General features: G+C 42.0%; 2 protein-coding genes across 3 annotated transcripts; one reads left to right on the plus strand and one right to left on the minus strand.

The window, feature by feature from the left end:
- The first annotated feature begins 8,274 nt into the window (after positions 1 to 8,274).
- LOC133798507 (protein IN2-1 homolog B-like) lies at positions 8,275 to 11,132 on the plus strand. Of its 2 annotated transcripts, none has more exons than XM_062236820.1 (10): positions 8,275 to 8,531; positions 8,725 to 8,796; positions 8,946 to 9,006; positions 9,145 to 9,231; positions 9,475 to 9,573; positions 9,689 to 9,788; positions 9,869 to 9,945; positions 10,059 to 10,166; positions 10,624 to 10,704; positions 10,819 to 11,132. In XM_062236820.1, exons 1-10 carry the CDS (start codon positions 8,314 to 8,316, stop codon positions 10,828 to 10,830), a joined length of 915 nt encoding a protein of 304 aa, XP_062092804.1. In that variant the 5' UTR covers positions 8,275 to 8,313; the 3' UTR covers positions 10,831 to 11,132. The 2 variants fall into 2 exon arrangements, with proteins under 2 accessions (XP_062092804.1, XP_062092803.1); XM_062236819.1 differs by having other exon boundaries at positions 8,277 to 8,531; positions 8,722 to 8,796.
- A 206-nt stretch (positions 11,133 to 11,338) lies between these two features.
- Positions 11,339 to 15,730, minus strand: LOC133798506 (CDP-diacylglycerol--glycerol-3-phosphate 3-phosphatidyltransferase 1, chloroplastic-like). Its single transcript, XM_062236818.1, has 7 exons — positions 14,987 to 15,730; positions 13,999 to 14,096; positions 13,863 to 13,913; positions 13,621 to 13,734; positions 12,372 to 12,428; positions 12,177 to 12,262; positions 11,339 to 12,047 (listed from the first exon to the last, which is right to left on the minus strand). Exons 1-7 carry the CDS (start codon positions 15,651 to 15,653, stop codon positions 11,927 to 11,929), a joined length of 1,194 nt encoding a protein of 397 aa, XP_062092802.1. The 5' UTR covers positions 15,654 to 15,730; the 3' UTR covers positions 11,339 to 11,926.
- Positions 15,731 to 72,089: the final 56,359 nt, after the last annotated feature.

Here is a 72,089-nt window from a genome sequence, read left to right on the forward strand (position 1 = left end):
AAAATGCCTCCAAATGCCTCCAAACTTTTTGGGAATGTATAGATACCCCATTGTTTCACTTTAGACCCATAAAAGTTAATTATTAGATGCCTACTACACAATCTCATGTTTTCACTTCAACTTAAGTGATATGCTCAACATTGAACCCTAAGGCCTTGTCAGCGGATGCTTTATTAAGGACTAGAGCTACGTTGAACTCCTCCTCCTCCGTAAACTCCCTTATTCTAGACCACGCCCGGACAATCAGGGGCTGCTCTGCCACTGGATTTGTTTCAACTATTGTCAGCACTCAGACGCCTAGTTGTTCTCGGGAGCTGATTCCTTTCCCTAGGTCATGTCTGCATGCCTTTTCTGATTAAGTTCTTAAATATCCTGGTCGAAGTTGTAGAAGTCATGCTCGTGGAGTTCCTTAAGCTCCTCAGACATTTGAAACACAAAATCAAGCAGTTAATATACTAATCAAAAGAAAATGGCAAGAATACAAGAATACCCTAAGACAACTACTTAGGAAAGGAGAAAGGGAATAAAATTTTCTAATAAAATGTATCCCACGGCAACGAAACACCGCCTGGAGTGACCATCAAAGATCAAAGAAACACGATGATAACTCTACAAAATAGAGTTATTTTACCACATTTTTTATGCTAATTGTTGCTTAGTCTTTGAGTTTTTAAGTAATTTATTAAGTTTTTAAGTAATTTTGAATTTATTAGTCTTATCATGATTTTTTATATATATTTTGTGTGTTTTTATAGTTATTTTTTTGTAATTTAATTATTTAAATTATTGTGTTTAGTTAGAAGAAAAAAATGTGTGTTTTATTGAAACTAAATGTTAAATTAAATTAAGTTTTAATTAATATTTTCAAAGAATTAATATGATCTATTTTATAATTGAAAATATTTGATTTTGATTTAATTTATGTTTATTTTGTAGGAACTATGTTGTATTTTTCTTTGGGCTTTGAAAAGTAAGGAAAAGAAAGAAAAAAAAATGGCAATTTTGAAAACAAAGGCCCACCTTCAACCAGCCAACCACTCGGCCCACGCCAGGCCTGCTCCACTCCTTCGGCCCACCTGGCCCAACTCTCTCCTGCCCAACCGAAGATACCAGGCCAAGCCCGAAGCCAGCCTGCTTTCCTCAGCTCCAGCAAAGCCTTCAGCAGCTCAACCGGCCCACCAACGCCACGGCCCAACACGCCCCCAGGCCCAGCTCACCTGCCCAAACCGAAGCATCTAGCTGTTGGGCCTGCCTCCAGAAGCCCAGCCCATCACGCCTCTCCCTTCAGCCATCTCCTCCAAACAGCCAAACCCACACCAGCCTGCAGCTTCTCTCCACGCCAAGCCCAGCCATCCAGCTGCACCCATTCGGCCCATCACAGCTCTGCTCCCAGGCCCGAGCCCAGCTTCTGCTTCTGCCCATGCCACCATGCCTAGCCTGCCTCCAGCCCAACACACCAGCCACCAAGCCACAATTTTCTTGAGCCCAACAATGTCTCTTTGTCCTTGTGTCTAAAAATGTCATTTTCTTACCCAAACTTTTCTACACATTTTACCCCAAAATCATCATTACACCTAAAATTTACCCATATTTGTCTTATTATTATTAATTTAATTTAATTAATCAATTCAATTAATTTAAATTGATTATTTTAATACTCTCATTTTGGCTATAAATATGGAATTTTCAAGACCATTTGGGGGTGTTAATTTTGAGAGAAGGTTACACTACACAAGTTCTACACTTTCAAGACCACTCTATTCTCTTCATCTTTTTCTTCTTTTTGGTCATTTTATATGAGTTTTTAGAGGAAAATTTTGGGGGTTTCTCCTCCAAATTTTCCTATTTATGATTGTAATTTCTATTCTAGTTATGAGTTTCTAATCTTTTTAAGATTATTAAAGTGATGATGAAACAATATGTAACTAGATAGTATTTATGTTGTGTGTTGATTTCCCATTTTATGCAATAAAGTTTATGGATTTTCTTCTTCAAATATTTTCTTTCATCTTAAATATCTTGTATTTTTTATTGTTAGAACATATTTACACTTTGTTCTTCATTAGTGCAAAAACATAATATTCTTTGTGTAAGATGTGTCATTAAATTGTACACATTCAATGCATAGAACAAAAATATTATGTTTTGCCTTATAAATAATATTATTTGATTTTTTATTGTTTCATTAGGTTGATTCACATTAAATACTTTGAAATTATACTTTTTGAAAAGTAAAGAAAAATCCTATCTTTTTAGAAGGTATTTGTGCTTAAAATTATAAATCTATTTGGAAAATGATAGTTTGATTTATTTTAACTATCACTAAAACTTGGGAATCAATGTACTTATAAATATTATTGAACTTATATTTTGTGAATTCTAATACCTTAATAATCTTCTTTTACCATCTTGATTTCTACTAATAATTTATTTTTATTTATTTTCTTAAATTTCTTTCTTATTGTCTCTTATTTGATTTTCTTGTCACAAATTCTCATCAATCTTTGGAGCTAGGTTAGAATTTATTAATTTTGATTTAAAATAGTTTTCTTTTTTATGTTAGACAACTCCTTTGGGTTCGATCTCGTGCTTACACGAACACTATATTTCATATACGATTCGTGCGCTTGCGAGATATAAATATTTAAAACATACCCGTTTTGGGTCCATCAAGTTTTTGGTGCCGTTTCTGGGGAGTTGCAAGAAAAGAAACAAAATTTATCTCAAGGTTAGTGTACTCTTCTACTAGTTATTTTAATTTTTGCACTTAAAAAAAACTGTATATACAAAAATATAAAAAATATATATTTATATAAAAAAAAAAGATAAAAAGAAAACCACCCATAAAAAAAACTTACTTATATTTTTATATTTATTGTTTTTTTAGTTGACGGCAATTGTGCCTCCTTTCTATCTTTTGAATTTTTATAGTTGACGACACTTGTGCCTCTTATCTATCTTTTTAATTTTTATAGTTGACGGCACTTGTGCCCCTATCTATCTTTTTAATTTTTATAGTTGATGGCACTTGTGCCTCCTAATTTTGTTGTAATTTTATTTCTTTTATATCTTTGTTAGTTGACGACACTTGTGCCTCCTAGCTTTTGTGTTATTATTATTTTTATTATTATTGTAATTTTGTGATAGTTGATGGCATTTGTGCCTCCTAACTTTTTATTTTATTATATTGTTATAAGTTGATGGCACTTGTGCCTCCTAAATTTTGTTTAATATCTTAACATTGTTTTTATTCTCTTAATTTTATTTTCTTTTTACCTTAATTGTCATTTAAAAAAAATTATTTAGTTTGTCATTTAGTTTTTACCATATGAATCATTTTAGTTATAGTTGGAATTCTGAGTATAACTATTATGAGCACTCAAATTTAAATTATGGAGAAATTAATGATATATATGATATGCATGAATCCTTTGATATCCCTTTTACCCCGCCTATAATCCAACTTTTTCATGGAGTCATACCCAGTCTCCAATAGGGCATGAATTCAACATGCATAATCAAAGTCATACCCAATCCGACCTATCATATCTCATTCAACAAGAAACAAGCTCATCTTTATAAGATACCCTGCAACTGTTCATGCAATCAACCTACCGAATCTTACAAGCACAATCTCAGTCAATCTCAAAAATTGAGACAATAGTAGGACAACTTGCAACTGTTGTAGAGTCGGAAAAACAAGTTTATCCCAACAAATCCATTCCCAATAAAAATAGTCAAATTGAAAGTGAAAAGGAGAATGAAGTTGTTGAAGAACTTATAATATGCATCCAACCCTCTAATAAAACGAAAGAGTTGGATGAAATAATTCTCGAAGCTCATGAGGAAAATGAAAATTATATAATTATATCTCAAGAGCCCATAAATGAACAAATTTGCATATTTATTCAAAATGAAAAGGAGTCTAATATAGATATGCAATTTTCTTATTTTATTGATATTCCATTAAAAGTGCATATTTCTAATCTTTGTGTAGGTGTGATGTTGTCAATTATTATTTATGGCATTTTCACCAAAGTCATAACTCACCCTACTAATGAAATTTTACACCATCAATTGGGTGTAGGTTGAAAGAAAAAAATTATAGTCGAGCTAAAGACTATAAACTAAAGCGCTTTGTGGGAGGCAACTCATACTTTTTATGTTTCATTTTATATTTCACTTTTGTTGTGTGTTTTTTTTCGTGTTTTTCAAAAGCTCGAAGGAAACCTCTTGCCAAAAAGAAGAAAAGAAAACAAAGGAGTCAAATCAAGGAAGCATACATCAAGGGAGTACTTCTTAATTTTTTCCATTTTATTACTCATTGAGGACAATATTTCATTTAAGTTTGGGGGTAGTGTGCATGTTTTTTTTTTGTGTTTATGTGTTTTTCTTTGTGTTTGTGCATTTTTTTTTCATTTATTGTAAAATTAAAAAAAAAAAGTGATTTTTTTTATTATTTTATAGTTCTCTTAAAAGTATAAATAAATCTTAAGCTTTGTTTTTAATTTTTGAGTTAGTTTTGTTTAATTATAGATTTATTATTATTATTATTATTATTATTATTATTATTATTTTCATTATACGACACTTTTCTATTCTATTTGAATTATTGTGATATTTGGACAAAGTTTATATAAACATTAAATTCTTTAAATCTCTAAAAAAAAAAATTCACATTGAAAAATGAGAAAAGTAGACTTTTGAGATTTATATATAAAAGAAAAATGTGTTTTTTGAGATTTAATTTATTTTTGTTTGCATAAGCTTGTCTAATGTTCACATGATGATTTGATATTTTTGTGTTTGTATGTTAAATATCTATTTTGAAAACAATTTTAATTTTTTAATTAATTACATATGCTTTACTTTTATTTGTGATTTTCTTTGAACTATTTCCATTATGTAATTTTTGACGAAAACATTTGACATCACCAATTAAAAAAAAATGTGTGTGTTTTTAATTTTTCTTTTGCTCGAGGACTAGCAAAACATTAAGTTTGAGAGTGTGATAACTCTACAAAATAGAGTTATTTTACCACATTTTTTATGCTAATTGTTGCTTAGTCTTTGAGTTTTTAAGTAATTTATTAAGTTTTTAAGTAATTTTGAATTTATTAGTCTTATCATGATTTTTTATATATATTTTGTGTGTTTTTATAGTTATTTTGTTGTAATTTAATTATTTAAATTATTGTGTTTAGTTAGAAGAAAAAAATGTGTGTTTTATTGAAACTAAATGTTAAATTAAATTAAGTTTTAATTAATATTTTCAAAGAATTAATATGATCTATTTTATAATTGAAAATATTTGATTTTGATTTAATTTATGTTTATTTTGTAGGAACTATGTTGTATTTTTCTTTGGGCTTTGAAAAGTAAGGAAAAGAAAGAAAAAAAAATGGCAATTTTGAAAACAAAGGCCCACCTTCAACCAGCCAACCACTCGGCCCACGCCAGGCCTGCTCCACTCCTTCGGCCCACCTGGCCCAACTCTCTCCTGCCCAACCGAAGATACCAGGCCAAGCCCGAAGCCAGCCTGCCTTCCTCAGCTCCAGCAAAGCCTTCAGCAGCTCAACCGGCCCACCAACGCCACGGCCCAACACGCCCCCAGGCCCAGCTCACCTACCCAAACCGAAGCATCCAGCCGTTGGCCCTGCCTCCAGAAGCCCAGCCCATCACACCTCTCCCTTCAGCCATGTCCTCCAAGCAGCCAAACCCACATCAGCCTGCAACTTCTCTCCACGCCAAGCCCAGCCATCCAGTTGCACCCATTCGGCCCATCACATCTCTGCTCGTAGGCCCGAGCCCAGCTCCTGCTTCTACCCATGCCACCACGCCTAGCCTGCCTCCAGCCCAATACACCAGCCACCAAGCCACAATTTTCTTGAGCCCAACAATGTCTCTTTGTCCTTGTGTCTAAAAGTGTCATTTTTTTACCCGAACTTTTCTACACATTTTACCCCAAAATTATCATTACATCTAAAATTTTCTCATATTTGCCGTATTATTATTAATTTAATTTAATTAATTAATTTAAATTGATTATTTTAATACTCTCATTTTGGCTATAAATATGGAATTTTCAAGACCATTTGGGGGTGTTAATTTTGAGAGAAGGTTACACTACACAAGTTCTACACTTTCAAGACCACTCTATTCTCTTCATCTTTTTCTTCTTTTTGGTCATTTTTTATATGAGTTTTTAGAGGAAAATTTTGGGGGTTTCTCCTCCAAATTTTCCTATTTATTTTTGTAATTTTTTTATTTGTAATTTCTATTTTAGTTATGAGTTTCTAATTTTTTTAAGATTATTAAGGTGATGATGAAACAATATGTAACTAGATAGTATTTATGTTGTGTGTTGATTTCCCATTTTGTGCAATAAATTTTTTTGATTTTCTTCTTCAAATATTTTCTTTCATCTTAAATATCTTGTATCTTTTATTGTTAGAACATATGTACACTCTGTTCTTCATTAGTGCAAAAACATAATATTCTTTGGGTAAGATGTGTCATTAAATTGTACACATCCAATCCTTAGAACAAAAATATTATGTTTTGTCTTATAAATAATATTATTTGATTTTTTGTTGTTTTATTAGGTTGATTCACATTAAATACTTTGAAATACAGAACAACTAACTTGATGGCAAGCTCATCATCATTCCCCCACCTCTCACCATTAAATGCATCTTCAATACTTTTTTTTGTTAATTTTTCTTACTCCAACAAGACACTCTTCAATAATATTATTTTAATCTTGCCTATAATCCATTTTGTTACATTCCCCATGACAATCCAAACCAATGATCAAACTAAATTCTTCAATACTAAATTTGATCATACGACCAGAAATATTGGCCCAAAACTCATCAGGATTAGGTTGATAAACCTCCCTCAACAACAAACTATGTGACAGTTGAAGTTGAAATGTGAAACTAGGAATACCCAAAAAAGGACCAAATATGGTCTCAGAAAATATCACCTTCTGCCTATTAGACAAATGCTTATTCAAATTTGCAATGACATTGTGATTACATGTTGCAACCAATCTAGTATGAAAATAGTGTGACTCGGAATAACAATTTTCCCAAATCGACAAAAAAAATGAATAAAATAAATAAATCAGTTACACAAACATTAGAAGAACCATGGAAAAAATATCAAAATAATTCATGAACTAGAAACAAAAACAAGTACAAACAAAACCCGAAAAAAACCCAAAAGAACCCTAAAACAACCTGTAATCAGAAACAAAACCCAAAACAAACAAAAACAAAAATTAAACCAATTCATAATAAAAAATGCATAAAACTTTGAAATCAATACCATAAAAAAACTAGAATGCATTACCAAAATCACACAATAATGATGCCAATTTAAAAAAAAATAGAGAAACGAAAGCAATTGCAAATAAATGAAACAGAAACTAAAAAAAACCTTAGTCTCTTTATCCGCTTGCAATTTTCTCCTTCATTCTAGAATTTTCAGAAATTTTGGGACCACCACTTTTAGTTCTCATCCTTTTTGCTTTCCTTTCTTCAACTTGATCGAAAACAACTTGTTTCTTACCAGATTTAGAACTATCTTCATCAGCTTTTTCTCGGTTGCCTTTAGGTTGTTTTTCTTTCGCGGATCGACCAACAACTTTCTTCCCCATTCGGAAAATGTTTTTACAAGACTTAGACGATTTTCTGGGTTTTTTTTAAGAGGGAGAAGATGAAGCAAAATGCATAATAGCCATCTCCTGTCACACACTAATATTTATAAAGATAAAAAATAGTTTACAAAAATTTGAAATTATAATTTCTTTTAGAAAGAGAGGGGAAAATGAAAAATGCTTCAATAACCTTAAATGTGATAGGCATGTGATCGTGGAGATGTAAACCGTTCGTCTAACCGAGGAGATCATGAGTAGAGAGAGAATTGACTGACGAGAAAGAGAGTAGATTAAAAGTGCACGAGTTGTTCAAAACGTGTAAGCATTTTTAAAAATAAAATAATATATAATACAGAAAACGTGTTAAAAAGTAAAAAAAAAAATGTGTCATGTTTAGAGGAAAAGGTAAATGTGTAATTTTAAAAATTATTAAACAGTAAAATAAATAATAACAAAACCATAAAAAAGAAAAAATAAGATCCTAGTAGTAAAAATGTAATAATAGTGACACTTTTTGCAAAATTCTCAAAATATAAAGTAGTAAGATCTTGCACACAGAAATATAATGACATAATCCAATTTCCTTCCAAAACCCAAAACCAAATTCATTCAATTATTCCTGCCAACCAATAGTACTAAACTATTAACTAATGGCCACGTTTAAAGCAAGCGTCATGAGAAGCTCTACTTCTAACCCAGGCTCAACTCCTCTGATTATATCATCCTTCCCCAATAACAACATCAAATTTTCAGTATTCATCAAACTTCCAAAACCCAAGTTATTTTCGACTCCCAAGCTCCAATTCCAAGTTTATTTTGGCGGTAGAAGTAGAAGAACCCGGATCTCTTCTGCAGCCATGGCTACTGGGTATGTGATTTGGGTTCTACGCTTAAAAAGACCCCAAGTTCTCTCTTTTTTATTTGAACCCTTTAGCTGAATTTTCTTTCCAAACAAATGCATTATAATATGTTTGGTTGGTATTTCATTTTGGGTTGTGTTTATCTTTTCCTGAAAATTCTAGTTTGTCTTATTTTTCCCTATTTTTGGGCTTGTGAAGAAGTGTGCAAGAGGTGCGTACACCTGCTCTCAGTTCTACCTCTGATCCCCCAAAAATCTTCGATGGCAAAACAAGGTAGACAAAAACGACACTATATTTCATTTCGTTCTATATTCTGTGCACATAAAGTTATTGTCGTTCAAGCAAGTCTAAGATTGGGTCCTTTGTTTGTGTATGTGAATCTAAGTCTGATATGTTTGTTGTATTTTGCTGTATCAATGAAGGTTGTATATAGCTTACGTATGCCCATATGCGCAGCGCGTCTGGATTACGCGGAATTGTAAGGTTGTTTTCAACACATTTAATTATATGAATTTTTTTCCTTTTCATTGAATGTGTATCTCTTTCCTTTTTATACTAGTCAGTCTAAAGCTCTGGGACAGAAATCTCACCCACTGTTCCTCAATCCATTTTTGGGTACAGGGATTGCAGGAAAAGATAGAACTGGTTCCCCTTGATCTGCAAGACAGGCCTGCCTGGTACAAGGAAAAAGTCTACCCATCTAACAAGGTAAAATTCAGTGGTTCTTAGATATGTTCCAACATTGACTGGAACCCATTTAGAAATTTAATTATAGGCATTGAGCTACAAAACTTTGTGAGATTTCGCAGTCAAATTTCATCAAAATAAACAAGAAACACTCTATTGGAGCATAAATAGAGAGGAAAACGGATCAGAAATTCTCATATCAAATCAATGGCTATGTTTGTTCTTTTCACTCCAATGTATTTCTGACGTGGAATTGTAAATCAGGTGCCGGCATTGGAACACAACAATGAAGTCATAGGAGAGAGTTTGGACTTAATCAAATATCTTGACAGTCACTTTGAAGGGCCTTCACTTTTGCCTGATGTGAGACTTGAAGGACATGTTCTTTGTTTTTTTTTTTGGTTTGTTTGCTGTTTTTATTATTTTACCAACAGTTGTTTCTACATATTAAATAAAAGCAAACTCTCCAAATACACAGGATCCTGCAAAGAAAGAGTTTGCAGAAGAGTTGCTTTCCAATACTGACTCGTTCAATAAATCTGTCTTTTCTTCATTCAAAGGAGATGTGAACGAAGCTGGTGAGCAGCAAAATTTCTTTTCCTGATGTAGTTTGACTTGGAAACAAACAATCTAACCTGGTTATTTTATATTGCAACAGTTTCTGCATTTGACCTTATTGAAACTGCTCTTTCCAAATTTGATGATGGACCGTTCTTTCTTGGTCAGTTCAGTCTGGTAATGTGACACACATCTTCTATCAACCTTTGTTTAGGCAAAGTTCACATACTCTTTTCATGAATTATATGAAGATGTTAGCTTATCTCTAAATTTCGATTTTTAATCTTCAGGTGGACATTGCTTATGTACCATTCATTGAAAGATTTCAACCTTTCTTATCAGAAGTCATGAAGTATGACATCACTGCAGGCAGGCCTAACCTGAAAATTTGGATTGAGGTATGACAATATATCTAAAGTGGAATTGTCTTTTATTTTTTCATTTTTCATGCAATTAAACAAAGCATATATCTCAAACCTCAGCTGTCACGTGCATAGTCCAGACTTTGAGTCTTCTCTTGTACTTGAGTCCAAATCTAATAATCCTTAACATTGGAACATAGCATTGATAGAAAAGTACTGTTAAATGAGCACAAATGGGTAGGGAAGTGCACCTCTAAGAATGGAGTGCGGTCTGAGTTTTATTTGTCCTTTAACTGAAAGTCCAGCATATATTTGTGTTTCCTTGGAAACCAACACCCAAGAGTGTCCAAACTCCAAACATAGCTGTTGATCAGTTGCATATGGAACTCTGGTAGATCCCAGTTGATCAGCAGCTCATAAGCTCTATAGCACACTTTTAGTCTGGTTATGATAAGCAAATTTCAGGTGGTTCAATGCTCATCATGTTTTGCAGGAGATGAACAACATTGAGGGATACAAACCAACTCGAAGCGATCCAAAGGAGATCATCTCTTCCATCAAGAAACGCTTCTCGGTAAATCTATTGTCATTGCTCTCTTAAAATTTTAAACAGTCTAAAAGGTTTATTGCATAAATGAACTAAGGCAAATCTAATTTTTATTCCAAATCCTTTTCTTCTACTATGCAGATTCCCAAATGAAATTGGTGTTTCAAAGATGTTCTTATTTGGCCTTTGATTTTTCTTCTGCTCATGCTGTCTTTGAGAAGTAGCTATAGCTCAGAACAGCTAAATGTAATTGTTAATAAGTTGTAAAGGACTTAAAAAGCCAATCTAAAGGCCGTTGTAATAATGTGGTTAAGGGGATGATTTTGTCTGTTGTCGCACTATAATTTCGATCCTTATTGTCCAGCTTGAATGGAAATTGGCCTCATTGGTTTATTTCTGTTCCTGATAAGGCGTTCTCATATGAGGCAAAAATAAAAAAGTGTACTGATTAAACATTTTCTTTCGCTCAAGGCTGAGAAACTAGTAATTTGTTATCAAATTTGTGGAATATGCCTGGTTTATCCAATACTTGTTATAATAGAATTTGTAACAAATTACACAACATATCATTATATTTAGAATATATACATTTTTTTAATATTGTATTCATTTCCAAACCAAGTTACAAAGATAGGTAGAAATAAAAATAAGATTTCTGACCAAAAGAGGAAAAAATAACTACACCATAAAGAACTTTTATCTTATGCAATACAATAAATATACCAGCAACGACACGAGGACAAGAGGGTCTAAAGGCTGTTGTCATCTTTAAACCGTTTGTAGTATTTATTTTACACTGAAAAATTTCTAATCCCAAATCTTGATTCTGTGTGAATAGTAGTAATAAATAAATAAAATGTTGCAGTTCCAATACCAAGACTGCAATAGCAATAAATATTAATGCTACATCATCCAACCTCGTCTTCAAAGATCCATGATCCTCCAAAAGAATGGAAAAACCAAAGTCGATTCTACCGAGTAGTGACTTGTCATTGGGAAACCTTATATCAACATCTACATCCCAACATTTTCTCCCAAACCATTGATGATTGAACCTAAACTGTTCCCATATGTATAACTTTAGCCAAAAACAGCTTAACCTTCCATCATACCTGAGGAAGCAGCTCAAATGAGTGAAAGTGGATCAAAGGGTCATCTAGGGAGTGTTAAAAGTAAAGCCCCAATGAGAAGAAGGTACTTAGATATATATATGTATATCAGATAATGCAAAAACATTCGGCTCGGTGTTCTACTTCAGCAGCACTCTCCATATCTTGCTCATATACACAACCAAGGACCAAACAGCAAGTCCTGCTGAGATATAAAGCAAAGCAACACCAGTAGCTACAAAAATTCCTGGCCCTCCAAGGCTGCAATAATTGAAGTGAGAAAAGAAAGGATTTAGAAGATAGCCATAAAGATAAAATGTCAATCTGATCAAATCTAAATTGTCAAGGAAAAGAACGGGCTGAAGAAAGTGAGGGAAAAAAAAAGTCAACCTGCTGTCTCGAAGGGCAAGGAGGATAGTTAGAGCAGTCATCTGTGTGGCTGTTTTCCACTTTCCCAAGTTATTTACAGCAACAGCCTGAGAATAGTGTATGCTTGGTTATAGCAAATACTGTTATTGTTCTTGTAGCTTCACAAGTTTTTTAATAAAAAAGTTGGTTTTGGTGTAACGGGGAAGGAAAACAGACCTCTAAAAGCTTGGTATTCTGAGAAGCTGCCCATTCTCTAACTGCAGACATGGTTATCTGTCAATGAGTTGCAAACAATTTGTAAGATGATTACCATCAACTAATGATGAATCACATGCAGATAAAAGGGAAGCAGAAACACAGAAAGAAAAAATCAAATGCAACTGTGAAAAGGTTACTTGACTAAATATATACTACAACCATCAAGAGCTACAAACTAAACAAGGCTAGAAAAAAGACTTCATTACTTAAAAGTGTAATCGGTGAGAATAGAATAGACACTTTGCAAAATGGTCAACAAAGTGCCGAGAATTTTCAACATGATTTTGAGTGTATCAGGCAGGGTATATCAAGTGTCTGGAAAGCCATTTTAGAAAGAATTATCAAAATGAGACTATTGTGCAAAATGACTATAAAAATGAATATATATATATATATATTGCCAAACACCTCTTAAATGAACAATCAAACAAAACTTTAGGAAGTTAACCAAAACGCCAAATAAAGGACACACCTTAGATTTCTGGTTCGAAACATTATCCAACAATAGGATTATGAAGGGTTATTGTAATGATTGGTCAAGTTGGATTACATTACATTTAAATACAAGTAAAGAAAATATTAATAAGTTTATCGTCCATCTTATTATATAGTTCATATTATGGATTAGGTTCATCCGCATTTAGTAATCAGGTGAACTGAACCAGTGATGGTAACATAATCTATAATCTTTTTTCTCATAATGACAGGATTACTAAGACCAAACCTCTTATTATTTGAGCAACTAAAATGCTAGTTCAAGCTTCTGGAAGAACTCAGTAATCAGAACCCATGATTGTGGACCTAAATCCACCGATATGAAACACTACATTTTCCAAGTGGAACACCTAGCATGCGAAAGAGTGAAAAGCATTTTTCGTTGTTGTGGAATTAAATCCTCATGCAAGTCAACGCATATATTTAAACTATTCACAGCCATTCGAATGAGATTGGAGAATATAACAAATAAGTGGCCTTCCTACATTTTTTTTTTGTGAGTGAGGAGGAACTTAGGGAGGACAACATAGTCAAATATAAATAAAGAATTAGCAATTAGTAAATAAAGTTTCCACGTTAGTAAATAATCTAATCTAGAAGTAGAACAGGTAATAGATACCCTCCTAATAATGAAATGGCACATACATAACCCGTCCCCCAATAATGGTTTCATAACAGAGATAGAATACCAAAATATATAAAGCTGTCTTACCTCTCTACCAATAATAGCAATTGCAGGAACAGTCAGTAGCCATGGAACTTGCCCAAATATACCAATGTCCAAGGGCCTCGTGCATAATAAGACCAGAGTGGCAGCAACCATGAGCTGCATCCAATAGGCATGACAATCAGATTCAGGTTCTAATATGTTTCTTAAAATATAAGCACAGCATGCTTGTTCGCTACCAACTAGTTCAAGAGAACAGTTTGAATGTTTTATACGGACAACAATACCTTATCAGCAACTGGATCTAGAAAAGCACCAAATGCTGATCCTAACCTCATCTGGGAAAATTAATCAAAATATTAGAGCAATCAATAAGATTTGGGAAATTCTGCGCCATTTGAATTAAAAAGATAACTACCCTACCTTCCGAGCAATATAACCATCAAGCCAATCAGTAATTGCTGCAGCAATGAAGATACTTGTTGTGGCAGTTGTTCCCCACCAACTATCTACGTAGAAAGCTAACATGGTTTGAAAAGTGACAGAATTAGTTAAAAGAAAACAAGACTATAACAATCAGTTTAATAAGCTATGACACGGGAAACATGTAAACAATGAAGCTGTCATCAGCTCTTAGTTATTTGGTGCCATTGTGCCAAGAACTATGGAACCAGCCCATCTTCATTGAGGTTTTAGAAGGGTTTACAGGATAGAATTTTTTTTGACAAATTTACAGGATAGAATTGACGTGGTTTCCTATAGGCCAAAGAAAATATGAAATTATATATAAATACAGAAGATAATCTCTCAGGCGCAACTTCAAACTACTTTGGTTTGTCCCTTCCAGTGTAGAAGCTTTGAGAAGATCACACACAATTTGCAGAAACAACAAAATTTGAGCGACTAGCTTGGAAGACGATATCACATGTGCAATAAATAAAGAACAGAGAATATAAATGAAAATTCCAAACTGAGATGTAGCCCAAATGTAATACAATAGCATACACAATAGATTTTCCAAGAGAAAATCGAAATCTCAAAGAATGAAACCAATATTCAATGTCCAATCAGAATGGGTATGGTAAAGTTTCCACTACAGTACCATACGTGAACCGTAGCAAAAACAAAATGAAGTAACCGGGCGATTATAGTTTAGATCTAAATTTACAAATAAATTTATCAGCATCGAAACCGAGAATTGAACCAATTCGCAGGCCCAATTATATGCACTGATCAGAAAAGCAAACCATTTCAGCAAAAAAAAAAACCAGTTCAGCTAAGAAACAAAAAAGCATAGACAACGATTAACCCATCTCAGAAAACACCTCAATGAGATCTATCCAATCAGATCACCCCATTTCCCCGGTAAACAAACAACGATCCAACATGAGAATGGGAATAAATAACATACTGCTAATGAGAAGTGGAACTGCGGCGACTCGACCTAGGGTTAGAATAGTGGGCAAGGTGAGAAATTTATTCGAGAGTCGTTGTTGTTGTTGTTGCGATTGTTTCCCGTTGGATTCTCCGGCGGACCAATCTTGGCGGTGGTGGTCCTTGTCCTCCGAACCCATTTCGGAATAAAGAACCTCAGACCCGGACTCAAAAGAAGATGACCCAGAAAACCCTTGTTTAATATCGTCCTCGGAAGTAGAACCAGAGCTAATCGAAGACGAAGAAGAAGAAGGAAAGAGGGAGAAGCATTTGTGGTGAAAAGAGAACCCTAAGGATTGCGGCGAAGATTTGCTATCGTGCGCTGAGGGTGCGCAGGGATAAGAAGGGGATATCCTCCATTGGTTCCTATAAATAGCAGCCGTTAGTACTACTCTCTCACTATCTCTATGCTTATCTCTATCTCTATATAAGGAGAGTGAAGACGAAGAAGAAGAAGAAAAGAGCTTGAAAACTGATTCTCTTCTTAAGAGAGAAGATGAAGAAGAAGACGACGAGGCAGCAATAGTAGTTGTCGTTGTTAAAGGGTTGGTGATAGTGGTTGTGGGAGTGATGGTCCGGACCCATACCCGTTTGTGGGCATAACTGGGTACCGCCATGCTCAGTTTCAGGGCAAGGCACGGCATTGGAGATGACCCAATCCCAAACAAAACTACCTTTGATAACAATTTCAATTTCTTGTCTCAATGTCAGTGTCAACTCACTAAATTTTTTAATAAATTATTTTTGATCACATAAACCTTGATTATGATAGCTATTGTTTGTATTTTCCACACTTGATTTTTTTCTTCTTAGACCATTATTATTATTAGTAATAATATGATGGATTTGATAGAATCGCCCTAACTAATTCAGTTGTTTAAAACCAACTATTGAAAATTAGATATTCAATCTTCTTTTCTTTAACAAAATTAGACATTTTATTAAAATTTGATTGTATTTGACACTATCATTTGCAAATTGGATATATAACATAGGGTGTTTCTCATCGGTGCACCTTTCACTTTTCTGGTCATAAAGTATTTTCAGTACAATTTTTTTTAATGATTAGATATGTTATAGTTATTTAGAACATTTGCAAATTTTTAGGTAATTCTAAATAATGTATTGTTTAACGAGTTTTTCGGAAACTAAAATTATAAAAGATAAGAAAACTTAAAAAAAAAGGATTAGAAATAATCACAGAAGGTATTTTACGTGGTTGAGGAGTTAAAAAGCTATAATCCACGAGTCCGTTGTATTAGAGCTTAAAGAGTTTTAGTAATAGAGTTTTCTCTGAGTTTGAGCAGAGTGTATGCTTATAAGAGAAAAATCAGACCATTTCCACAGTACACAACTGTTCATATTTATAGGTAGTTGAGTGCTCTGGATTTGGACCGGACTAATCTGGGCCCAATAAGGGTATAAACACTATTTCTTCACTGATGGAGGCTTAATACAAAGGATTTTAATAAATAAAATGCACTAATTAGGGCACATTGGGCCGCCCTGGGCGTAACCACGCTATAAGACTGACAACAGTACGCAGCTTCAGTCTGGTTCGCGTGGGCTTCTAAGGAGATCCGGGGGACATGATCCGTCAAAGTAATGGCAGTACGATTCTGAAATAACGGCATACATTCCGTAAGTAACCTCTTCTGCAGGTTAGTTATGGGGACAAAACTTCGTGATTCTCGGGGTGATGTCAGTATCGAGGACAACTTCTCACGGCCAACTTGGTCGTCTGGTCTGGGTTCGTTTACTAACATCCATCTTCATGTACCAAGACCCTGGTTCATTTACCAGTATCCGGGTTCATCCAGTATCATCCCGGTCCATTTTTAGACTTGGAGGAAACGATATCCTTATCGCACCTCGGACAACACCGGACAAGGGGTCCGGGAAGATGAAACATGCCAACTTCATGGTCCCGACTTTTATTCCGAGACAACGTTCAGGCTTTACTGATATTTGGGTTGCCAGGGCTCACTTCTTCCTCGTCTATTGGGCCTGATCTGGGTCGTAAGTCCCTTTAGGGTGGCCCATGGACTCAATGTGCGGACCCGCAAATGAAGAAAGGAAACGAGGATAACATGTATAATAATGAAAATAATATTCAAATAAACTATTTTCCACACGCATAAAAAAAAAAGCACACAAGTGCAACAAACTATTTTAACTTTATTCTTTACATTACAAATTATTCATAATTTTTTGAAAAACAGAATGCTTGAAATAACTACAATATACACGATCATAAAAAAATTGTGCTAAAAATACTTATGGAGCCTAAAACTTGAAGGGAGTCCACCGGTGTACCTTTTTTGGAGGTGCCCCGAAAAACTACCCTACAACATAACTACAAATTTCAATTCATAGTTTAGGCAGCCATCATATTTGTTCATTCTAAAACTCGTTGTTAATTGAATTGGGGAAGTGAAAAGAAAGAGGTGTGTTTGATGCATTATATTGTATTTTATAATATTATATCAAATTGTATTATATATCATATTTTTATGTAGTATTATGTTTAAAATTAACTTATATTTTCATATAAATATATAACATTTTATGCCATATAATATAATGCTATATAATAAAATACGGTATAATATGGGTTTCCTTCAAATTACGGAAAAAAAATAAATAGAAAATACATCCTTCAAATTAAGCTATTTGACATGGTATTAAAATTGTCCAAAATGATAGTGAAAACTTCCTCAAGTAAAAAATAATTATAACAAAATATAGAAGCAGCGAAATTCAAATTTTGATATTTAAATTGTTTGGTAAAGTTGGTTTAAAAAATATATTATGCAAAAAATTCGTTCAGGTATAAAATTTTGGGTGATTCTTCGTACAATTCCCATTTTTGGATGTACTAGTGCAACCCTTCCTATTTTCAGTATTTGGATAATATTTTGTGCAATTTTTTTAATGACTGTGTATGTTATCTTCAAAATTTTAGTGCAATGACGTGACAATTTAAAGTGACAGATTGCAATACATTTATATCAAGAGGCACATTAATGTCAATAAATGTACCAAGTGAAAGAAGTGCAAATGTTAGAAAATCACCTAATGGGTAGAGTTGTTGTTGCATCACCGGTTGGGAAATACACTGTCCAGTGATTGCATGGATGGTTCACTTTAGTTGGGCAAAATATTGGTTTGGGGTGGCAAATATAAATTTACCTGGTCATGAAGAGTCGTAGCCAACCAGGTATGTCAGGAAAGAGACATATCCGACTAGATATGTCAAGTAAATGAGCGTATCCGACCAGATATGTCATAATCTCTGGAGCTAAATACCCAATAACTTTTCTACGGAATCTGAGTAACCATTTCAACCAGAATCGTCCATAACTACCATGGGATTTTCTCAGATATCCTGAAATAATAGCCCATGTTGTTGTATTTTGAATTTATTTATTATTTCATTAATTAAAATTGGTTAAAACAACCAAAGACTAAGTTAAAATTGAAGACCCTTCTTGTAATCCATGAGCCTATAAATAGATGACTCATGGGATCATTCAAGGGACTTTTGGGAACTCTTGGGGAACATTAAGAGAAGAGTTTGTATTCTTTAGGGAGAGATTTTGTATTTACTGCTTGCACTTAAGAAACTCAACTGGCCCAGGTTTGTCTAATCTTAAGTGCAGGTTAGCATATATTCAAACACCAAGTGGATTAGGCTATTACCATTTCTTTGGAGTTGAACCACTATAAAATCTTATATGTCGTTTATTTTTTATTCAGTGCAATCTTAATATTTGTCATTTTTGTGTCTACTCGTCATTGGCCAAAAATGTGGTCAACAATGTACATTGTAGTTATTTAGAGCACCCTTCAAATTTAAAAAAAAAAATCTGAATAATTTACATTGCTGAAAACAGAGTTTGAATATGTTATTTTTACGCGCATAAAATAAAACAATCATGCATGCAACAAACTATTTGAACCATATTTTCATCAGTATAAATTATTTAAATTTTTTGAAAATTTACAGGATGCTCTAAATAACTACAATATACATGATTATTAAAAAAAATTGCGCTAAAAATCATCCTGAGATCGAAAATAGGAGAGAGTGAACTAGCATACTCAAAAATAGGGTGTGTATTGTAGAATTTCCCTTGAAATTATTAATTTGACAAAATTATTATTATTATTATTATAAAAAATGTTGTTTTTTTGTACATGAATTAAAAAAAATAGAATAATATATGAGACGAATATTAAGTATAAAAACCCAAATCTTCTAATTGTAGTGAATGAATAACATCCTTATTCTTAATTTCCAACAAAGAAAAAACATCATTATTTATTGTATATCTCTTTACATTTAAATTTCTTTTAATTAGTTTTTTTTTTTGGCAACGGACACGAAATGTAAAATTTCTAATGGTATTATAAGAGCAGAAAGAGAATTTACTTATTTGGTATTATGTATTTTTGCTAAGTATTTCTTTGGTACTCTCTTTTTGTTGGTTTTTGATCAAGTGATTGACAGTGCAGCGGAAGCATGAGATAATATTTCGATGTAATAATAAAAATTATTAAAGCATAAGAACGAATTACTCAAGGAACCATAACTAGAATGAGATCTTTCTCATGCGACATGAATCTGAGTGAAATGAAAATTGCAAATACATTTTCTAGATGTAGAACACATGTAAATCAAATAGCGTCTTAGCCTCCTAACTCGTCATCTTCCATACTATGACTCGCACAAAGAGAATGAGACATGTGGATGTCTATGTTATTTGGTAGGATACACAATAACATACTTTTAATTCTCAACACATGAGAGAATGCCCTTCTCACAATTCATAAAGAACAAAGTTCTCTATTTTTCTCTCTTGACAAATAACGTTAAAATGCATCTCAAGATGTTTATATTCTATTAATATAACAATCAAAAGAAGACACAGCCCTAATCTCATTGGGCCCCTGCGTAGGCCACATTCCATTTGGATTGTGGTTGGTGTCAACTACATGACTTTGGGTCTTTATCATATTATTTTATGTAATATACAATTGTACTAAATATGATTAAATTAATTTTCAATAAAAAATTTATTTCACAAAATTATTAATATAATTTTATTTGCTATTAAATATTATTTCATAAAAATATTTTAAATATTATTTCACAAATAATATTAATTTGTGAGATTAAAAATAATATTTTATTATTTTTAATTAGTTCCTTTTAATACCAAATTCATACCTCTGTGTTATCGAGCTAGTACGAGGACAGTATGGACCCGTAGTTCTAAGCTCAAATAATTTAATTGAACTAACTCTTATATCTATTAATTAATTTATTAACTATGAATTATTCCACTATAAATTCATAGTTGAATTATCAAAACTACAATCTTATATTATTAGAAGTTATAATTATAAAATCGTCAATTGATTTAGTCATTGCATAGGTTATGACCCTTTGCTAGTTGTTCATAATTAAAGTTAGGCCTTAATGTCCGTTAACCTCTCTAATTATGTCTTTATCATTTAGTTCCATTGATCTTTTCATGAACATTATTCTATAAATTTAATTACAGAATGAAATTTCTGTTCTCTAACAGAAATTGAGCGCTCTATGTTCATGCCCTGAATCAACAATAAAATGAACAACTATTATGCTTTCATTTAAGTAAGGATTAGATTCCATATCTGTAAAGTATGTTCCCAGCCACTTGTAGTTCTATGACTCCAAGATATTAGGAATTCAGTCGTAGGAATATTGAACCTTACCAGATAAGTCAAAAGTCACAAAAGTACAAATAAGAGTTCATCACTCACTTCAGGATTGAGGTCAAGTCTCAAATGACCATCGATTGATGAATGTTGAACTTCTATATTTTAATGGAGATTATCAGAAGTTATTTCATTCATTGTGTCTCACTCCAATACAATCTATATTGTATATGGTGCCTCTATCTTTTTGTGTCGCTATACTTAACAATCTAGATAAACTGCTATGTCTTAAACAGAAGATAGACCATACTCATAATATTTATTAAAAAAAATTCTCACTTTATTTAGCGATTATAGACCATTTTTATATTATTTGATTTAATTAATTCCTCTTGTATTTATAACATTATACATATACTTAATTCAAGACCATATTAATAATATTACATCTTTGTGATAAATGACATGTATAAGTAAATACAAATATGAGTGCAAAATATCAACTTTTATTAATAATAGTAATAGTTCATACAAAAATACGCTTTAATGGCACAAATCCCAACAATCCCCCACTTGCCCTAAAGTAGATGAGACATGTCGCGTAATCCTAAATCTAAGAAATGACTATCAAAACTCGTAGTAGGCAGCATCTTCGTAAAGGGATCAGTGGTTGTTTGCTGATTCAATCTTCTAAACTATTACATATCCTCTACGTACTATCTATCTTATGAGGTTGTACTTACGCTTTATATGCTTGGATCTCTTATGGCTTCTCTGTTCTCTTGAGTTGGCAACCGCTCCGCTGTTGTCATAGTAGAGTACAATTGGTTTATTAATGCCTGGAACAATTTCCAGATCACCCAAAAACTTCCTAAGCCATACAACCTCCTTAGTTGCTTCGCTTGCAACAACATATTCTGCTTCCATGGTGGAGTCAGCAATGCAAGCCTTTTTTTATACTCCCCCATATAATTGCTCCATCTCAAGTGTGAAAACAAATCTAGATGTAGATTTCCTAGAATCTTTGTCAGATTAGAAGTCATAATCTGTATATCCGATTGGATTCAAATTATCTCCAGAATATACTAACATATAGTCTCTCTTTCTCCTAAGATACTTGAGAATGTGTTTAAGTGTTGTCCAGTGATCGAATCCTGGATTTGACTGGTACATACTGACTATACCCACGACGTAGCAAATGCCAGGTCTGGTACATAACATTGCATACATTAAGCTTCCTACTACGGAGGCATAGGGTATCCATCTTGTTGACCCTTGATTTAGTCAACGACATAGAGTCACTAAAAAATGATAAGAACTATAGAATTGAATGCAAGAACTAAAAACAACACAATGGTTTTGTAATGTCCCGAAAATTTAGAAAGATAATTCAAGCTTTGGTTAGTGTGCTAGAGGCGTAATTTAATATTTGTGCAATTAAGTGTGTGTAATTATGAATATAAATGTGATTATGCGAATTTAATTGTGTTTAAAGTCACATGCTTAGTAAACATGGGCATTTCCGTAAATTGAACCCGTTGAGGGTATGCGTGTGGATTTATGCTATGTGCTTTGTGTTTCAGCATTTGGGGATCCTATCCCGCGGTATTAGCAGAAAGTCACAAATATGGTTATTGGTGTTTAGTTGTGAGTGGTAACAAGTGGTAACTCTTGGTGTTAATAACTGTTGATTTTGAGAACTCGTCAATGAAGTTAAGTTAGAAAAATCAAAGTCTATTGCTTATCAATGAAAAACTTCATCAATGTAATCAAAGACTTAGAAACTTAGAAAATGGTTGCAAAAGAAAAAATGGGAAAAGAACTTGTATTCCTTTGTTGTCTCAAGCTAAAGTGTTTTTTCCAACCACCTTCAATGTTGAAGTGGGATTCCCTTTATAGTGGGCTCTAATGGCCCCTGATACATTGTGGTCCAGGGGACCAGACTGTACACAAGTACATTGTCAGGAGAGTGGTATCAGGTGTAGTGGTGTTGGCCCCAGTACATAGTCAGGGTCCGTGGGGACGTCTCCACTACTTATTTATTACGAGTGTCAGAGGAGTGGCGCCAGGCGTAGTGGTGCAGGTGGTGATGGTGTCGACTTTGACATCTGGTCAGAGACATACAAGCCATGTCCCCTCTTTTAGTACTCCCACTACTTGTCTGGCATGAGTATCCAGATCAAACATACGGGGTCTTAAAGGTCGTACCCCGTACAAGATCGTACTGATACGATCCTTCTGAATTATACTTGGGCTTTTACCTCTAAATGTTGGAGTCTCTATAGGTCTTCATAGGAGACACCCACTTGAGGTGCAGGGTGCGAGACACTTGGTGCATGCAGGGGTTGTGGCGCAAAACGGGGCTCTTGGGCCCTTGGCGCAAGGCGGGGCCCTTGGCGCGAGACGCCCGAGGCACCTCAAGGCCACCCACGAGACATGGGTGATAGGTGCGCAAGATGCCACTCTTGGCGAGACACTTGCTGGCGCGCGAAACGGTCATGGGTGTTCGAGGCGATGTGGCCTCACAAGGCGCCTGGGAGTATGAGGCGAGGCGATCCCTCGCGAGACCCTGGAGGTGTGGCCCTGGTGGCGCAAGATGCTCCCTCACGAGGCCATGGTGGTGTTGCGAGGCCCTGCGAGCGGGTCCCAGGTGGTGTCGCGAGGCCCTACGCGCGGGTCCCAGGTGGTGTCGCGAGGCCCTACGCGCGGGTCCCAGGTGGTATCGCGAGGTGTGTCGTGAGGCCCTGCTCGCGGGTCGCAGGTGGTGTCGCGAGGTCCTGCGCGCGGGTCCCAGGTGGTGTCGCAAAGCGTGTCGCGAGGTCCTGCGCGCGGGTCCTAGGTGGTGTCGCGAGGCCCTGCGCACGGGTCCCAGGTGGTGTCGCAAAGCGTGTTGCGAGGTCCTATGCGTGGGTCCCAGGTGGTGTCACGAGGCCCTGCGCGCGGATCCCATGTCCTAAGGCCATGCTAAGGATCCCACTCGAGTGGAGGCAGTCACGAGATGGGTCTCGCGAGGGGCTGATGCACGTGACGCGGGGCATTGCCTGGTGTACGAGCTGTGGCCTCGCTGGGTGCACCAAGTGGAGGCAATCGCGAGATGGGCCTCGCAAGAGGCTTTTGCACGAGGTGTGGCCTGGCTGGGTGCATGGGTGCTAAGCATGCCGAGAATAATATCACTTGCCTCCTTGCGAGAAGATGGTGGCCCAAGGGCCTTGTGGTACAAGCATGTATTTAGGCGTTTAGGGGACCTTAGCGTGTGCTTTGGACCTTTCACAAGTATGGAATTTTGAGCATCCACAATAACTTTTGTGAAATTAGTGGGAATAAGTGATATTTTTGCAAAATAGTGAAAGGACTAGGTTTCCCTTGAGGTTTAGTATAGAAGTGAGTTAGAGGGAGGGGTAGAATGGTCATTTAGGCTCTAAATTAGACAAACCCACAGCTGAAGGTTAGCTTTCACGTTCTAGGCTTCTCAAGAGTCCCTTGGTCATTTGGTTCAAGTTTTCAAGAATAAAGAGGAGAGCACAAGACTAGGCAGCTGGTTTTTGAAGGAAATTGGAAGTGAACTCAAATTGAGGAAGAGATTAGCAACCATTCACACCTAGGAATCTCGAAATCTAAGAAGAGGTCAGATTTTTTTCCATGTGGTCTTAGGTCTTTTATGTTGCTCTTGAGAAATGTGAATTTGATTTTTGAATTTGGGTTTTGGGATGAAGTTTTGAGGAACTTAAGCTTGGGAATTTGAGGATTGAAGCTTGGAGTAGCATTGGAGGCATCCTAGGGTCGAAATTTTGCTCTAAAGGTAAGGATTCCTTTAAGTTTTTGAAAAGTCTCTGGTTAGGGTTAAGCTTTGTGTAATTTTAGATCATTGAGTGATTTGGAGTTTGCATGTGAGTTTGGGTTTTTTTTTTATGCATATATGATGTTTATGTTGTTTATTTGGAGTTTTGGTTCTAATTGGGACTTGGGTACACTTGGGGAATGATTTGGGAAAGCTTAGGTTAAGAGAAATGGTGGAAAAACCAGTGTTCATTTGTGGGCTCTGTAGGGAGCGCTACAACGCTGCTCTTTGGGTGTTATAGCGCTAGGGGTCCTTCTAGGTTATGTAAGTAGCGCTACAGCGCTACTTCTTGGGCGCTACAACGCTAGGCAAAAATTCAGGAAGGCAAAATTTTCAGATTTTGAGAATTTGGTCCGGGGGCTTGGGGGTCGAGTCCACCACCTCATTTGGTGGAATTGGAGTTCCCGAGAGCATGGGATTGGTCTCAGGATTGGTTTATGGAATCAAATTGTAATGAGGATGCTATTTATGGTTTGTGACTAGGTGACTGCTTGGGCTTTGAGACAGGATCATACTTGGGGGCCGTCTCTTGTAATCTAGTGCTTGTATAAAAAGTAAGAAAATTGTTGTACCCGTAGAACAGGGCGTGGCCCTATTGTTTGTATTGCAGGGTGTGGCCCTAACGTTTATGTTTAATATGCGGTTAAATATCTGTGAATATTATGCTATGTGATGCATGTTTGTGAGTGAACGACGGAGGCTAGGAACAACGAAGGCTGGGAACGGCGAAGGCCGAAAATGGCAAGAAGCCAGGAACGACAAGGGGCCGGGATCGACATTGAGAACGCTGAGTGCAGGCCGTTAGGGCGAGACCCTCCTAGGGTGCTGGAGCACCCTCTTGGTGAAGACTGTGAACCCAGGGCCTGGTAAAGCGCCTGGGATGGCGTTGGCCGCTACGTGTTTAGCTTGTTGGCTGTGTTGTTGTCTATTGTGGATTGTTATGTATATGTCATATGTTTTGTGTTGAGTTTTCTTGATGGGCTTCAGCTCACGAGTGCTCTATGGCGCAGGTAAGGGCAAAGGAAGGGTCAACCAACCATGAGTACAGAGAGCGTGGTGCGACGGGTACATGTTTGGCCTACCTGGTTGCCACGGCTAGGGATATTTTGGAAAATGTGCTGTAATGGTTGTTTTGTCTCCTAGGTCAACCTTAATTATATTTTTGAGTTGTAAAGTATTTTCTAAACAGTATTTTGGGATCCCTTCTATATAAATTTTCTAAGATTTTAATGAATGACCAAATTTTTATACTTTATGTCTTTAAACGAGTTTTATTTTAGTTTGGTCACACTTTTAACCTAAAAGCTCGATTAGCGAGCTAATGACACATTTTTAACTCAATTAGTAACGACTCTAAGAAAGTAGGGTGTTACAAGTTCGACCCTAGAGATTGGTAATAACCTATGTCCACTTAGTGTTTTTATTGATGTAAACTACAAAACCTGCGATCAGCGAACTAGAGTTCACTAAGTTTCACAAGTCTTGAAGTTGAATACAAAGAATCGTGTATAAAAGCATTTGTTCTCTCGAAATAAAAAATATTGTGTATCTCATAAATGAATCCCATGAGTCCTCTTTATAGGCTCAATGATGTACATATGGGCCTATGGGTCGTCCTCAACTTATGCCACAAGCATAACAAAATAGTAACAGAAATAAGGATATTTACATATAATATTAATCAAATATCTTAGGAATATCTAACTCATAACCTTCCCTGAATATTGGCCTCGGTCTTACGAGCAGATCTGGTCACATATGTCAACACATCTTCTTTTCCTGCAACTTAGCATATTCCTTAAGCCTAACGAGCAACTCAATTTCCTCTTGACACTCTAGTCGTTGGTCGACCAGGTCTTCATCTATACCCAATCACGTGTTGTCCATGTGCATCTTAACTATGCGACATCATCATGCAAATATTTTAGGGAAACATTTGCCCCCAAGTTTATTTTAATGCGATCAACATATAATAAAAAGTTTCAACTAGCAATCTGGCTGACTCGTCACATCTGTTAGTGCTTAATTTCTTGAAAATGTAAGTAATCATCACCCTTTTGGTTTCCTAGAGAAATTTTGACGGTTATTGTGATTCCCCATGCATTGAAACCCTATTCTCATCATTACTCACAATTAATACACGAGCAGTATAAATATAAGCCTCTTCACTCCTTTTCATTTTTTACCCGAACCTTCTCTCTCATCAAGAAAACTTTAGAAAAAACCTCCAAGAAACTCAGAGACTTCAGTGTGATCTGAGGCAACCTCGAGCAACTTCAAGAAAAAACTACACGATTTCTTCCATAATCCATACTTCAAGTAAGTTTTCGACCCCTACTCTTATCTTCGTAGCAATCTGCATGTATTTTGACTTTGATTTACTTGTTTTCATAGCTGGGTTTACACTGTTCTTGGCGAGTTTTTGGGTAAATCGGGTTTAGGCAAAAAAATACATAGAATAACTATGCTAAATAGGGATTTTAGGCAATATAATGTACAAAACAATGTTTAGAAAGAATATGGGGTATATTTACACTGCTTTCGGGCCTAAAATCAAAGTGAAAATTCGATTTTGGGTATTTTGGGAAAGCTGAGTTTTTCCTGCCTATTTTCGGAGTTGAAAAGTTTTTCTAAAAACCTTTTCACAATCACTTTTTCCGTTTTTCAAACCTACTCGCATATTTATTGTGTTTTTATCAGGATGCTGTTCGTATAAAAGCTTAACTTTTATACACGAGCAGCGCTATCCTTACTTTTCTTTTTCTTCTATCTATTGGTCGTAGATTCTCACTTCCCCTTTACTCTTCTTAGATATTCATGCATGATCCCTGGGGAGGTGAGAGACCAATAGACAATGATCTTCTCGCTCTGTTGTTCGAGGATCAAGAACAACCTTCTATGCCTTTTTCCAGAGCCTCCGGCACCACCCCCGATTCCTACGACCAGTCATCCACTAGAACCCCCAAAGAAAAAACCACACATGGGTCGTGTTAAACATTCAACCCATAGGGAAAGAAAAACCACAGACTCACCTACCAGCCAGCCAGCAGCCAATACCGAGGGTCCTGCGAATGACCCTCAACCCTTGAACGTTGCACCACCAGAGATTCAGCCCAAGGCCCATCCACATGAAGGGTCACGAGCAGAGGTACCCTAGTATATCGCCCCTCCAAGTGTCATATCGAACATGATGGTGGCTAAGTACCCCAAGAAATACGGGCCTCCTAGGATTACCTTATACAAGCCCACACCCGACTAGAGGGAAACGTGCCCGGAGGTGCCTACAATGCCTAGTCGCAGTATCACAGAGAAGTAGGGACAATTTTTCCCTTACACGACTTTTTCCAAGGGGTGGCCAATTATTTCGAGGTCGCCCCATTCCAAATAATCCCCAACAGATATAGAGTACTTTCAACACTATATATCCTTTATAATCACAAAAAAGGCACGTGCCTACCCCTCACGAGATCAACTACCTGTTCGATCTCAAATCCAACCCCAACCAAAGCAACACATGGTTATTCTATTTCTATCACCAGGAATACGGTAGCACATTCCTGAGTGATATAACTTATAAATCCAACTAGGGAAAATACTTTCAAGAGTACTTCCTCACAACCGACCTGGTCGCAGACAACTTTGCCTTCACGCGAGGAGGTAAACTTTTTAATCTCTGTTCAACATTCTTCTAGTCACTTTACATCTTTTCCTTATCATTAGTAGGTTTGCACTGTGCCTAGGTCCATGGTACAGACCAGAACCTACTTCAGACATGGAGATAAGAGCTGCAACCCTGACCAGCATGACGAATATAGAAAAAAACGTTAGGAGCTAGTCACGAAAAGCAATTTGAGGCTGGTTGGCCTCTTAGAGCCTCACCAAGAGGTGAAGGAATCAATTGCGGGGAGTGCCATTTGAGAGGGCACTGAAGAATAAGAAAACCCCGAGCAGCAATAGGATGTGTCCTAACCCCAAAGGCGCCGACCAACGGGAGTGGCCATTTGAGAACCCAACCCCAACACTCGACCAGCCAATATTCCTCCCCAACATGGGAGGGGAAAACAAAAATTACCCAAATATGCTTGTCCTATACTCGAATCCTCTGATGAGAATGGTATAGATTTTTCACTTTTAGATACATTGCCCATCCCTTTGTTGGTATTAAATGATCAAATCAAAGGTACGCAACAGAATATATGGACCCATTTTAATAAATATTAATACCAGCCAGGATCATACACATATATAAATATTAAATCACATACAGATAGATCAGGGATTACCTCTTGTAACCTATCAAGTGTCCTTGAGTCTTTTTGTATAAATCAACGATCTTCCTATCCAATGTTTTGAGATCTAACACCCTAATCTTCTAGACCAATCCTCAAACACACAAGGACGTGTATGGGCACGTAGGATTCAAAATGTTGATTTATGTGACTCCCTAGATGTACTCAACACATGAGATCTAGAGAATTTTGACAGAGAGAAGGTTTAGAATAGTTTTCAGGTTTTGAGAAAACTATTGCTTTAGAGAGAGAGAGTCTGTATTTTTATTTTTCAAAAATAATAATCAAGTCTTCTTCTGAAAGTCACGTATTGTCAAACTTATAAAGATATTTAATCTAATTAAATAATCTTTATTTAATTAAAATATAATTCAAATTAAAACTAATTAGATATTTTCATTTAATTATTTATTTAAATCATATTTGAAAAGAATAATTGAATAACTGATTAAACAAACTTATTTGAAATTCAAAATTCAAATCCCAGGGATAAAATTCCCTGAGTTAGGTGCCACACACTGTACTGCACAGTGTGTCGCCCAACCCTATTAGGGTTTCCCTAATTTTCTCATTTGTTTATTTAATAAACTTTTAAAACAATATATTGATCACAACATAAATATTAGTTAATTCAAAAATTAACTTTATCTTAAAATATAAGTTTTAAATTAAATATAAATAAGATATTTATTATTCTCTCTCTTTATATTAATCAAAACAAGATTAATATTAATTTTAACCTATAGTTTTTCAAAATAAAAACTATATAGCTAAATAATTAATTAATTCAGAATTAATCAATTACCCATAATTATCACATAATTATTTCCTTGCCTTGGAAAATTAATTCCTTTGCAATTTGGTCATTTGTCTTTACAAATCTTTCTTTTGACATCCTTACCCTTGACAATGTAGGACAGAGGTGATCTGGGGACCATGGACCTATAATACGAAACTCCAATAAACCAGAATATTAATTAAACTCTTTAATCTAATAATCTTATTTATTAATTCCATGATTACTCCACTATTGTTATCCAGATTTCCGGATAGCGTTTAGAGGAATATCCTCGGGGAAGCAGAATTATCAAAGTCTTTCATGGTAGGTGACCGGAGCTCGCGGATGGACAGAAAGGCTTCGCCTTTCCCGTTTAGTGTCTGGCTTACTCTTTCAAGCAAACGCGACACGGAAGCTCGTCAACTCTCCTGGAACTCCCGAGGGGATATCCTTCGGGGAAGCTCCTTCCAGGAGAAGCTCTTCAGGTTACCTTCGCGGAAACAGTTCCGTGCCTCGCACGGAACAAGACCAAGCGGTCGAGTCATGGAGGAGGCATAGTTGGAATGATATCCGCCTGACACAGAATCCCGCCTGACACGCCCGACAGGTCAAGGCCGCACACATCCCAGCACGCCTAAACGTACTATTTCGCCTACTGTTCCACTGACAACTTGGAAAAGACGGCTGCCTTTGTGCATTCCCCATACTTTCACGTAAATATACCCACATAGAGCCTGGTAGCCAGGCAACTACGGTAATTGTATCCCCTATTTATGGCTGGTGTAATTAAGACTCATGGGAGTAGAGAAAAACCCTAATCCAAAACCCTAGCTATAAAGACCCCCTCATTTTACGATAGGGGGGACGACGAACAAATCACATAGCAAGAACTCTACTAAAATCTCTCTAGCTTCATCTTCTCCAAGAGAACCCGAGAGAAACACTGTGAGGTTGTGAGTTTCTTGTACACCAGCTGTTTGACTGTTATTCTCTACAAGTATAATAACATCGACTCGTGGACTAGGGCTCGTTAACGCCTGAACCACGTAAAAACACTGTTTGTCTATTTACATTTCTGCACTTCTACAGTTCTTATCTTTTTATTATTCCGTTCGTATTCGTTTCCGAAAAACTCGGTAAACATTTTAGTGCTTTCATTGAGAGCTGTAGGAAGTTGTTAGTCAGCTCTTTTTCTGCGTACTGAAAAGATGGTGACTACGAGAAAATCTGCGGTTGACAAAAATGCTAGGGTCAACCCCGATACTATGACGGAAGATGTGGTACAAAACGAACCCTCGGACCACCACGGTGAAGACCCGACATCCCGCCAGGATCGGGTCAGTACTGAAGATACGACATACTTAGAAAGCGAAGAAGAGTATGTCCGAGACGGTTACTACAAAGACGGCTACTACTACGAGAAGGATCCAGAACTGGTCCAAGTAGCCGAAGAACTGGTGGTCACTAAGGCCAAGCTTGCTGAGCAGGAGCGCGTCTCCGAAAAAATGCAGCGCATGATGGAGAGCCTCCAGAGCAAGTTCGGAGACCTAGGCGACTCGGACGAGGATGCCTTTGTTCCAGGTGGTGCTGATGCCACCATGCTGGACCCAGCCGCTGCTGGACCATCCAAAGCCGCCCCTAACAAGGGCAAAGAAAAGGTTGGGGAGCCTGCACGCACTAACGCCCCTGTACCTCCTAAAGGCGTGGATCACCAGGCCGATTGCCCCCCCCCCCCCCCCCCCGCGCGCAGAAGGTCTCTGGCGCTTCTAAGCCCAGACGTCCTTCAGCCCCAAGGGGGCACTCTGTGCCTAAAGGGCCCGGTGCTAAGGCACCCAGGCCTAGGGGAAGGAACAACCGCCCCAGTGATTCCGTCAACCAGGACGGTCGGGCTGCGGACACGCACTCCGAAGATAGCTGGTCCACGGTGGACCTAAGAAGAAGGTTGGAGGCCAAGTATGAAAAGGCCAAAGGAGAAAAGGCCCGGCCTCGCGGAGATGACCTGCGGAATCATCTTAATGACAAGTTCCGGGGACGCGACCTCCCGGAGAGTGATACAAAGAGGCTCGAGGAACAGATCGCTGCCTTGACCAAGCTGGTCCGGAAGCAAAGTGGGGCCCTGTCAGATTCTGAGGAGGAGGACCCGGAGCCATGTATTCGGAGGATCGTGGAAACGTCCCTCCCGGACTCACATAGAATTATATGAGGGGAGGACAGACCCGCGCACCCATCTAGCTAAATACAACAAAATGATGCAGGTGGCGCGTGTCAGTGAGGATGCCAAATGCATGTGCTTCTCACTCACCCTTACCAAGTCCGCGGAGGACTGGTGGAAAAGATTAGCTCCCGGATCCATCCACAGTTGGAAGGAGCTACAGTCCGCATTCAGAAGGCAGTTCATTGCTGCCCGAGACCACGACATGGAGGTTGGTTCCTTAACCAACATCAAGCAGCTACCCAATGAGAACCAACATCAAGCAGAAGGCCCAGAACGAAATCTGAGCCAATCGCGGAATAAACGAGGCGGAAGAAACCCCAACCGGGGAGACCATTCAAAGAAACCCCGGAAGGACTATGAGCCCAAGTTCACGGAGTACACCAGTTTAATAGATTCGCGAGAGAATGTCTATCGGGCAACCTGTAATATGGTCAACTATAGGAAGCCCCCGAGAGTGTCTCACGGAGGAAGGCGTCCGCGAGACTCCAATAAGAGGAGTGAGTTCCACGGAGACGTGGGGCACACCACAAACGAATGCCTTCAGCTGAAGGATGAGATCGAGTCCCTGGCAAGAGCGGGACACCTCGGTCAATGGGTGAGGATACCCATAATCTATCCCGGACAGGGGGTAGTTCACGGAACTGCATATTCTCCGGGACAGAGGGGGACCGCTAGCGCTCCTGGAGCCGGTCACCCCCAAGCTCCTGGGTCTCAGTTCCCAGCGCTCCCTGCTCCTACCCCTCCGGCACCCATTGCCTTATTGGCTCCGGGACCCGGAAACCCATATCCGCCCGGCCTTGCTCCGCCACCCGTTGACGAACACGTAGCCACCATTTCCGGAGGACCGCACCTTGCCGGAAGCACCCGCAACTCCCAGAAAAGGTACTTGAGGGAGTTAGAACACACCGGAGAGATGTGCGCCTTGGTTCAGTCACCTGCTCAGCGTCCCCGAATGATGGATCTTCCCATCACCTTCACGAAGGATGACGCCCGACATGTGCACTTCCCCCACAACGATCCCCTTGTGGTAGAAGCTCAGATTTCTAATAAGAAGGTATCACGGATCCTTGTCGATAATGGAAGCTCCGTGAATATCCTCTTCAAAGCTGCCTTCCACGCTATCGGATTAACCGAGACAGACCTGACCCCATGCCCCATCCAGCTTCAGGGGTTCAATGGGGACGCACTCATGCCATTAGGAAAAATTCAACTTCCAGTCACCCTCCGAGGAGAAAGCGACGCTTGCGCCTTCAAGCACTGCACATTTGTAGTGGTTGACTGCCCCACGGCGTATAATGCTATCCTAGGCCGACCGGTCCTAATCGATTGCGGGGCCATAACCTCGATACGCCACTTATGCCTGAAGTTTCCATGCGACGACGGGCGTGTCGGTACCCTCCAGGGAGACCAGCGAAGTGCACGAAGCTGTTATAACGTCTCCGTCCGATCCGTCTACACGGTCCAGGAGGCAGTTGTTGCCGCTCCTTTAGCGGGAGATTTACCAGAAACTGGGGGCGCCCAAGGGGCGTGCGTTGACGAACTCGACCCTAGAGTGGGGGTTGAGAGAGCGATAGAGCCGATGGAAGAAGTCGAAGAGGTGATCCTCAACCCAGGAGATCCCACCAAAGTCATTCAGATAGGGAAAAACCTTCCATCGGCCATTTGAGAAAAGATCGTAGCCACTGTGAAGAATAATCAGGATATCCTGGCATGGTCCCACGCTGATATGACGAGGATTAATCCTAATGTTGCGTGCCACGCACTCAACATAGACCCATCCGCAACTCCGGTTCGCCAAAAGAGGAGGCCGTTAGACCCAGTGAGGGCCGAAGCAGTCAAAGCTGAAGTGGACAAGTTGATGTCCATAGGCTTTCTCCAGGAGTCACACTATCCCGTGTGGTTGGCCAACCCAGTTCTGGTCCCGAAACCCAATGGGTCCTGGAGAATGTGCATTGACTTCACGGACCTAAACAAAGCCTGCCCGAAAGATTGTTTCCCTCTTCCGCGAATCGATCAGATGGTAGACGCTACTTCCGGGTACGAACTCTTGTCCTTCATGGATGCGTACTCCGGATACAACCAGATCAAGATGCATGTCATGGACCAGGAACACACCAGCTTCCTCACGGACAAGGGTGTCTACTGTTACGTGGTCATGCCTTTCGGTTTGAAGAATGCTGGGGCGATGTACCAGCGTCTAGTAAACAAGATGTTCAAGGACCAGCTGGGGAGGAACATGGAGGTGTACGTAGACGACATGTTGGTAAAGTCCAAGACCTCCGGGGACCACAGTGACGACCTTGAGGAAGCTTTCGCCGTGATCCGAAAGTATGGAATGAAATTGAATCCAAAAAAATGTACTTTCGGGGTCTCGTCTGGGAAGTTCCTCAGTTTCATTGTCAGCTCCCGCGGAGTGGAGGCCAACCCTGAGAAAATTAAGGCGTTCATAGATATGCCTTCTCCCCGGAAGCATAAGGATGTCCAAAGCGTTACAGGAAGGATAGCTGCGCTCAACTGCTTAGTATCTAAGGCCACTGACAAATGTGTCCCCTTCTTCAATGTGTTGCGAGGAAACAAGAGGTTCGAGTGGACCCCCGAATGCGAAGCAGCCTTCCAACACCTCAAGGAACATTTAACCCGAGCTCCCATTCTGTCCAAACCCGTCGAAGGAGAGGCGTTGTTCTTATACTTAGCTATGACAGAGCACGCAGTGAGTGCCGCTCTTATCCGAGAAGACGGCCGTATCCAGCTCCCTGTGTATTACGTAAGCAAGAGGTTACTGGACGCCGAGTCCAGATATTCAATGATCGAAAAACTCTCCCTCTGCTTGCTAATCGCTTCGCGGAAGCTAAGGCCCTATTTCCAGGCGCACACCATCAGAGTACTCACCAACCACCCTCTCCGACAAGTCTTGCAGAAGCCCGAGTCTTCTGGCAGATTGCTTAAATGGGCCATGGAACTGAGCCAATTTGACATCCACTACCAACCACGTGTTTCCATAAAAGGACAAGCTCTCGCGGATTTTATTGTGGAATGCTCAGGAATGAATGACCTCCCGGAAGATCTTGTCCCGGAACTTCCCACATGGAAGGTCTATGTAGACGGAGCCTCAAATGAAAAAGGAGCTGGAGCAGGGGTCATCCTAATATCTCCCCAAGGACATCAGCTCCAGAGCGCCATCCGTTTCGCATTCCCAGCGTCCAACAACGAGGCAGAACACGAAGCCATGTTGGCCGGATTGCAACTGGCCAGAGAAGTCGGAGCCCAAAAAATCGAGGTATACAGCGACTCCCTACTTGTGGTAAACCAAATATCCGGGGAATACCAGACGAAAGGCGAAAAAATGGCTGCCTACGTGTCTCTCTCCCGCGGCCTCCTGCAGCATTTCAAAGGCTACCAAATCCGCCAGGTCCCCCAAGACCAGAACGCACTCGCGGACACGCTGGCCAAGTTTGCAACAGACCCGGAGATTGAACAATATGGCCTAGTGCCCATCGGGCACTTAGAAGCACCTAGTACCGAGACACAGAGGGTAAATGCTATCATCGACCATTCCCATTCCTGGATGGGACCCATCCTCAGATTTCTCACCACTGGAGAGCTCCCCACTGATAAAGCTGACGCAAGAAAGCTCCATTATCAAGCTCCCCGATACGTGGTTATGGATGGAAAGCTTTACCGCAGGGGGTTGTCCATACCCTTCCTTAGGTGTGTTGCCGGAACCGAAATCAGCGCCATCATCCATGAGGTTCACGGAGGGTTCTGTGGCGACCATACCTCCGGGCTGAGCCTCTCCAAAAAGATCCTTCGACAAGGATACTTCTGGCCCACCATGAAGAAGGATTGTGTGGATTATGTCAGAAAATGTGAGCAGTGCCAGAGGTACGCCAAGGTTCCGCGAGCGCCTTCTACAGAAATTACCTTAATGACCAGCCCCTGGCCGTTCACCGTCTAGGGCATTGACCTAGTAGGTTCCCTTCCAACTGGAAGGGGCGGAGTGAAGTATGCCATAGTCGCGGTAGACTGCTTCACCAAATGGGCTGAAGCTGAACCTATGAACACGGTCACGTCTAAGAAGGCACTGGAATTTGTCATCAGGAATATAGTGTGTCGTTTTGGGCTTCCACGAAAAATTGTGTCCGACAACGGGAAGCAATTCGATAGTGAACATTTCACGAACTTCTGTGCTTCGCATGGAATTATCAAAAGCTTTTCCGCAGTCGCTAGACCTCAAGCTAATGGGCAAGTGGAAGCAGTAAACAAAATCTTAAAGACCACGTTGAAGAAAAAACTCCAAGCCTGCAAAGCTCACTGGCCGGAAGAGCTTCCGCGAGTACTTTGGGCCTATCGCACAACAGAGAGAACTTCGACGGGGCACACACCTTATTCCATGACCTTCGGTTGCGAGGCCGTCATCCCAGTAGAAACTATGATCCCCTCTCACAGGCAGGACACCTACGACCCTACCCGGAACCACGCCCTTCTCCAGGAGTCCCTGGACATGATCGAAGAGCTCCGGGAGCAGTCGCAGGTCCAACTAAAAATTTACCAAGGCAAGATAGCCCGACACTTCAACACAAGAGTGAAGAGCTGTACATTCGAAGTTGGGGATCTTGTCCTACGGAGAGTATTTCCTGCTACGCATGATCCGGGAGTGGGAGTCCTCGGACCCAACTGGGAAGGCCCCTATGAAGTACAAGAAAAAGTGGGCCATGGGACGTATCACTTAAAGAGACTCGACGGATCTAAAGTCCCGCGCGCCTGGAACGCGGAGCACCTCCGCCGTTACTATCAGTAGGCCTCGGACTATCTTGTCGAAGGTCCTTGGTGGACGTAGCAAAAGTGTAAAATGTGGAGATAATCCTCCCTGCTGTAAAACACATGCCTCACAGGCTAATTTAATGAAACACGGAGAGGTTCACTCCGCTTTTACTGCATTTGTTGTCCCTGTGTTCAAGGCTGTGTTTCAACAAGTGACCACGCGGTCCGGAGACGTCCGGACCCCACGCTCACTTGGGGGGGTATACATGGCTAAGGCATAGCCATACGCCCATTGAACACCACTCATGTGCTAGCTGTAACGACCCAATTTCGCTATTAAGGCTTAAGGGCCTTGATTAGCGTGCCAGGAGGGCATGACGAGATTTATGTGTGATATTTATAAATTAAATGCATGATTGTGATTTAAAGCATGTTATATGACTAATTGTTTATCTGAGATGCATGACTATGTATATTAGTATGCATGTAGGCCCGGATCGTGTTAGAAGGGCATAATTGTAATTTTGGCCATGTTAGGCATAACTGTATTGATATGTGATGATTGTTGAGACCACACCGTGATGTGGATGTTTCTGTGATTTGTGACTCGAGGCGATCCCAGTGAGCAGGCTAGCGGAAAGTCTTAGCGGGAATTTATACCCGGCTCGGAGCGAGCCTGGGGGTATGAACAGGAATTCAGAGGATAGAGTGAGATGTACCTTGATGATGGGGAGTACTTATTTGATGGTTTATCAGGTGTTGGGAAGCAACGAGAAAATGTTAGGGACACTTGAGGAATTAGTGGGAATTTGGGTATTATGACTAAAACGCCCCTTTATGGACTTAAAGGTTTAGAATTTAATAGGGTGGGCATTTTGGTCATTTGAACTTTAAAGATAGATTTTTAAGGCTTTATATTGTGAGTGGGATTGTTAGAGAGTGTGAATGCTGAAGGAAAGAAAGAAATAAAGGAAAGAAGGAAAAGAAGAGGGAAAACAGAGGGGTGGTTCGGTTGTGCACTCTTGCACCATTTTCCCTCCATTTTTCTTGGAGCAAAGCTTGGTGGAGAGCAATGATAGGCTGAGCATCAAGGATCTTGGGTTAGGCTTGAGGATTGGCTAGGGGTTAGCAAGATCACATCAGAAGTTTGAGGTAAGTTCTTGGAGATTTCTGTTTTAGGGTTTTGGCTGGTTTGAGCTGTGTTTTGAACTGAGTTGTTGGGAACTTTAGGGGATTTCTGGGCAAGCTTTGAGGATGAACAAGCTAAGGAGGCCTAGGGTTGAATCAAGGTCGAAATTGCATCGATGGTAAGAATTCTAAGCCTTTAACTTTGTTGTTGAATGAATTTCTGGTTTTTGAGTTCATCATGTTAGATTTTGAGATTTGGGTTGAATGTGATTGGGTTTTGAGTTCTTGGGATGTTTGGGATGAGTGTGGAGTGTGTATAAGTTTGATTTTGGGTTTGGAAAAGGTTTGGACAAGTTTGGAGTTGAAATGGGAGGAGAAAATCGCAAGATGCGATTTTTGGTTCTGCTGGGCTGCAACTAGCGCTACAGCGCTAGTCAGTGGGCGCTGTAGCGCTAGCCCCTGTTCTGGGGGGAGTGTTCTGCTTGTAGCGCTACAGCGCCCTCTTTAGAGCGCTGTAGCGCTGCACTGTTCACAGAGGTGAATTTTGGGTTTTTGATGAGGGATATTGACCTAGGGTTCGGGGCTCGATTCCGCCACTTGGTTTTGGGGATTTGGGACTTCCCGGGGGCTCGGGATTGGTCCCGAGGCTAGGTATTCGGACTTGGGGTTCGGTGTTGACTTTGACCTATGTTTGTGCCTAGGTGTGCGCTAAGGCTCGTGTGGGATCGTGCTCAAGGAGTCAGGTGATCTAAGCTATTGAAGGGAAAGGTAAGAAAACTATAACACCCGAGGTTAGGGCATGGCCCCAGATTGTATTATGTGCAAATGTTTAAACCTTAAATGAATCATGATGTGTGTGAATGATTATTTCGAATGTGCTATATGTGTGATTATGATGAAATGAGCGGCAAGGGCCGAGTACGGCGTAAGCCGGGGCGGCCGTGGGCCGAGTACGGCGTAAGCCGGGGCGGCCGTGGGCCGAGTACGGCGTAAGCCGGGGCGGCCGTGGGCCGAGTACGGCGTAAGCCGGGGCGGCCGTGGGCCGAGTACGGTGTAAGCCGGGGCGGCCGTGGGCCGAAAGTAACACCTAGCACATGGGATGCTATAATCAGGGCGGGGCCCGGTGGATACATGTGTTTGCTTAGTCTAAATGGTTGATTTATTTATTTGTGGATTATCTGTTATGATAAAACTGTATACATTGCATATGTTATGTTCTGCATGAGTTTTCTTGCTGGGCTTCGGCTCACGGGTGCTCTGTGTTGCAGGTAAGGGCAATGACTGAATCAACCAACCATGAGTACGGAGAGCGTGAAGCGGCGCGTACATGTTCGGCCTGCCCGACTGCTTTGGTTGGGGGTTTATTCGAAAATGGCTGTAATAATCTATGATTTTATGATTTCTTAACTATAACCTTATTTCAAAAATGTAATTAGTTTTCAAACCTTATTTTGGGATCCCAAATGTTTAATAATAGAAGTTTTAATGAAACGACGCATTTTCAAAGATTACAGCCTTAACTTTTAATTAGTCACACTTTTGTTTCAAAACCTCGGTTAGCGAGTTCATTGCACACTGTTTTGTCTTAAAAACTCACTTAGTAACGGCTCTAAGGAAGTAGGGCGTTACACTAGCATTCTTTAAATTGTTAAGCTTAGGTTAATTTGTTATTGCCATAAACATACTTGCATTACGTGTCATGTGCACATTATGTGTTATTGCCATAAACATACTTGCATTACGTGTCATGTGCGCATTATGTGTTTTTGCCATAAACATACTTGCATTACGTGTCATGTGCGCATTATGTGTTTTTGTGAAAATTGCCATTGAAATGTCTGCCATTATGCATCATGAAAATTATCTCCTGTGTAGCCCAGCGATGAACAGGACTGAGGGTTGGGGCACATTCAGAGTGTTACGCCGAAACACCCCCAACTCCCTGACAAGTCCTTTGCAGAATACTCCGCGACCGCTGTAGAGCTTTGCTTCGCAAGCTCCAGCTCCGGGTCCCACAGGGCGAAAGATGGCAAGATCCGCGACCGTTGTAAGCCTTGCTTCGCAGGTTTCAGCTCCGGATCTCACAAAATAATGCATGGCGAGCTCCTCGACCACTGCAAGTTTCAGCTCCAGGAGCAGACATGGTCGATCCCCCACTCACAGCAGGCCTTGCTTCGCAAAGCCCCTGCTCCGGGATCGCACATGGTGGGCGTGGAAATTTCCCCGACTGCAACGAGCCTTGCCTCGCAGGGCTCCATGCCAGGTCCCTGAAGTCAGCCACCATGAGGTTCGCAACGACAGTTAGTTTTGCTTCGCAAAAATCTAACCTTAAGTCTAGCGACGCTCACCAAAAGAACTGCCGTTCCGAGCCATGGAACGGCTCACCTTAGCAATCCCGGCGAACAGTATAACTACAAGTCCCGGGATTGGCTATTTTCCTTAGGAAAGCTAAAAATACGGTGAAAGGAGTCTGGCCTTTGGAACCAGGAAGCCTTCGTAACCTAGAAACTACGTGGGAAAAGACATCAGCCGTTAGAGCTTCAAGTTGGAAGTGCGTAGGTTCTGGCTGTTGGAGCCAAAACCTCATGCGCCCCTACAGCAGTTTCTACCGTGTAAAAGTCTACCCTAAACGCAAAGTTGAACAAAGAACTCGGCAGAAAAGAAAGGAGAATGCTATAATTACGGCAAAAATGTCTACAATGAGAAAAGAGTACAGGGAGCTTCGCCCCAAAGAAAAACACAAATGAAAAAGAATTAAAGATAAGGCCCCTTCAAGCATTGGGGGTGGCAGCGGTATCCACGGCCAAGGCCTCGAGGTCAACGGTTTCAACTGGGGCTGGCGGAGTCGGCTCATTGGAAGGCGGAACTTCATCACGGGTAGGTTCAGAGGTCCCCGCCTCTCCGGGATCTCCTGCCTCAGGGGCTCCAGCAGGTTCATCAATGTTGTAAGTTTGGACGTACACCTCTGGGCCTTGATCCCACACCTGTAGCTTCTCCCTCATGGCGTCGGCATCCTCTCCCAGATAGCCTAGTACCTTCGGGTTCATTTTCCAGAGTTGATGCATGAGGACCACGTGCAATATATTAATCGTACGGTTCAGTACCACCTCGGCATCCTCCTTCTCCTTCAAGCGCTCCGCCTCGGAGGTTGCCAGCTTTGCCTCCGCGACAGCTAACTGAGTTTTCAGTTTTTCCGTCTCGGCCTTGGATGCATCCCGCTCTCCCTTAAGAGAATCAATCTCCTTGCGCTGCACCTTATTTTGGTTCAGCACGGATTGCTTCTCGGTCACATGCCCCCTGGCAGTGAATTGCAAGGCTCCGATCTCTTTATCCTTCTCGGCGAGCCCCAACTCCAGCATAGACACGAGATCCCTGCTCCTCTGATGAAATTGCTCCTCCTCGTGCAGCTTATTCTGAAGAGTGGCATATTCCTCTTGCCGCTTAAGGAGGAGATCATTTTTCGATTGCAAGCGGGCTTCCAAGGTATCCTTCTCCACCCTGGCTTGGGATAGCTCTTCCCGGAGCTTGGAGTTTTCGGCCTTCAAGTCATCCGACCGCTGTTTGAACTCATTCTCTGCGCTGGCCCGGTACTCTCGATATTTGGCAAGATATTTCTTGTTTGCCTCTTCCTCAGCCGTGCGCCGGGCCTGGTCATTCTTCTCCGAAGCCTCCCCCCTTGTGCTCTCGACCTGTTGGGTCAGTTTCTGCTTCTCCGCCTCCAAGGCCTGGCGAACCACCTGGCTCTCCTCCAGCTGAACAAGAACTGCACCCACCTCCCGGAACGAGCGTTCCGCGATCAGAGAGGCCTACAAGGAAAGACAACAGAATGAGTTAAGCAGAACCAAATGTGCTAAGACAGATGATCCCAAAACACAACTGACGGCTTACCCCGGACAATTGCTGCTTCACGGCATGTGTCAGCAACAGCGGATCCTTACTGCTACTGATGGCCCATTTCTCAGAGTTGAGCTCGCACAAGCTCAGAGCCATGTCCTCCATCATCTCCGCTCCGAACGGTGCCAATGCACGTCCGAGCCTAGGCACCAGCCTCTTCTCCAAGGCTGGGCCATCCAAAACCGCTCCAGCCGGGTGAAGGGATCTCACCCCCTCGGCCAGCTCAGCTCTCTTCACGGCAGACAAGTTATCTGCCCTTCCCTGAGTAACAGCCTTCTCAGCCTCCAACCGCCTCTTCAAAAAATTATCGGCCCGTCTTACACCCTCCAGGAGGGCAGCGGGGAAACGGGTTGGTTTCTGAGGGAAGTGGAACTTCAGGCCAGTCAGAGGAAGGTTTGTTTGCTGAGAAGAAGGAGACCCCGAAAGGGTGGACTCCCTTTGGGCTGGAGGAGGAGGCAGACGGGGTATTAAGGACGGAAAGGAAGACACTACCGCCCCGGTCTGTTGTTGTTGCTGGTGTTGCTGTTGTTTTTGCTGCTGCGGTGGCGGAGGTGACAGCCTTTGTTGTTGCTGTTGCTTTTGCTGCTGCGGCGGCGGGAGTAATTGCCTTTGTTGTTGCTGCTGGTTTGGCTGTTGTTGTTGCTGCCGCTGTGGCGTTGGTGATTGTCTCTGTTGTTCTTGTTGCTGCTGTTGTTGTTGTTGTGGTTGCTGTTGTTGTTGTTGTTGTTGCCTTCGACCGGGAGAAGAGTGTCTAAGGCGTTTTTTCTTGGCGCCCTCAGCATCTCCTCCGGAACGCTTGCTCACCCCAGTCGTCTTCACGGGGAACACAAGCCCTTCCCCGCCGCTGCTACTACTCGAGGTCGCCACGGTCTCGGAAGGCTCCTTGACAGGAGATCTCTCCACCGCCGGAGACACTTGCGCCTCGCCACCTATCTTCTTGGATGTGGCAGCTTTACCTCCCCTACCGGCTCCGGCTTTTCGTCCTTTCCCCTTGGACGGATCTTGGCTGGTGGCGGCTTTCTTGATGAGTAATGTAACTCTCCCCAACATCTTGGCTTCGGGATATTCTGCAAGAAACGTACGAAGCAAGGTTAACGAACCAGCAAGCAATGTGAAAGAAGATAAGCAGAAGACAAGGCAATCAACAACACAAAAGCACAAGCAAGTCCGCCAGCAGGGAACAAGGAACAAAAAAGAGAGACGGTTGAGAGGGACGACCATGCATGAGAAACATGGATGGCCTTCCCCGAGCGAAACAAGACACCGCTTCCTGCTCCAGGAAGCTCCCGTACTCCTTAAAGTCCGGGAACGACATGCTGAGGGAAGAAGGGTCAACCATGGTGACACCTTCTTGCAGACTACCGTCATCCAAATATCCGAGGAGCTCATCTACCCTATCGCAATATATGTCAAAGGGTATCCTGCGCGGATCTAGCCTAAGGAAGCGGGGATCGAACCCCATCTGAGAGGTCCGGGAAACCTCAGATAGGCTGGGGGTGTGGATCAATCGAAAACTAGTCTTACCTCTCCCGGAGGTACCAGCCCCCGGAGTCCCTTCGTTGGGGTAAGCTGCGGCGTGGCGAGCCTCGATCTCCTCTTCTCCGGCTGGGGGTCGGGGAACCTCTCTGCCCAACTAGGGGATAAAGTATTCTCGTCCCGGGCCGCTTGGCCGATCACCTTGGACAACTCTAGGGTAATCTGCTCCCGGATGTCAGCCGACACCTGGCTTTGCCCCCTGCCACTCACTGGCTCAATGTTTTGGAAAGAGGCGAGTAGCCCATACTCCCTCAAAGATTCGGAGGTCACAAGTCCCTCCACTTTTAGCTCTTCCTCCGAGAGCCCTTCGTAGAACTTTGACCTCCTTATCATCTCCGCACAGCGAGGTGTCCGCGGAACGACTTCTGCAAAATCCAAATACGAGCATTAGAGATCCTCCCGAAAGGCAAATCAAACGTAAAGAAACAAAGTTAAAAAGGAGAGGAAGGAGCACTTACCAGGGACTTTGAAGTCCAAAGAAAGGGCTGGCACCCTCTTCAATGGGAAGCCGGTCGTCAGGAACCAGTATTCCCGGAGGTCTGGAACCCTTGCGGTATGGCAGGTAGGACACATCACGTCCGGGTACCTCTCCAGCCTGTAAAACCCCACCTTGTCTGGATGACCTCTCATGGGTTGAGACTTCAGCCCGTAGAAGTATAACACCTCCTTCGGGGTAGGGGCCTCCAAGTCCCGGGACTTGCAAAAGATGTACCACCCCGCTAGGAGCTTGTAGCTAGGGGGAATCAGCTGGAAGGGGGCAATCCCCACCTTCACACAGAAATTGGCAAAATAACTTCTTAGGGGCAAGTGCGCCCCACACACTATGTGTGCCCAGCTCCAGGCACCAAAGCCCTCATGACTCTGACTAGCAGACTCACCCAGCACCGACAGACGGTGCCACATCAGGCCTGGGATGTTCTTCAGGCCTGCTTCTGAGGAGTACAGCTCCAGCATGCCGTAGTTCCTGAGCAGGTTCGGCTTCTGGTCCATCTCCCAAATTGAACTGTTGATAGTTGGGAGGCTAGCCGCGACCACTTTAGCCTTTCCTTTCCCCAGTGCGCCAGCGACAGGGGAACCTTGCTCCTAGGCAGATTCAGCCTCTACCGCGGCAAGGATTTGCTCCTTTGAGGTGTTCGTCACTGAACAAGAGAAACAAAGAAGAAAACACTCTAAGCAGTCATCACCCTTGTCATACCCTAACGGTATCAAAGGCGTCGGGGAGACCCTCCCCGAAAACTGCTTGGAGAGGCTCCCACCGAGCTTGCCGAGGGGTTGACACCATGCCACCCGAAGGACAGCAAGGAGCCAGACTCAAACTCTGAGTCTAAGCCCGCCAAGAGAAGTGTTTTCCCAGAGGAAGACACCCTAAAGGCGCTCACGCTTATGCCCTAAAACAGCAAACCAAAACAGCACAAGCAAGACGAGGAACGACTTTCCAAACGCAAATCGTCAAAGCATGCAAAGAGATTACTTATCGACTCACATCAATCGCATGCCTATCAAAGCCCTATTCACACATGCACATAGGCGATACTGGCAGAAAACTCAACTCTAACAACTACCAACAACCTAAGGTTTGGGAGGAAAAAGCAAAGTAGAAATACTTACTGGTATTCGGGTAGTCGAAGATTGAAGGAGTAACCGGATCACTGCACAGCACGATCGCGAGAAGTAAAAGCTGCGAAGACAAACGGCGATTCAAACCCTGAACTTCGGCGAGCAAACCTACTGCCAAATCAAAAGAAAAGTTTCTAGATTCCTTACCAAAAGAAGTGGCAAGTTCGAAGGAATGGAAGCTTGGAAGCCTGAAAGTTCGAAGGTTTGGGAATCTGAAAATCCGAAAGATAGAGAGTTTGAAAGCGTAAAGAGGAAGAAAGGTCCGTTCCCTGGTTTTTATAGCAGGAGTAAAGTCCTTTCGAATCCTACAAATGGACGGTCCTAATCTTCTCATATCGCATGCATCAGATCCGACGGTTGAAGATGAAGCGCCGATCCTATTTATGACTCCTTGGATGGGAATAAAGTATTTATTTCCCATCATTATACCACCTCAGGCCCGGTGTACCATTAAAAACTGTCAAATCATTACTCAGATGCCTGACGCACGCATACTCAGCCAGTCGCCTCACGCACACGTCTTGGTTACAGAGCCATTCCCGGCATGACGCGTGGCCCTTGCCACACTCGAGTACTTGAGTTCAAACAGAAGAAATTTCCTTTCTTTTTCATACTAACACTCAGGCGGGAAAAAGGAACCCTTTCGGGAACACAGGAGGTGACCCCTCGCCTAATCTAGAAACTAGAATACCCGGAGGACTGTACAAGCTCCCGGACCTCTCAAAGCTCCGTGACCTTGGGGGGTAAATGTTATCCAGATTTCCGGATAGCGTTTAGAGGAATATCCTCGGGGAAGCAGAATTATCAAAGTCTTTCATGGTAGGTGACCGGAGCTCGCGGATGGACAGAAAGGCTTCGCCTTTCCCGTTTAGTGTCCGGCTTACTCTTTCAAGCAAACGCGACACGGAAGCTCGTCAACTCTCCCGGAACTCCCGAAGGGATATCCTTCGGGGAAGCTCCTTCCAGGAGAAGCTCTTCAGGTTACCTTCGCGAAAACAGTTCCGTGCCTCGCACGGAACAAGACCAAGCGGTCGAGTCATGGAGGAGGCATAGTTGGAATGATATCCGCCTGACACAGAATCCCGCCTGACACGCCCGACAGGTCAAGGCCGCACACATCCCAGCACGCCTAAACGTACTATTTCGCCTACTGTTCCGCTGACAACTTGGAAAAGACGGCTGCCTTTGTGCATTCCCCATACTTTCACGTAAATATACCCACATAGAGCCTGGTAGCCAGGCAACTACGGTAATTGTATCCCCTATTTATGGCTGGTGTAATTAAGACTCATGGGAGTAGAGAAAAACCCTAATCCAAAACCCTAGCTATAAAGACCCCCTCATTTTACGATAGGGGGGGACGACGAACAAATCACATAGCAAGAACTCTACTAAAATCTCTCTAGCTTCATCTTCTCCAAGAGAACCCGAGAGAAACACTGTGAGGTTGTGAGTTTCTTGTACACCAGCTGTTTGACTGTTATTCTCTACAAGTATAATAACATCGACTCGTGGACTAGGGCTCGTTAACGCCTGAACCACGTAAAAACACTGTTTGTCTATTTACATTTATGCACTTCTACAGTTCTTATCTTTTTATTATTCCGTTCGTATTTGTTTCCGAAAAACTCGGTAAACAACTATAAATATAGAATTGCACTATAAGTATTTATAGAATTATATTTATAGAGTTTTCTCTAGTAGTCCATTGATATAATCAATGTATGTAGTTCTGCCCTCCATTATTGGTTCGTTAATTAGAGCTTGTCAAAATTACCGTTTTACCCTTCTTATTTTGAATTCACTACCGAATAATTAATCTATAATCTTATTATAGATTTGAGCTCAATAACTATTCAGTTCCAAAATCAACCCTTAACGGAACCAATATTCGATCCGTTAGGAAAGCAGGGATTCCATTATTGTAATTCATGTTCCCATCCATCCATGATATTGAATCTCCAAAACAAAAGTCATTAGCCTCATTATTCTAACAGACCTTAACAAGTGAATCAAAAGATCCAATAAACATAAACAGGAGTTCATGAATACTCAGGATTTAGACTGATTTACAAATGATCATCTATTATAATAAGAATTGAATCTTTACGTCAAACGGCAAGTTTATCAAGATAATTAATTCTCATCGGTCTTGTCATATATAATCTCTATTATATACAACACCTTTACTAAGATGTCTATCCACATCAGTAATCTGAATCTAGATTACTTGCTTCTCGTATGCTTAGCAAATCGTACTAGTAACCATTCATTAAAGATTCCTCACTTTAATATGTTACTGACTATTTTATTCATTATTGTTATCCAAAAAACTGGCATTGATGACGTGGCAAGTGATCCCTGGACACGTGGTTGACATCTGGAGGAACTTTGCTAGTGTATCGACCAGAAGGCACATTATAGGCAGTAGGCGATCCAGTCTTTCCTGCGACCAGTCTGGTCGATGGTTCCGCATGCAGCATGATGTTCCAATAAAGATTTTTGTATATTCCGAAATTAACTCCCACAATCTCCTGGTATCCGATTATTTAGGAGAGAATATCTGTAACAAATTCATGTAATCCCCCTTGTGCCTATAAATAAAGAAAGATAGCTCAAGGAAAGGACTTTTGGCTTTTGAATCATTTGAGACTATAGTAATTCTACCGGAAATATTGTATTGTTCTTCAGAGGTTAGTGAAACTCATTGAACCCTAGTTCTTTGATCACTCCTTTGATTCTCACATCAATAATAATCTAAGTGGACGTAGGTTATTACCAGATCTTGGGGCCGAACCACTATAAAATATCGTGTTCTTATCCTTTTCGCTATTACGTTCTTTTCAACGCATTCATTCACATCAAGCATATTCTGACTTCGTGTCAGTTGGCCAAAATCAGGGTCAACATTCTGGTGCTTTCATTGAGAGCTTGATTTGTCACCGTTGAGAAAACCAATGGCGAAAACTGCAAGGAAAACTGGACAGGCGGCCGTCGCTGCACCGTCAAATCCGCCTCCTCCTCCTCCTGTAAGCGTAGCTAAGGATGAGCCACATTTGGACTTTGAGGAGGAAGAAATGGATGATGCAACACTGAAAAGTACTTTGGGGGCGTTGCATGAAGAACTGGCCAATCTGAGGGCCAGTCAAGAAACTGCTGCCGAAGTCATGGCAAGGTAGCTGCAAGAGATTGAACGGCAGCGCGCAGAGCTAAGTGAGAGGCAGGCGGAGATGGACCGCCGCCAGAGCGAGGCCATGGCAGCCTTAGAGGCAGCCTTGCAATTGGCTAGGAATCAGGCCGCACCTGTCTCACAGCCTGATCAACCAGCAAATGGGCCTCCCCACAGGGGTCCTAATCCTAGCCCACCTATCCAACCACAGAGCCCGCAAAGGCCCGAGCAGCCTCAGGTGCCTCATGACGATGTCCCACAGGACCCTGAGGCACAGCCTCCATCCCACGCTGGTCGCGGCGATCCCCCGCATCAGAGGCAGAATAGGACCGGGCATCAGCCTCGTAGTCCTAGACGCCATAGGGGCGACAAGCCGAACCTACCAAACAGAGGTCAGAATCCTCCTGGTAACAGAAGGAACTCAGAGTTAGGCTCTACAGTCCGAGGTCCCCCACTGCATGATAATGTACGGGGACACCACGACCAGCGCAGGCCACCCTCTAACGTTCGGGACGTTTCAGCCCGGGATGGAAATCGAGGGAACAGTCGATCCCACCATAGCCAATCAAGATTCGGAGATGGCCATGGGTATAATGAAGCCGACTCTGGCAGAGGAAATGCCGGTCGGAGGAATGACGAAAGAGGTGGAAACAGGAATCAACCACCTTAGGATGACCAACCCGGCAGACGGGATGCTGGGGGGCAATCTAGACAGAATAACATCTTCAACTGGCTCGGGGGTAGCGAGCAACGGAGAAGAGACGAGGATTTGAGAGATGTACTCAACTATCATTGCGAGTGGCATGGCGAGAACGTCCCCCCAGCAACAGAGGCCACAACGATTCCTGTCGCTGTACAAGCCCAGATAGATGCCCTCAACTAGGCGGTGCAACAGCTGGTCGGGGGAAGGACGTCTTACATCGACCACGATAGGAGGAAAGGCACTCCTTTCGTCCAGAGGATAGCTATGGCAGAGACTCCTAGCAAGTTTAAAATGCCTACGCTACCAAATTTTGATGGGTACGGTGACCCAGTATCTCACATCAATAAGTTTGAGATACAGATGGACATTCAGAAAGTGTTCGAAGCGCTCGGTGCAGGATCTTCCCTGCGACACTTTCTAAGGCTGCGCAGGAGTGGTTTTTTAAGTTCCCTCCTGCAAGCATAGTTTCCTGGGAGATGTTCGTAAGGGAGTTTTACGGACAGTTCTATGCAGGTCATGTGCATCCGACCGAGGCAAACCAGCTGGTTGAAATTCGCCAGCAGGATGGAGAATCGCTGAAAGACTACATCCAACGCTTTATGCGAGCAGCAGCTGGAGAAAAAATGGTGGGGGACGAAGGCAAAATGATGGCCATAACCGCAGGGGTTAGGCGTCGCTCCCCCCTTTGGAAGAGCCTCCGCAAAGATGGGGTTAGAACTACCCAGGAATTCTTGGACCGGACTGATCGTTACATCAAGCTCGAAGATGCCATTGCCGACAATGGGAAGCCCTCAGGCAAGGATAAGAAAGCATCCGAGCCTGCCAAAGCCGCCAATGGGTCCAAACCTAACGGCAAAGGCAACCGGAATGGTAACGGAAATGGCAAGAATGGTGGAAAACGGCCACACAATGAGCCTTCCACCTCCAACAATAAACGAGCCAAGGGTAACCGTTATGAACCTTGGTTCACTAACTACACTGCCCTTGTTGAGTCTCGGGGGGAGGTTTATCAGGCCAGGAGTTCCTGTGTGCCTTATAAGAAACCTGCCCCCATTCGAAAGGATATTTCGAAAAGAGACACTACCAAGTTTTGTCGTTATCATAATGACTACGGACATGACACCAATGAATGCAACCAGTTGAAAGACGAAATCGAGTTCCTTATTAGACAAGGACACTTGAGAAGATACGTGCGGGCCTCGGGAAATTCCCAACGAGAAGCTCCGAGTAACAATGAGAAAGTGCCCCCGTGACTGGCACACTCTTAACCATTTGTGGAGGCCCGCACCTCGCGGGAAATAGCAGAAAAGCCAGGGAACGATACACTCGGACTCTGCGGCATGACCAGGACATCGAGATGATGACTGTGGAGGACCACGCGCCAAAAAAGGCTCGATCAGAGGAGGGCGAAATAGCCTTCTCTGATAGCGATGCCCAACACGTCCGGTTCCCACATTCCGATCCGCTGGTCGTGGACATCCAAATGGCCAACATGATGGTAAAGAGAGTGCTGGTCGATACAGGAAGTTCAGTGAATGTCCTGTATAAATCTTCACTGGAACGCATGAAACTGTCCGTTAAGGACCTGGAGCCCTGCAACCAAACAATATACGGTTTCTCTGGTGAAGGACTCGCCCCTGCCGGATCAATCAAACTACCAGTGATGACAGGTACAGCGCCAGCTACCAAGACATTACTCGCTACTTTTGTAGTAGTCGATTGTCCTTCGGCGTACAATGCTGTCATTGGGAGGCCTATACTGGTTGAACTACGGGCCACCATCTCTATGTGGCACTTAGCCATGAAGTTCCCAACAGACGCAGGGGTACGACGTGTGTTGGGGAACCAGAGGGAAGCCAGGGAGTGCTATAACACCTCAATCACGAAGGCGAAAAAGGGAACATCGAAGAGCACTACCTCTGATAGGTTGCAAATGGCAGTTGATGCACATGCCAAATCCGGTGATGAAGTCACCAAATAGGGTGTTGCCCAAAGTGAGGATAGAGATCTAGATCCTCGCTTTGGGGATTTTGAAGAGAATGTTGGACCCATCGAGGACCTGGAAGAGGTCCAACTCGACGAAAAAGACCCGACCAGAGTTGTGAAGGTCAGAAAAAACCTAGAGCCAACCACGAAGCACGCACTGGTGGAATTTTTGCGGAAGAACCAGGAGGTGTTTGCCTGGTCGCACAAAGACATGGCTGGGATAGACCCTGCAGTTATCAGCCATGTCCTGAATATAGACAAGACTTTTCCACCCGTGCAACAAAAAAGAAGGCTACTCGATAAGGATCGGTCGAGAGCCTTAAAAGAAGAAGTTGAAAGATTAAAGGAAAATGGGTTCATCAGGGTGGCATTTTATCCGTCGTCGGTCTCCAATCCAGTGCTGGTTCCTAAGCCTAACGGCAAATGGCAAACCTGCGTGGATTTCACAGACCTCAATAAAGCCTGCCCAAAGGACTTCTTCCCACTCCCAAGAATCGACCAGCTGGTTGATGCTACTGCAGGACATGAGATCCTCTCGTTCATGGATGCATATTCGGGCTACAATCAGATTAGCATGAATCCCCTTGACGAGGATCACACCAGCTTTCGGACCGATACGGGCTTATACTGTTACAAAGTAATCCCTTTGGACTGAAAAACGCAGGTGCGACTTACCAGCGGCTAGTCAACCACATGTTTAAGGAACTGATCGGAGTAAACATGGAAGTGTACGTGGACGACATGCTGGTAAAGTCTAAGAAGGCAGAAGGACATGTGAAGGATTTACAAGAGTGCTTTGATGTATTGAACGAATACCAGATGAAGCTAAATCCCCTCAAATGTTCTTTCAGAGTTGGATCAGGGAAGTTTTTGGGGTTCTTTGTAAATTCAAGAGGAATCGAGGCCAACCCCGACAAAATAAAGGCCCTGATCGACATGAAATCGCCAGAAAGAATCAAAGATGTACAAAGTTTAACCGGGAGAATCGCAGCCCTAAGCAGATTTATTTCGAAGTCAACAGACAAGTGTGTCCCTTTTTTCAATCTGCTCAGGGGCAATAAGAAGTTTGAATGGATAGGAGACTACGAGCAAGCTTTCCAGGCCTTGAAAGCACATATGGCACAGCCTCCCATCTAATCAAAGCTAATCGAAGGAGAAACTTTGTTTATTTACCTGGCGATTACTGAAGTTGCTGTCAGTGCAGTACTAGTACGAGAGGAAGAAGGCGTACAAAAAGCGGTCTACTATGTTAGCAAAAGGCTGATCGGGGCAGAACTGAGATATCCACCCATCGAAAGATTAGCATATTGCTTAATCCTGGCCTCAAGGAAACTACGTCCTTACTTCCAAGCACATCCCATCACAGTTTTAACCGACCAGCCCCTTCGGTAGGTCCTTCAAAAATCGGAGGCGGCTGGGCGATTATTAAAATGGGCAGTCGAACTAGGGCAGTTCGATATAACTTATTTACTACGAGCAGCAGTAAAGGGACAAGTCTTGGCTGATCTTATTGTGGAGTTCACAGAACTCCCAGACAGCGAGTAGTGCGAATCGCCTAGTGCACCTAAGCCTCAAGAGAAAGCTCCTTCGTGGAAGTTATTCACGGATGGGTCGTCCAACGAATCCCACGCTGGAGTGGGAGTGATATTGATAACGCTAGAAGGGCATCAATTTCACTGCGCCATCAGGTTCGACTTCACCACGTCAAACAATGAAGCCGAATACTAAGCACTCCTCGCTAAATTGCGAATGGCAAAAGACATGAGCATAAAGACGCTTGATATTTACAGTGACTCACAGCTGGTGGTGAATCAAGTTCTAGGAGAATATCAAGCGCGAGGCTTAAAAATGGTGGCCTACTTGAATAAAACAAAGGACCTGCTAGCCCAGTTCACGGAGTACACCCTCCAGCAAATACCGAGGGATCAGAATTCAAATGCAGACGCCTTAGCCAAACTCGCGAGCGCGAAAGATGCTGACACTTTGAACATTGTGCCAGTAGAAAGATTGAGCGACCCAAGCATACAAGCGGTCGAGACCAACATGGAAATTCGAATGGAGGATACATGGATGGCACCTTACTTAGAGTATCTGACAAATGGTGTGCTACCAACGGATAGAAACAGAGCCAGAACTCTACAAAGGCAGGCCGCCAGGTACATACTGGTCGATGGTGTTATGTACCGAAGAGGGTATTCAATGCCACTGCTCAGATGCGTTACGCCAGAAAAGGCTAAGGAACTCATGAAAGAGATGCATGAAGGCTTCTGCGGGGATCATGCTGGGGGGTAGAGTTTGGCAAAGAAAATTCTAAGGCAAGGCTACTTCTGGCCAACTATGAACGAAGATTCAATGGAATTTGTACGAAGATGCGATAAATATCAAAGGTTCTCCAAAATTCCATGAGCAGCTCCAAACGAGTTGAAACAAATGAAAAGTCCGTGGCCTTTTGCGGTATGGGGGATAGATTTGATTGGGTCCCTACCAACGGGAAAAGGTGGAGTAAAGTACGCAGTCGTGGCAGTCGATTACTTCACTAAATGGGCTGAAGCTGAACCACTCGCCACCATAACGACCAAGAAAGTTCTTGACTTTGTCATCAAGAACATTGTTTGCCGCTATGGTTTGCCCCGAAAGATAGTTTCAGACAATGGAACCCAATTTGACAGCGACTTATTCACCGACTTCTGTGAAAGGCACGGAGTTATTAAAAGCTTTTCTTTAGTTGCGCATCCCTAAGTAAACGGGCAGGTCGAGGCCGTGAATAAAACCCTTAAGGACACCCTGAAGAAGAGGCTTGAAGATGCTAAAGGAGCATGGCCAGAGCAGCTGCCTGAAGTCCTCTGGTCGTATAGAACGTCTCACCGAACAGGGACAGGTCATACCCCATTTTCCTTGGCCTACGGATATGAGGCTATGTTACCTGTCGAGTTAGATCCCCCCTCACATCGACGCATAACATACAACCAGGACCAGAACAACCAACTGATGATGGAGTCCCTAGACTCAATCGACGAGATACGGGAGAAGGCCCAACTCCGAGTTGCTGCTTACCAGCAAAAGGTCGCCCGGTACTTTAACTCAAAAGTCAAAGAAAGAAAATTCAACGTCAGAGACTTGGTGCTACGACGAGTTTTCTTAAATACCTGCGACCCCATTGCTGGAGTACTCGGACCTAATTGGGAAGGACCTTACCAGATTGAAGAAGTCCTTCATCCGGGCACCTACAAACTTGCATGCTTAAACGGAGATCTCGTTCCACGATATTGGAATGGAGAACACCTGCGCAAGTATTATCAGTGAACAGTCCTTTTTAAAGAACTGTCTTGTATTAAATTTTACTTTTTTACAAGTTTTGCAAAGAGGGTTAGCCACGTTGTATGGCCAATTGCTCATATATGTAAGATCCTATTTTAGGATCACTCGTAAAGACATGTTTAGTCCATTTTTAATATGAGATTATAAGGGACTGTGCACAGCCAGTCGTTCTTGCCAACCTTTGTAAATTTATTTTTACAAGTATTTGTTCATTACGTGTGTTGTTTTGCTGTATTACAAGTATTACGTTTCCTACCGAGCAGAAATGTTCAACAAGTCGTGGTCAAGGCAAGTGACCAAGGACCTAAAGCTCCTCGATCACTTGGGGGGCATATAAGGCACTTCAATAGCAAAGCATACCATGAGGTATGTAAACACATGAACAAAATGAGTGAAAGCATGCTAAGGTACTTAGAGTATTTTTCAAAATTTATATTTTGTTAAATCAAGCCAAAGTATTATGCTAAGTCCGGTCATACGGACAAATGTTATAGTAAATGAAAATATTATAACATTATAAGTCAATCTTTTACATCGTAAGCATCACTGCTTGGATGTAATTGTTCGAATAAAAGGAAAGTTTGCTGCCCATGCAGCAAATTCAAAAAAGATATTGTCTTTACATCACGACCCGTGGGTCGTGTAATTAAAGAAAGAAAAAATAATAATAAAAGCTCAAGAGGCATTAGGAGCAGGAGGGTCTTTATCAGCATTCTGATTGGTCGCATCCTCAACAACTCCTTCTTCCTCTGCGCCAGCGATGCTTGGGGAAGCAGGGATCCTTGCTCTTGCCTCCTCTTCAGGCAACTGAGCAGTGCAGCGGGCCAGCTCAGCATTTCTAACATCTTCTGAAAGATAACCGAAGTTGGCACCCTGATTGTTTTTCCAGAAGTTGTAAAAACACCGGAGCGTCGCGTTCTTGTACCTTTCCAAATCTTTGGCATTGGAAAGCTTCAGCTACTCTACTTGGCTCTCAAGAGTAGCGATGGCCTTGTCCTTGGACTGGGGCTCCTCACCTAGTCTCTTGCATTCTCGATATTGGACTCGGCTGGCCTCTTGATACTCCTCCCTCTGTTTCCTCATAACTGCTTTCGAAGCTTCGGCCTCCGCCAGCTTTGTCACCGCAGCATCCCTCTGCTGGGTGACTGCCTCCAACTCCTTCGAATGCCTGGCCTTTGCAGCCTGAAGCTCCTTAGCTGCTTTCGCCTGGTGCCTCTCGATAGCCTTTGCTCGAGCCTGGTCGATAGTAGCTTAGGCGCGGGTGCGAGCAGCAGTTGCAGACAGCAAAGCTTGTGAACAAAGGATAAAGTTAGAGCCTGTTGCAAGGAATAAAAGACGGAAGTTAAAGAGATAAGAAATACTTACGCTGGCCATTTCATTTAGGGCCCTGTTCAGAATCTGGTCGACCCCCATGGTCTCTGCCTCAGCCATCGCATCCTTGCAACGGTCGTACCTCATGATGTGTGCAAGGCGGTCCTTGGCTGCTCGTAAGGCGCAGTTTGGGAGTTTGGCCCCTAGGGCTTCGTCCTGCTGGGTTTGTTCTTTGGCAGCTGCGGGCGAAGGATTCGTCGGGGAAGGCGGAGTTTCCTTCTCAGCAGGAGCCGAAGGCTGGGCAGAGGTTTGCGCAGTTGGCACATCCTTAGGAGGATCTTCTGTTCGACTCTTTTTGGCAGGAGGTCCTTGGCTCGATTCGCCGTTGTGTCTCCTAGATGACTTCCGCCGGACCAGAGGAACCTCTACTTCCTCCTCAGCCTGATATAAGTCAAAGACGTTGGGAGTGGCCATATCTGCATACAAGTAAACACATGCAAATGATAAGATAAAGGCAGATAAAAAATCTCGATAAAACAGAAAAGAGGTCACAAAGTTTAATACCCGAGCTACAACTATTGGTCGCTACACTATTGACTCTATTAGTCACACACTCACTATCTGGCATGAAGAAGTCTGGCCCTAGATTTGGAGTATACGTAAAGTTGCCCTCCCCGTCAAACAAGTGACAGGGAATTGGCAAGCTATTTAAAAGCAAAATAACTATACCGTTTTCATCAGAGGATTCCCCCAAGTCCACAACCGGCTCTTTTGCCTTTTGTTTCCCCTTGCCTTGGGGAGCATAAGGCCTTTCTGCAGAAGGATTGCCCATGGGCTCCCTGATTGTAACCCCCGTCGGCCTCCTTCGTGGAGGGGACGTAGGGGGTTGCTGCTCAGGAACCCTCTCGGCAGTGGCATCAGCAACCATAGGTCCTCTTGTTTCATGGCGAGGAGCCAGGAGGCCAGATAGCCTCAAATTTTCATCAGTGACCAGGGACTTGACGCTTTTTTCTGCGTCTGTCATCCTGGCCAGTGCATTGGACCTCAACACCATGTCTGGTGTTGGGGACGGACGTAACCATGGGCCTGAAAGACAAAATATACTTTAAGAAAGATGAAGGAAATTTCGCTGTTGAAAAGTATCGACCAGTAAAAACAACACTTACCTCCTCGAGCGAAGGCCAGGTTGTTGCTGGTCATGTCCGGAGTAAGGAAGTACTCCTTGCTGTACTGCCCCACGTTGGATATGTGCGTGGTGTCACTCAGGAACGTCCGATTGGTCTCCTGGTGACAAAGATGGAAGAAGCCCGTCCCGTACTGCTGAGGGTTGGACTTGAGGTCGAAGAGATAATTGACCTCGTGTGGGGTAGGTTCTGGCCATTTTTTGAGTTTGTACAGGATATAGAGTGCGGCCAGCATTCTATATCCATTCGGAGTAATTTGGAAGGGGGCGACACCAAAATAGTCGGCCACCCCCTGATAAAAAGGATGTAGAGGGAGGGTAGCCCCCGCCTCTATGTGATACCGAGACCAGGCACTGTATACACCTCCGGGGAGGTTAGCTCTTTGGTCTACAGCTGAAATTTTAAGATTGACCCCTGTGAGAGGATACTTCCTAAGGTAGTTGGCAAGCATCCGAGGAGTCACTTGGCTGGGCGGCGAGAGATACCACTCGACATCAGGCAGATTTTGATGGCGAGGGCGGGCTCTAGTTTGGATATTAAGGTCAGGAGTAGGATTTTCTCGACCACTGATCAAGGGAACCCTAGCCTGCGAATCAGGCTGGGCAGGAGAGTTTGGGCTATCTTCGGACTCGGGTCTTTTCTTGCCTAAGGATTTAGAACGGGCCATTTGAGGAGGAGATGGGCGAAGTCTAGGAGAAGATCGTGAAAAATGGATCTCGTGAATTCGGTCGGTCGGTTGTTCTTGGCCTTCGAGCAGTTGGGCAAGAAGATCGTCGTCGATGGGCCGTTCACCTCCCCACAAATCTGGCATTAAAGTCTGCAAACAGAAGAATGGGGAGGTGAGGATAGAGAATTTTTTAAGACCTTCTAGAATAACGCTGATCGAGTATAAAAGTTAAGCTTTTATATAGCAGCATTCTAACAAATGGCTAAAAATTTTCACACGAACAGTTTGAAAAAACGGATCAAAGGGTGAAAGCAAAAAGTTTTTCGTAAAAGCTTTTTCAACTCCCCTTAGGGTGGGAAAAACTTATTTTTCGTCTGGTCTAAAAATCAAATTTTTACTTCAGTTTTACGTCCTAAAAGTATGATCTCAACTATCAAACTAACTCGTAACTTTTTTCACCCACAAGACATTCTATTGACAAACATCTCAACCCAGAAGCAGATAAAATCAACAGTCAACATACAGGAGCATGCATTACAAAAATACAAAACATAAAGATTTGAAGACTTACCAGAAAGAAGGTCGTGGAGATTGGTAAGAGTTTTCGAAGATCAAGGAACTCTCGGGCTGAGTCTTGAAAATGCAGAAGAACGGTCTCTGGAAGAAGATGGAAGCTCTGGTTTTAGGGTTTCAGGAATGAGTAATGGTGTGCGTAAAAAGAAAAAGAAAAACTTCGGAGATGTTATATAAGTTTGTCTGTGGCATTAAAAAAGGTGTAATCATCAGTTTCCCCTTTTTTCAAAGTATGGGGAAGCGAGATAGCCATCGAATTATTACTGGGGAACCGAAAAGTCATGATTAGACAAGAGTAGGTCTCTTTTTCCAAGAACACACGAAGGGTTCTGACACGTATGGCGGGGTCACCGAAGGGTCGTTTACTCAAAAGTTTATTTATTGCTCGTAATAAATAAACTTGGGGGGCAAATGTTATCCAAAAAATTGGCATTGATGACGTGGCAAGTGATCCCTGGACACGTGGTTGACATCTGGAGGAACTCTGCTAGTGTATCGACCAGAAGGCACATTATAGGCAGTAGGCGGTCCAGTCTTTCCTGCGACCAATCTGGTCGATGGTTCCGCATGCAGCATGATGTTCCAATAAAGATCTTTGTATATCCCGAAATTAACTCCCACAATCTCCTGGTATCCGATTATTTAGGAGAGAATATCTGTAACAAATTCATGTAATCCCCCTTGAGCCTATAAATAAAGAAAGAGAGCTCAAGGAAGGGACTTTTGGCTTTTGAATCATTTGAGACTAGAGTAATTCTACCGGAAATATTGTATTATTCTTCAGAGGTTAGTGAAACTCATTGAACCCTAGTTCTTTGATCACTCCTTTGATTCTCACATCAATAACAATCTAAGTGGACGTAGGTTATTACCAGATCCTGGGGCCGAACCACTATAAAATATCGTGTCTTATCCTTTTTGCTATTACGTTCTTTTCAACGCATTCATTCACATCAAGCATATTCTGACTCCGTGTCAGTTGGCCAAAATCAGGGTCAACAATTATATATGATCTTAATTCTCTCGTACTAATACAAGATCATATTCTCATGAATGAATATGTAATTTTATTGATTTTAATATATAATTAAATCAAACAATAATTATAACATTCAAATATAATAAAATTGTACTTTTATTTAAAACCAATCAAATGCCTTTACATGCTTTTAGGGCATTAATCCTAACACCCTTATCAACTGTTCGATAGGGACGACAATTTTAATTTTCCAACCAGTAGTTTTAGCTTGGACTTCTTCGAGGCAGATAGTGAGTGTAGCAGTAGTTCTTTAGATAACGTAGCGACCAATAATTATAGGTCGGGTATACTACTTAGAATTTCTTTTTAATTTGTTTCCTTATCATGCAAAATATTTCTTGAAATATCTGCTTGTTTGTTTATGTTTTTGTATTCATGCAATTAGATGACGCATTCGACTTCTACGCCTTTGGAGGCACACCAGCGAGCATGAAAAAATCGAGTAGAAAAAGAAGCCAATGGGGAACTGTAGCGACCCAAATTTGCTAATAAGGCTTGGGGCCTTGATTAGTGTGCCTGGAAGGAAATAGTTGTTATACTGTATTAATATATGTGAATTTAATGAATATGTGGTTAGAATGCATGTTTAGGTGATTAAATATGCGTGTGGGCCCCATTTGGTTGTCAGGGTGCATATTTGTAATTTTAGCCCGTTGAGAGCATAAATGCGATATATGTGATATAATGGTGATATATTTGTGATGCACGTTCCGAGACAGTCCTAGGGAGTTGATTAGCTAGAAAGTCACAACGGGTTCAAATACCCGGCTCGGGTGGAGCCTAGGGGTATCTCGGGAATATTATAACTTGAGTTTGGGAATTTTTGGGTAATGGTTAATGGCACTTTGGTAACTTGGGTAACTATAGTTAACTTTTGAGGATAGTTACTTTAGGTGTGGAAGTGGTATTCTTGCAAAAGGATAGGGAAAAGTCTAGGTTCCCCTTGAGGATTAGTTAGAATATAGGTTAGAAGGGAGGGCAATTGGGTCATTTGGCCTTGGGAGAAGATAGCTTTGGCTGAGGGAAAAGTCATTCATGTTATTTTACTTAGGCATAATCTGAATGTTTGTGTTGGGAAGACTAGAGGAACCAAGAAGCTAGAGAGAAAGGAGGAAGAGAGAGCTGGGTATCTTTGAGGCTAAGGAGGAGAATCAAGGCTGAATTGAGGCAATTAAAATCAAGCATAGGTCAAGGTTAATCTAGAGGTAAGCTTCATCTCTGAATTTTGGTGTTCTTGCAAGTTCTTTTAGAGTTTGGGTTGAATACTGAAAGTTGGGTTTTGGTTTAATAATTGTGGGAATTCAGCTTGTGAATCAAGAGGGATTAGCTTGGAGTTGAATTTGGAGGAGGCTCAGGGACGAATTTCTACTTGAGGTAAGGGTTTCATGCATCTTTGATATGTATGAGCTGCTGTGGTTTAAGTTTCTGGTTTATGGTTTAAGTTTGTAAAGTTTTAAACCAATTTGTGAATCATGGGTTTGATTGTGTGTCTAGGCTTGTTGTTGATGTTTCTAAGTTGTTAGATGGTTTATATAGGGTTTTGGATTGAATTTGGGACTTAGGTATGCATTGGTATTGATTTGGGAGTGTTTTGGCTCGGGGAAAACGTTTGGAGAAACCCAGATTTCTGGGTTTGCGAAGGGGCGCCGCGACCCTGTTCTTCCATGCCGCGGCGCTAGGTTGCATCAGGGGAAGGGAGCCATGCTGGGCGCCGCGACCCTTAAGGGCTAGCGCCGCGGCGCTAGGCCATTTCTGGGCAGGGGAAAATTTCAGGTTTTAGGCTTTTGCCCAGGGGGCTCGGGGGACGCTTCTGCCACCTTGTGTTGGGATCCGGGAGGTCCCGAGAGCTCGGGATTGGTTCTGGGAGATGTTTTTGAATTGGTTAGTAATGGGAGTGCTATTTATGTGTTGTGACTAGGTTCTCAGTGAGGCTCAGATTAGAGGACTGTGCTCGAGGGTTCAGTGCTCAAGAAGCTCGGGATACAGGTAAGAAAGTTGTTGTACCCATAGAGCAAGGCGAGGCCCCATAGTTGTGTTGCAGGGCACGACCCTATATGATTATGTGTTGGGTGTAGCCCATTGATTATGTTAGTATATGCTAAGTTATGTTTAATTATGCTGTGTATGCATATATGTGAATGATTGGCAAGGGCCGGGAACGGCGAAGGCCGAGAACGGCAAGGGGCCGGGAACAGCGTTTAGCACGCGGACTGCGAGTTGCCAAGGTAAGACCCTAAAGGATACCTGGGATATCCTTACAGTGTAGACCGCAACCCAGGGCCTAGTAAAGCGCCTGGGACGGCTTGGCCGTATGTGTTTAGCTTGTTGGCGAATTGGTTATATGCTAAGTGGTTCATATGCGTATGTTATCTATTTATGTGTAGTTTTCTTGCTGGGCTTCGGCTCACGGGTGCTCTGTGGTGTAGGTAAGGGCAAGGAGAAAGCCAACCGATCATGAGTATGGAGAGCATGAGGCGACGCGTACATGTCTGGTCTGCCTGGCTGCCACGGCTAGGGGTATTTTTGGAAGTTGCTTGTAAAGAACCCTATTTTTTCGTATAGTTGACTTTAAGTATATTTTGAGTTGTAAATATTTATAAACAGTATTTTGGGATCCCAAATGTTAAAACGTTTTATGATTTTCAGTAAATGGAATTATTTTCAAAGTTTATGACTCTATTTATGGTTTGATTACACGTTTGCCTTAAAACCTCGATTAGCGAGTTAAAAGCATGTTTTAAACTCACTTAGTAATGACTCTAAGGAAGTAGGGCGTTACAGGAACCTTCAAGAAAAAAGAATCGACCAGAGGACCCTCCAGCTCCTATTCCTTCTAAAACAACTACACCTCCCCCTTCTCCTCGCATCGGCCCTTCCACCGACCAGAGGGGAAGATCTTTGGCGGCAAAATTGCTGAGCAATGCTTATAGCTCAACAAAAAATAAATTGCAGAAACTAACCAAGCACCATCGTAGCCAAGAGGCCTTTGCCTGTCTCCCTTCGTTGAAACCCAACCAGGTCCTTGCTCGTGGGTTCAATGAAGTCCTCAGTGTAAGTTTCTTCTGTATTGTATTTTAGTCGAACAACATTTCATTTGATTAGCTCTGGTAACTTCATTTTTCCACTGTTCGTAGGGTATTCTGACCATAAACAATGGTTGGCGACACACCGAGGAGGTCGACTCAAAGCATGCCGAGGATATCAAGGCATGGGAGGCCAAGGTTAAGGCAACTGAAGACAAAGTTGTTGTTTTAACTGAGGAGCTGAAGAAAAGCCAAGAAGATCTGGTTAAGGCTATTGCGGCTAAGAAAAAATTCAAGGAAGCCTCCGAGACCAACTATAAGGAGGCAACCAAGCTGCAAGAAGATCTGGAGGCTAGCATGAAGGAGGCCAACAATTTGGAGGACCGAGTTAAATTGCTCGAAGAGCGAAATTCCAAAAACTTGGAGAGGTTCTGAGGAGCCACCTTCAACTGCTTTTACATGTTCTGAAAGAATAATCAAGATGCAAAATTTGATTACCTTCCCGAGTAGGTAAAACAAGCTGAACTTTCCAAGTGTGTTGCTCGCTTGGAAGCAGAGAAAAGTGCCCAAGTATCTCCTAAAATTTCATTGATGATGGGCATCAATGGTGCCGAGAAGGAAGCCGGACCCTTCGTCGAACAGCAACCTCCACAAGACCCCCTTGCAGCCGCACAGTAATTATAATTTTTTTTTATGTAACTAGAACACCCGAATACACTGTTCGTGGTGTTAAGACAATTTGCTGCCTAATGCAGTTTCATTTACTTTTAATATTTTTAATTACATTCGACCAAAAATATCTCACGGTGTAAAGATATTTCGTTTTGATATTATAAAAGTTGCACATTACAATTGGTATTATAACATCTGCTCGGATGACTGAACCTAGCATAACACTTCATTACTATTTCACAAAATTAGCTATTTTTTTTTTAAAATACTCTAAGTGTCGTAGTATGCTTTCCCTTATTTTGCTCGTGTGTTTACATATGTTTATGATATGATTTGCTTGCATAGTATCTTATATGCTCCCCAAGTGATCGAGGAGTTGAAGGTTCTCGGTCACTTGCCATCGACCAATACCTGTTCGAACATTACTGCTCACATACTTATAAAAAATCAATGATAATATCGCAAAAGAACACACGTAATGAGAAAATACTTGTAATAAATACAATAATTGGCAAGAATAGTTGGATGCACGTAGTTCCTTTCATTTCTCGTAAAAAATGGATAAAAATTTGTGTCTGTAAGAATGATCAAAAGTTGATCTTACACTTATATGCGACCAACCATCTAATTGACCAACCCTTGTTCAAAAACTTGTAAAAAGTAAAATTAATACAAGCCAATTCTTTAAAAAGAAAAGTTCATTGATAATACTTGCACAAGTGTTCTCCATTCCAATAGCGATGAACGAGATCTCTTTTTAAGCAAGAAGTTTGTATGTGCCAGGTTGAAGAATTTATTCAATTTGACACGGACCCTCCCAGTTTGGTCCAAGTACTCCAGCAGCCTGGTCACAAGTGTTGAGAAAAACTCTTCTAAGTACCAAGTCTCCTAAGTCAAACTTTCTTTCGCGTACTTTAGAATTGAAATATCGAGCGACCTTTTGCTGGTAAGCTGCAACTCGTAATAGAGCTTGCTCCCTCCTTTCATTAACCAAGTCCAAAGACTCTATAATAACTGGTTATTCATATTCTGGTCGTATGTTATCCTTCTATGCGAGGGTGGATCTAACTCCACTGGTAACGTGGCTTCATACTCATAGGCTAAGGAAAATGGTGTATGGCCTGTTGTTGTTCGCTGTGATGTTCTATACGACCAGAGTACTTTTGGCAATCGTTTTGGCCATGCTTCTATTGCTTCTTCGAGCCTTTTCTTCAGTGTGTCCTTCAGAGATTTGTTTACAACTTCTACCTATCCGTTGGCTTGTGGATGGGAAACTGATGAAAAACTCTTTATTATGCCATGCTGCTCGCGAAAATCAGTAAACATATCATTGTCAAATTGTGTGTCATTATCTGATACAATCTTTTTCGGCAACCCATATTGGTATACAATATTTTTAACAATGAAATCCAGCACTTTGTTGGTCGTGGTTGTTGCGAGTGGTTCAGCTTCAGCCCACTTAGTAAAGTAGTGTACAACAACTACTGCATATTTGACATTCCCCTTTCTTATGGGCAAAGATTCGATTAGATCTATCCCCCAGACTGTAAATGGCTATGGGCTTTGCATTTGTTTAAGTCATTTGGGGTTGCTCGAGGTATCTTGGAGAATCTTTGGAATTTATCACACTTCTTAATAAATTCCATAGAATCCTCGATCATCGTGGGCTAGAAAATATCCTTGTCGAAGTATATTTTTTGACAAACTTTGCCCCCCAGCATGATCTCCACAGAACCCTTCATGTACTTCTCGCATCAATTCCTTAGCTTTTTCCCTGGAAATACATCTCAATAAAGGCATTGAATATCCTCGTCGATATATAATTCCATTGAGCAGGATAAATCAAGCTAATTGCCTTTGTAGTGTCCTTGCCTTATTCCTATTTGTAGGTAGCCATCCCTGTTCGAGGTATTGAATAATGGAAGTCATCTACTTGTCGAAAACTTGTATTACTAGGGAGGATTCTTCTACTTGAATGCTGGGAGTCATCAAATGTTCGACCGACACTATACTCAAAGTGTCGGTGTCTTTGGCACTCGCTAATTTGGCCAAGGAATCGACGTTTTAGTTCTGGTCGTGAGGTACTTGCTGGAGAGTATACTTCTCGAATTTTTCTAGCAAGTCTTTTGCCTTGTTTAGATACGCAACCATCTTAAGACCCCTAGCCTGATATTCTCCGATGATCTAATTAAAAACTAGCTGAGGGTCGCTATATATCTCTAGTGACTTCACATTCACATCTTTGGCTAGCCTCAACCTTGTGAGCAGTGCTTCATACTCAGCCTCGTTGTTGGAGGCAGTAGAGTTGAATCTTATTACACAATGAAACTAATCCCCTTCGGGAGTAATTAAAATCAACCCTGCCCCCGAGTTGTGCTCATTTGATGACCTGTCTACGAATAGTCTCCAGGCTGGAGTTTGGTCTTGATCATTGGGTTCTATAATCGGCTCGCTTGTTGGAAGTCTGGTGAATTCAGCTACAAAGTCCGCTAAAGTTTGACCCTTTATGGCTGCTCGAGGTGCATAGGAAATTTCGAACTGCCCTAGCTCAACTGCCCATTTTAGTAGTTGACCAGCGGCTTCTGGTTTTTGCAAGACTTGTCGTAGTGGCTAGTCGGTGAAAGCAACTATGGGATGAGCCCGAAAGTAGGGCCCCATCTTGATGCTAGTATTAAGCAGTAAGCCAATTTCTCTATAGCCGGATATCGTAATTCTGCTCCCACTAGCCTTTTACTTATGTAGTATACTGCCTTTTGAATGTTGTCTTCCTCCCTGATTAAAACAACACTGGCAACATACTCTGTTATGGCAAAGTAGATGTACAAAGTTTCTCCTTCGACCAGGTTGGACAGAATGGGCGGTTACGACATATGGGCTTTAAGTGCCTGAAAAGCCTATTTGCACTCTTATGTCCACTCAAACTTTTTGTTTCCTCTTAGTAGATTAAAAAATGGGACACACTTGTCTGTAGACTTAGATGTGAATCTACTCAGAGCCGCGATTCTCCCTGTTAGGCTTTGTACATCTTTAACTTTGGTTGGTGATTGCATCTCAATTAATGCTTGGATCTTTTCGGGATTGGCTTCGATTCCTCGCGTGTTTACTATGAATCCCAAAATTTTTCCTGATCCAACTCCAAAAAAGCACTTAAGAGGATTAAGCTTCATCTGATATTTTTTCAAGATGTTGAAGCATTCCTGTAGGTCCTCGATGTGTTCACCAACTTTTCTTGACTTAACCATCATATCATCGACGTAAACCTCCATGTTATTGTCGATCTAATCTTTGAACATGTCGTTTACTAGTCAAACCAATGTTTTTCAAATCGAAGGGCATTACTTTGTAGCAGTAAAGCCTCGTATCTATTTGAAAGCTAGTGTGTTCTTCATCAGGTGGATGCATACTAATTTGATTATAGCCGGAGTATGCATACATGAATGACAAAAGTTCATGTCCTAATGTAGCATCAACCAGCTGGTTGATTCTTGGAAGTGGGAAACAATTTTTCGGGCAAGCTTTATAAAGGTCTGTGAAATCCATGCACATCATCCACTTACCATTTGGTTTAGGAACTAATATGGGATTAGAGACACAAGATGGATAAAACGCTACCCTTATGAATCTATTTTCCTTTAGCCTCTTGACTTCTTCTTTTAAGGCTTTAGATCTGTCTTTGTCGAGTAGCGTTCTCTTTTGTTGCACTGGTGGGTGGTTTTTTTCTATATTCAGGACATGGCTGATATCTACTAGGTCTATCCCAGCCATGTCTTTATGCGACCAGGCAAAGACCTCCTGGTTCCTCCTCAAAAACTCCACCAGATATTTTTTTATTGTTGTCTCTAAGATTTTACCGACTTTCACAACTCTGGTTGGATCTTTTTCTTCTAGTTGGACCTCCTTGAGGTCTTCCATGGGTCCAATGTTTTCTTTAAAATCCCCAAAGCGAGGATCTAAGTGTCTATCATCACTTTGGGCAACGCCCTATTTGGCGACTTGTTCACTTGATTGAGCTTGTGATTCATTTACCACCAACAACCTTTTTTTGCTGCGCTCCCCGATCCGCCTCTTCGTACCTTTGTGTTCGAGGAGTTGTAACATTCTCTGGATTTTCACTGATTTCCCAAGACGCATCCAACTCATGCATCGGTTGGAACCTTCATGGCCAGATGCCAGACCAAAGTTACTAATCGCAGTTCATCCAGGATGGGTCTTCCAATCACAGCGTTGTATGCGGACGGACAATCAACCACTATAAAAGTAGTGAGTAATGTCCTATTCACGGGTGTTGTTCCCGTCGTGACCAGGAGTCTGATTGACCCTGTTGGTGCTAGCCCCTCGCTAGAAAAATTATAGATGGCCTGGTTGCATTGTTCTAGATCTTGTATTGATAGTATCGTTCTTTCTAGTGAAGACTTGTTTATAATATTTACCGTGCTTCTAGTATCCACCAACATTCGTTTCACCATCATGTTGGCGATTTTTACATCTACGACCAAAGGATCTGTGTGGGGGAATCGAACATGCTATGCGTCCAACTCAGAGAAAGTTATTAACTCTTCTTCTGTTCGAGATTTTTTGGGAGTTCACTCCTCGATGTTTAGCATTTCTATGTCTTGATCATGACGTAGGGCTTTAAAATATCTCTCTCTTGCCTTGTCACTGTCACCGGATATATGCGGTCCCCCACAGAGGGTTAGCAAAGTACCAACAACCGGAGTTGGCTGCAGAGGAGGCAAGCGTTGGCGTACAGGTGCCTGCTCGTTGCCTCTGTTAGCCCCATGCTGAGAATTTCCCCCTGCTCGTACATATCATCTCAGATGTCCTTGTTGGATAAGGAACTTGATCTCGTCCTTAAGCTGGTTACACTCGTTGGTATCATGGCCATAGTCATTGTGGAAATGACAAAACTTTGTTGTGTCCCTCTTGGTTATGTCTTTCCTAATTGGGGTTGGTCGCCTAAAGGGGATTATGGTATGACTAGCCTGATACACTTCAGCTCAGCTATCGACCAAGGCTGTGATATTGGTGAACCTCGATTCATATCTATTATGCTTAAGGCACTTGTTATTAGACGTTGCTTGCTCAGTGTTTGCCATTTTTCCTCCATTCTTATTATTGCCTTTGCCGTTGGATTTTCCAGATCCACTGGCGGCTTTGGTCGATTCTTCCTTCTTGCCCTAGTCGGCCTTTGGGGACTTTCCTTCATTGGTGATGGCCTCCTCTAGCTTGATGTATTTGTCTGCTCAATCCAGAAATTCTTGAGTGCTCTTGACTCCATTTTTTCGTAAGTTGCTCCAGAGGGGAGAATGGTGTTGCATTCCAGCCGTGATGACCATCATCTTTCCCTCATCTCCAACAATCTTGGCCCGAGCAGCTACTCGCATAAACCGCTGTATATACTCTTTAAGAGACTCTTCTTCCATCTGCCAGATATCGACCAGCTGATTGGCCTCTGTTGAATGTATCCGACCAGCATAAAACTGTCCATAGAATTCTTTTACTAACATTTCCCATGAAACTATGATGGGCGGTGGAAACTTGAAGTACTACTCCTGGGCAGAATCAGACAATGTGGCAGGAAAGATTTTGCATCAAGTATCTTCGGACACCTTCTGGATATCCATTTGTATCTTAAACTTATTCACGTGAGATATCGGGTCTTTTCTTCCAGTGAAGTTGGGTAGTACTAACATTTTGAACTTGTTTGGGATTTCTTCCATAACAATTCCGTGAATGAGTGGGGTGCCCTTTCTCTGGTCATATTCTATATGGGACATTTTATTCCCGACAAGCTGTTGCACAACTTGATTTAGGGCATCAATTTGAGCCTGAACAACGTCTGGTATGGCAGGAGCGGCTAGAGCTGGGGGGAAGTACGCATCGTGCCTTTCTCTTTGGTCATTAAGTATGTCCGTTAGATCCTCATCCCTATGTCTCTGCTCGCTGGCACCTAGTCAGTCAAAGATGATTGGTTGTTTAGGCTGCCCCCCAACATTCTGGCTTGTTGGTCGGTTGTCCATTAGGGGAGGATTTGACTGCCCGTTCCTTTCCTCATGTTGTTGGCCGTTGTTCCTCCTATCATAACTAGAGTCTGCTTTGTTGTAATCATGATTGTCTCTGAATTGTGAACTATGAGTGCACGACTTGCGGTATGCACTGTTCCCCTCTCTTCACCCTGGTCTGTCTCGGTAGACAGGTGGAGGCCTACGTTAGTCGTTGGGTCCTCGAACATTGCTTTATCGTGGGGGGTCCCGAATCGCAGAGCCTAAGTCCATTTGCCTCCTGCTTCCTGAGGGACGTTGTACCCTGCCAGGAGGGTTCTATTTGCCAGCCATTTGACGTTTAGGGCTTCTGGGACGCTGCTCGTCCCTATTTTGTCTGTGCTGTTACGCATTATCTTGACCAGCACGAGGAGGTGGTTGCTTCTCGTTATTTTTGTTAGGATTCTGGGCCTGCCTTTCATGATGAGCAGCTGGTTGTTCCGGTCGCTGTGGACTCCTTGGGTATGGTGGATTTTGAGGACATTGGGGGTGATCTGATTGTGGATATTGAGGAGGGTGAGGGTTTGGTGGAAGCTTTTGCTAAGAGGTTGGTGTAGGTGGAACGGGCGGCTATCCTCGAGCCAGCTGTATGGCTGCCTCTAAAGCTGCGGTAGCGTCTCTCTGCTGACGATCCATGTCTGCCTGCCGATCGTTCAGCTCTCGGCATTGCCGGTCGATCTCCATCTGCCGCATCACCATAGTTTCAGCCACATTCTCTTGGTTAGCTTTTAGAGTGGCTAACTCATCTTGCAACACTCCTAAAGCTATTCAAAAGGTTTCAGCATCCATCTCCTCCTCTTCCAATTCCACCTGTGGCTCGTCCTCCACTACACCTAGTGGAGGAGGTGGATTTGGCACATTTTCAGATGTCTGTCCAACTTGACCCACTCTCCTGGAGTTCTTTGCCATTGTTGTTTTGAAGTTTTTGAGTTTGGTTCTCAACGAAAGCACCAAAATGTTGACCCTCGATTTAGTCAATGACATAGAGTCCCTAAAAAACGATAAGAATTATAGAACTGAATGCAAGAACTAAAAATGACACAATGGTTTTATAGTGGTTCAGCCCCAGAGATTGGTAATAACCTACGTCCACTTAGTGTTTTTATTGATGTAAACTACCAAACTTGCGATCAGTGAACTAGAGTTCACTAAGTTTTACAAGTCCTGAAGTTGAATACAAAGAATCGTGTATAAAAGCACTTGTTCTCTCGGAATACAAAATACTACGTATCTCATAAATGAATCCCATGAGTCCTATTTATAGGCTCAAGGATGTACATATGGGCCTATGGATCATCCTTAACTTATGCTACAAGCATAACAAAATAGTAACAAAAATAAGGATATTTACATATAATAGTAATCAAATATCTTACGAATATCTAACTCATAACCGTTCCTGAATACTGGCATCGGTGTAACATCCTGGATAACTAAGACTGTTACACTGTGTGTTTATAAATGTGCAAGACTTGCAAATCAAGTCATTTAGTTAAAAATGTGACACTAAAACCATAATAGAACTAGGGTTAAAATATTTTGGTCATAAAGGATAAATTTCATTTAAATAAACGTTTGATACATAGGATCCCAAAAACAGGGTTAAAGAACAGTTTACAAAATTTCAAAAGTTATGTACAACCACAAGCCACTCTAATGGAAAAATATGCATTTTAGGTTCTCTTGTACCATCCCTCGACCGTGGCGGCTGAGTAGCTAACTATTTACAATCCGCCCCCAGAGCTCTCCAATTCAGGGTTGGTCCAGCTTACCCTTGTCTTTACCTGCACCACGTTCACCCGTGAGCCAAGGCCCAACAAGAAAACCATAATACAAAGCATAACCAATAATAGCAATCAAATAATTCACAAAACATTAACCATGTATTTAGTAGACCATAGCGTTCACATAACCAGGGATATGAATCAATAAATAAATAATTTATCATCCAGGTAATCAACATGCCATAATCATCAGATTAACAATAGTTAACATATCATGCAATATCCAGGGTCGGCGCCTTTAGGCTGCACCCTCTCTTTATCCCACTGACTTAGGCTCACTTAGGCCAAGCTCAGTGATTATATAGTTAACCTCAGCTACCAATGGCCGCGCCGCGTCTTGTGCGCAAATATTGATTCTGGCACTCTTAGGCTGTTTATTTCATGCTCACATGGCATAACACAATAATAGAACATTGTATACAAATATAGGGAACCTTTAGTCCCAACATAGCCACACAAATAGGTGCAGTTTTCTTTCCTTTGATTCCTAGCAAGTCGATGAACTAGTTCCGAGCATGATCCCTAGCCTCGAGTCTCGGTGATAAACCTAGTCACAAGGGTCATTGATATCTATCAACTTCCAATTAGAAATAAAACACCTAGGGAACAAAACTAGCCTCTGGGACCTCAATTTCTACTAAACCGGGTAGTAGAAATTCTCCCGAGCACCTAGGTTCGAATCCCCGAGCCCTAACCATACTTAAAACACTACCAAGACCAAACTTCCCAAGCGAAGCAAGTCGCGACTTGCCCTAAGTCAGAGAGAATCCTCCCAAGCCAAAGGGGAGGCGGGTTGCGACTTGGCCAAGCAAGTCGCGGCGCACCCCCAAGTCAGAGAGCTTTCTAGGCCAGAAGGGCCTCATGCGCCGCGACGCCCCCAGGCTGGGTTGCGACGCGCCCTGCAAACCCAGAGAAAACCTGGGTTTTCTCCTCCTCCTAGTCGAGAACACTTAAACTTACCCAGAATTTTACCCAAAAACTTTCCCCAATTCAATCATCAATCAAGCTACAAACTTTACGAATAAACCACCTATCTTAATCCTCAAAACCTCAGCAATAAACTTGAAGTCACCACTCAAATTCATCAGCTATTAACATCCCAAGAACTTGGTCTAATTCCATCATCCAATTCAAGTTCAAGATTCCAAACTTTACCTAGACAACCCAGCAGATAAATCAGAATTGAAAACTAAAGTTCTTACCTCAATATAGCAGTCTTCTCCTCTAAATTTCCAGCTCCAATACCCAGCTTAATTCTCCTTCAATTCCCTTTTGTTTTCCTCCAAAATTCCCAGCCCAAGCTTAGCATTAAACTTCAACAAGAAAGAGTGAGAGAGAGAGCACACGAAGGTGTGAGGGAGAGAGAGCTGAGACCCTTTTTTGTTTCCTTCCTTCAGTTTTCCACAACCTTCTGCCTTAGTTCTAAGAAAAACTGAATATATCCTTAGTTTAGGAAAATACCATTTTGCCCTCCCAAAATAAAACTAACATTTAGCTTAATTTTCCAATTCCCACTAATTCCTCGAGTGTTCCTAATATTTACCACTTAAATCCCGTCATCCAATTAATCACTAATTATTTACCCAATGTCTAATAATCTTCAACATATCTCCTAAATTCCCAAAAATACCCCCAGGCTCCCCCGAACCGGGTATAAATTCCCACCGTTACTATTTCGCCAAACCACTCTCTAGGATCATCTCGAGCCATATGCTGCAAATATATCCACATAATAATGTGGTCTCAACAATTTACCACAAATAATCGCATTTATGCCATCAACGGGCCAAAATTACAAATATGCCCTTATAAGCTAAACATGGCCCACATGCATATTAATACTCATAA

This window comes from Humulus lupulus, chromosome 8 (assembly GCF_963169125.1).
Source record: "Humulus lupulus chromosome 8, drHumLupu1.1, whole genome shotgun sequence".
NCBI classification, from domain to species: Eukaryota; Viridiplantae; Streptophyta; class Magnoliopsida; order Rosales; family Cannabaceae; genus Humulus; species Humulus lupulus.

What these genes read in the sequence shown, in the direction of transcription:
- LOC133798506 (XM_062236818.1), bottom strand. Translation starts at nt 15,653, where the DNA reads ATGCCGTGCCTTGCCCTGAAACTGAGCATGGCGGTACCCAGTTATGCC. An exon ending in ATGGTTATATTGCTCGGAAG is followed by an intron (nt 13,914 to 13,998) that starts GTAGGGTAGTTA and finishes TAATTTTCCCAG; the next exon opens with ATGAGGTTAGGATCAGCATT. An exon ending in TTGCTATTATTGGTAGAGAG is followed by an intron (nt 12,429 to 13,620) that starts GTAAGACAGCTT and finishes ACTCATTGACAG; the next exon opens with ATAACCATGTCTGCAGTTAG.
- LOC133798507 (XM_062236819.1), top strand. Translation starts at nt 8,314, where the DNA reads ATGGCCACGTTTAAAGCAAGCGTCATGAGAAGCTCTACTTCTAACCCA. An exon ending in ATCTTCGATGGCAAAACAAG is followed by an intron (nt 8,797 to 8,945) that starts GTAGACAAAAAC and finishes GTATCAATGAAG; the next exon opens with GTTGTATATAGCTTACGTAT. An exon ending in GGCCTTCACTTTTGCCTGAT is followed by an intron (nt 9,574 to 9,688) that starts GTGAGACTTGAA and finishes CCAAATACACAG; the next exon opens with GATCCTGCAAAGAAAGAGTT.